This window comes from Schistocerca cancellata, chromosome 3, assembly GCF_023864275.1.
Source record: "Schistocerca cancellata isolate TAMUIC-IGC-003103 chromosome 3, iqSchCanc2.1, whole genome shotgun sequence".
NCBI classification, from domain to species: domain Eukaryota; kingdom Metazoa; phylum Arthropoda; class Insecta; order Orthoptera; family Acrididae; genus Schistocerca; species Schistocerca cancellata.
This window is the reverse complement of record NC_064628.1, coordinates 954,206,574-954,278,662: the sequence shown is the minus strand read 5'-3', so window position 1 is coordinate 954,278,662 and position 72,089 is coordinate 954,206,574.

The following is a 72,089-nucleotide window of genomic DNA, read 5'->3' as shown; positions in this document are numbered from 1 at the left end:
GTCTGGATGTTGTCAGCGTCCTGTCTTGGGCCGCAGGATTCAAGGGGCGTAGGTTTTTCTGGTAGGCGCCTAATGTCTTTTCTGTAGCAGTTTTGCTGAAGTTGCAGCTACGTTCCCGTTCGTGCTCTGCTCTCTCGGCAGTGCGAGATGCCACCCGGTGGGAGAGGCGGCCGGTTCGTCACCTGTTGTGGGGGCGCGCGGCAGCAGGCCAGCAGCGGCGCCCACCCCGCGGCTGCGTCGCTCTCGCGATCGATGGTGCGGCCTCCCCCGCCCCCGCCCCCGCCCCCGCCCCCCTTCCGCACCTTTGCCTCCGGCCGCCGCTTTGCCGGCCACCGGAATCCCCGTCTAATTACCTGCGGCGTGCCGCAGCCGCTGCTGGGGCCTGGCCCGGCCAGTGCGCCTCTCTGGCCTCTCCCTGCCGCCTCTGGTCGCGAGCTTCACGGCAGACGACGTGCCAGCGCGGGAAACGCAGAAATCTGGGCACAGATCCCGAGCGTCGGGCTGGCGGGAAGCTACGTAAACAGAGAAATTACTCGTGTAGTCATTAAGTACTTTTTTGGTGACCTACCAAGTTCGAGGTGTAACTGTGCTACTGTAAATGCAGAACGGCTATATTGTCGTTAATGGTAACAGCTGAATCTGCCGTATCGAAAGAGCCCTCAGCCGAACCGCCACGTAAGTGCCACAGGGGAGTGTTACGGGGCCATTGCTTTTCACAACATATATAAATGACCTAGTACATAGTGTCGGAAGTTCCATGCGGCTTTTCGCGGATGATGCTGTAGTATACAGAGAAGTTGCAGCATTAGAAAATTGTAGCGAAATGCAGGAAGATCTGCAGCGGATAGGCACTTGGTGCAGGGAGTGGCAACTGACCCTTAACATAGACAAATGCAATGTATTGCGAATACATAGAAAGAAGGATCCTTTATTGTATGATTATATGCTAGCGGGACAAACACTGGTAGCGGTTACTTCTGTAAAATATCTGGGAGTATGCGTGCGGAACGATTTGAAGTGGAATGATCATATAAAATTAATTGTTGGTAAGGCGGGTACCAGGTTGAGATTCATTGGGAGAGTCCTTAGAAAATGTAGTCCATCAACAAAGGAGGTGGCTTACTAAACACTCGTTCGACCTATACTTGAGTATTGCTCATCAGTGTGGGATCCGTACCAGATCGGGTTGACGGAGGAGATAGAGAAGATCCAAAGAAGAGCGGCGCGTTTCGTCACAGGGTTATTTCGTAACCGTGATAGCGTTACGGAGATGTTTAACAAACTCAAGTGGCAGACTCTGCAAGAGAGGCGCTCTGCATCGCGGTGTAGCTTGCTCGCCAGGTTTCGAGAGGGTGCGTTTCTGGATGAGGTATCGAATATATTGCTTCGCCCTACTTATACCTCCCGAGGAGATCACGAATGTAAAATTAGAGAGATTTAGAGCGCGCACGGAGGCTTTCAGACAGTCGCTCTTCCCGCGAACCATACGCGACTGGAACAGGAAAGGGAGATAATGACAGTGGCACGTAAAGTGCCCTCCGCCACACACCGTTGGGTGGCTTGCGGAGTATAAATGTAGATGTGGTTGTAGATGTAGCATGGGCCGCCCCCTGCTGCCTCCTCGACGGTGAGCACAGGCGCCGCACCAGCTGTGTCCCGGCCAACCGAACCACCACTTGTCTCTTTCAGCCTTCGAAAACCTGACGATTTGTCGTACAGGGGAAACCGTTCCTGCTGAAAACAAGGGACTGGTGGACTACGAATACTGCCGACACCGCCCAAGTCCGACACGAAGTGCATGCAGAAAGAAAGAAAGAAAACAAATAGCGAGTAACAGCGTCACTATCGACTTACTCTGCTCAGAATGGTAAGTCGGAGGAATACAAAAAACACTGGGTGGGCATGACCGTACGAGACATACGGCAAGCGAGTAACAAAACGTTTCCGTCACCTCCGGACTGCTGAGGCTAACGAATCGCAGGATCACGGGTGAAAACTGCGTTTGAGGAATAAAACACGGGACTAACTAAACGTTCCACACAGAGACGGAAGGGGACTTGGGACCTCGAAGGGTACTCGTTAATCAGTCACCAATACGTATTACATATAACAGTTCTAATCGCGACGCATCTTCTGGGCGGCATGTACTTTACGTATAAATTGTAGCGTACCAGTTTAATTGCAGAGTTACGTTGGCTGATGTAAAATCATTCTTTTACATAGCCTGGTACATTATTATGTGAATTGATTCACCTCAACTGACCTACCACTGATCTGCCCTGAACATTTGCTTGGAAAGCAAAACAATTACCATATTGTACTCAATTCAGGAAAAGTTAATGAAATTTCGATATACCTTAATAATTCTATAGGAGAAATAACATTGGAAATGCTCTTAAATATATTAAACATTACGCACGTGTGATTTAAGCTGGCCTAGAAGAGCCTCGATACGGTAAGTTATTGAACGTGAGGAATGCCTTTTACTGTACGTTTAATTCATGATTATCATTTTAAATGAACAAACGTATGTTTAATAGAAAACCTTAACGTACCATGGATTGTTGGAATTGAATATTTGTGGCAAAAGGTTCTCAAACGCATACATGAATAACGCGATCACCTGAAATCGGAAGTTCCGTGGGAAAGATGGATTACACACGCACATGTTGAGAGTGATCATTCAACACAGAGAATGATGATAGCACAGCTTCAGATAGTGACCATCAGGATGTTCTTGTGGCCAAGTCTGGAAGAAGGTACGTAACCACACAGCCTAGAATTCCTCGGAGGTCTGTTGCTAATATAGTAAGAGAGCAGGCAGGAGTAACTCGAGCTGGTGTTTGCCATTCACCTGGAGAAGCCTTGAAGTTACTTCTTACGCCTGACATCATGGATGTTATAGTAAAACATTCAAATGAAGAGGCAGTTCGGCGAAATGTTACTTTGACTAATGAGAAAGAATTGTATGCTTTTATAGGAATCCTGATACTTATGGGGGCAAATAAGGACAATTCTGTCAGTGTACACGATCTTTGGTCAGACCTAATGGGTCGGCCCGTTTACAAGGGTATTATGGCAAGAGAACTTTTCGAGGAACTTATTGCAATCATAAGGTTTGATGACAAAAGTACCCGCCAGCTAAGAAGGGAAGCAGACAAGTTCACAGCAATCCGTGTTGTTTTCAACAAAGTGAATGATAGGTTTCCACTACTGTATAAACCAGGGGTGCACCTCACCATTGATGAGATGCTCAGCTTGTTTAGAGGGCGCTGCCCCTTCAAAGTATTTATGAAGGATAAACCGGGCAAGTATGGCATCCTTATACGCATGATGTCCGATGCAGTTGACAGACACGTCTTGAATACGGAACCCTATGCAGGTAATATTCAGAATTTGTCGAAAGAAGAACGGGGTTCAGCAGTTGTCGTCAAACGTCAGGTAGCACCTGTGAAAAATACTGGTCGAAATATTACTACAGACCGATACTACACATCGGTGTATTTGGCGGAAGAGTTACACCAACACTACAAAGTTAGTGCAGTAGGAACTCTCCAGTCAAACAGGAAGCATATTCCAGACATAATGAAGAACACGTCAAATCGAGAGCTATATTCATCAATGTTCTTGTTCACAGACCCATCAACAGGTAGGCCTCCAGTAACTTTGGTGTCCTACATAGCAAAAACGAAACGAAGTAAAAACTTACTGATGTTGTCAACAATGCACCAAGATAAAGGCACTGTTGAAATAGAGAAGAATAAAACCGCGATAAATGCATTTATAATCCCACTAAAGGTGGAACTGATACCATTGATCAAATGGCGCGTATGTACACCTGCAAGAGGGGAACAAAGAGATGGCCTCTATCTGTAATTTACTCTCTCATCGACATTTGTGCTATCAATGCAACCACCACATTCATCCAGCAACATCCAAGATGGAATGAAAAGAAACACAACAAACGGAAACTTTATCTTCTGCAAGCTGGGATGGAACTAGGTAGAAGAAAGAAGTGCCAATGCAACAGTGTTATCTAAGCAAATTGTTCAATCAATGGAGACTATTCTACAAAAGAAAATCAAAGAAGTGACAACAGAAGCACGTCAGCCTCCTGCAGGGGAAGGTCGGTGCCATACTTGTGTAAGAGAAGCTAAAACAAAGAAGCAGAAGTACAACAATCTAAGTAAACCAAAACAGTATTGTGGACAGTGTCATAAACATGTGTGTAACACACATTCACAAGAAATTGTGAAGTGTGTCTCTTGCCTTGAAGCTGAGGACTCAGAGTAGTCTATTGTATATGAACACATCTGTATTTTGTATTGTAATATGTCAATTTTTTATTAATTCAATCCAATATTTATAACAATTAACAACATTTATAAACCGATGCCCTAGTTAAAATACATAAACCATTTTGAAAGTTGTAATTTTTCGTCAGTAAATTTATTTAATACCTGTGGGCTCACCGAACCCCCCTCCACCCTTAGGCATCCAAGTTAGAAAAAAAAGGCTTGGGCGTCCTGGGATTTACTGTAAAATATTAAGAAACATGTTTGTTGCACGAGATAAATGGAGAGTGTTCAGTTTAACAGTTTCTTAGCCAGTGTAAGGACGTTACAAATTTTAACATTATAACGATATATACTGAAATATTGTGTAATTTAATTATGTATTGTGCTTGATGTTATCCTTTATGTAAAGTGTATTTTCAACCTAAAGAAACAAGTTTTATACACAACACTCTATACAAGTGGATTGTATCTTTGCCTCTAATATTTGGTTGCCTGCGAACTAGTGTCTCTTTCAGACGCTAATCAGTTTTTCCTTAAGATGGCCCAATAAACCGAAAACTAGTGAGAAATATAGAAAAATTAGTAGAATAAAAACAGAGAACTTGTTATTTCAACTTAAATAATAGATTAATTTCTAAATATGTAGTGTTTGCAGATTGTATGTATTAATTTACTTATGATTTTTTTCGTACTTCTGATATTAAATACGGACTTTTGCTTTCTTTAAAAGGTTAATAACTGACGCTACATTATAAATTTATGCTTCAATAAATGAACACCTTTTTTTTAATTTATTCCCTCCATTTTGCGTCCATCGCCGATAATTCTCTATTGGAAAATATTGAGGTGACGTGAATAGAAAGCACATGAGATACAGTTATTTAAAATGTCTGGTGTCTTAATCACTTAGTCTATAGGTATATACTGTCATTTGTCGGAACTATTTTTTTCGAAGAAATATTTCTCATCGTGCATTAACTTTGTTTGCGTTTATTTGATTGGTGTAGGTTCAGAACTTGAATTTCTCTTGAAGATCACTTTTTATACAGTCATATTATTTATTCCATTTCCACGTTTCTGACTGTTTCAGCATTTTCACCCAAACAGCAATTTCACAATTAAGTAAACGTCTATTCGCAATGAGGGACGTGAAAATGAGGTAAGAACGACTTATTGGCAGTAAATAAAAAGAAAAAAACAGTAATAATAATGACAGTGACGATAGGTGGTAACAGAGTGGAGTCAATACCAAAGATGTGACAATGCCAAAACCATGTAATGTTGCCGCTTACAACTAATACTAAGGATCAGGTGACAATGTAGAATGTTTTCATTCTGTTGCTTCCAGAGAGTGGTTCCACTAAAAAGAATGAACGGATAGCTCAACTGATGCACAAAACTCTAACCGAATGAGTCAATCGTTTTCCAACAACCGATTGAATCGACTGTTGCCATCACTAGAACATGTATTACATGTGATACGTGGAGTATGTGTGTAGAAGTGGATAGTCTGTTTCGAGATCACACACCACCGGTACGTCTGCGACAGCATTACAGTGTGCTTTAGATAACAGGACAGTTGCTCGCATCAAAAGCATCTCCCGTCACTGTCACAGACGCATCAGCGGTATGTGTGTGTGTGTGTGTGTGTGTTTGTGTGTGTGTGACTCCCCGTTATCACTGCTGCACGTACCATTCGTACTGTTCGTTCGCGAGACGTCGAACCTGTCCGGGACGCGACAGGCCGGCAAACATCCATCTAGCGCGGCCGACGTTTTGGGGGTTCGCGTAGGAGCTACTTCACACGATGTCTGGAGGCCCGGTTGTGGCTCCACGCCGTACTGAATGCTTCAAGTCGGGGATCGTGTAGTGTTCCGCAGCTGGGATCGCTAGCGCAGCGTCATCGATCTAAACTGAGCTCTAATCTTCGTCTCAGACACATACGTCCTTTATGGTGTTCAAATTTCCCACGAACATTAGTGAACACCCGGAATGACAAAGTAAACTAACGTACTAGATACTGTATGTAAACATTCAGAACAGCGTACAGTTGTAGGAAGCCGACACTTTGTCATTATACTCTTGTATGACGTTATTTGATGAGCACGAATACGACCTACGACTTCATTGAACAATGCTTTTTTCGTATAACGTATCATAAAAGAACTACCTCTGTTCACTGTCGCGAAAGCACTCGAATTCCACACTTTAGTTTCGCTTTTTGATTAAATGTGCCTACGCAACTGTTAAAAGAATGTATTTCGGAGATGAGGCAGTCGAGCCTATATACAGGGCTATTACAAGTGACTGAAGCGATTTCATAAATTCACTGTAGCTCCATTCATTGACATATGGTCATGACACACCACAGATACGTAGAAAAACTCATAAAGTTTTGTTCGGCTGAGGCCGCACTTCAGGTTTCTGCCGCCAGAGCGCTCGAGAGCGCAGTGAGACAAAATGGCGACAGGAGCCGAGAAAGCGTATGTCGTGCTTGAAATGCACTCACATCAGTCAGTCATAACAGTGCAACGACACTTCAGGACGAAGTTCAACAAAAATCCACCAACTGCTAACTCCATTCGGCGATGGTATGCGCAGTTTAAAGCTTCTGGATGCCTCTGTAAGGGGAAATCAACGGGTCGGCCTGCGGTGAGCGAAGAAACGGTTGAACGCGTGCGGGCAAGTTTCACGCGTAGCTCGCGGAAGTCGACGAATAAAGCAAGCAGGGACCTAAACGTACCACAGCCGACGGTTTGGAAAATCTTACGGAAAAGGCTAAAGCAGAAGCCTTACCGTTTACAATTGCTACAAGCCCTGACACCCGATGACAAAGTCAAACGCTTTGAATTTTCGGCGCGGTTGCAACAACTCATGGAACAGGATGCGTTCAGTGCGAAACTTGTTTTCAGTGATGAAGCAACATTTTTTCTTAATGGTGAACAGACACAATGTGCGAATCTGGGCGGTAGAGAATTCTCACGCATTCGCAATTCACCAAAAGTTAACGTGTTTTGTGCAATCTCACGGTTTAAAGTTTACGGCCCCTTTTTCTTCTTCGAAAAAAACGTTACAGGACACGTGTATCTGGACATGCTGGAAAATTTGCTCATGCCACAACTGGACACCGACAGCGCCGACTTCACCTTTCAACAGGATGGTGCTCCACCGCACTTCCATCATGATGTTCAGCATTTCTTAAACAGGAGATTGGAAAACCGATGGATCGGTCGTGGAGGAGATCATGATCAGCAATTCATGTCATGGCCTCCACGCTCTCCCGACTTAACCCCGTGCGATTTCTTTCTGTTGGGTTATGTGAAAGATTCAGTGTTTAAACCTCCTCTACCAAGAAACGGGCCAGAACTGCGAGCTCGCATCAACGATGCTTTCGAACTCATTGATGGGGACATGCTGCGCCGAGTGTGGGAGGAACTTGATTATCGGCTTGATGTCTGCCGAATCACTAAAGGGGCACATATCGAACATTTGTGAATGCCTAAAAAAACGTTTTGAGTTTTTGTATGTGTGTACAAAGCATTGTGAAAATGTCTCAAATAATAAAGTTATTGTAGAGCTGTGAAATCGCTTCAATCATTTGTAATAACCCTGTATATATTTTTATGCTACTTGCTATTGCAGAAAATGGTCTTTCCCCTACTCTGGTTTAGTGTGAGAAACCTGCTGTGTCGCCATTTGGAGAGCAGACGATGGTCGATGAAGCCCCACGTTTCGACGTTTCTGCCACTACGCAGGCTCGCCGACCACTTCCAGCAGAGACGCTTCACTTCGTCTCAGGAAGGGGCCCCCTGCCCACGAAAGACGACTGCAATTTACACAACAAACAGAGCCATACGTTCCTGTCGACGTATTTCCTTTCCGTGTGCAGCCCCAGGGACTTCCATTTCACGGTTGCTGCTTCCAGCGGCACTGCTATCCCTCCAGGCACAGCATAAGATTCATTAGCACTCCTCTCTGCGAGTTCCGACAGAACTTTCTGTAAATGAACGTTAGTATCGTTTATTTCCTTATACGTTTTTGTTTCTAACACGTCCTGCATTATCTTGTATGTATTGTAGCACAGAAATAATATTTTACGTTACTTTTAAAATAAGTGTGACTCCTTTATGAAGTGTTGGCAGAAGAGCCAACACTGTGTTGCTAGAGGAGGCCGAAATGCACGCGTTTAATTACACGCTGACTGGCGTGAGGTCTGGAACAGTTAAGGGAATTAATAGTAGCAAATAAAGTACGTAGTTGATATAATACTTAACTTTAATCCACAATTGGTGTACATCGCTCTTGACGGTACATGTTATAATCTCAATATCAAATGCTATGGCGCCTTGCTAGGTCGTAGCAAATGACGTAGCTGAAGGCTATGCTAACTATCGTCTCGGCAAATGAGAGCGTAGTTGTCAGTGATCCATCTCTGGCTAAGTCGGCTGTACAACTGGGGCGAGTGCTAGTACGTGTCTCTAGACCTGCCATGTAGCGGCGCTCGGTCTGCAATCACTGACAGTGGCGACACGCGGGTCCGTCGTATACTAGCAGACCGCGGCCGATTTAAAAGCCACCACCTAGCAAGTGTGGTGTCTGGCGGTGACACCACAGTTTACATATTACATACTGTTTCCGTTAGGAATCAGATAGAAAACGACATGCTAAGAGCAGTAGAAGAGTTTTTCTGTTTTGACAACAAAATATCTTACGACGGTCGTGGCATAAAATCTTTTTTGAGCAAAAAATGTACGTAAAAGTGGAACAAGAAGATAACTACTAGAGACAAAAAGAGAATATAAATATGTCACATTTGGTGTTACAGAAGGATACTGAAAATTAAATTCATATATCGGATAAGCAATGACGGGGTACGACAACAATAACATTTTGGATTGTTGATTCGTGCATAAGCAGCATTCGAGCAGTCCCCTTACGAATTCATCCTCGGAGATGATGGGCCCATCCGACAAGATAACGTGCAGAGTTTGGGCGACAGTGTGGGAACTCCACAAGAAGTGCACGCTAGAACGTAAACGTAGACGCTGGCCAAACGTCTAGCTTGCGGCACCTGTGGGTTGCAAATGTTGTGAAGCTCCTGTCTTTCTTTGTTTTAGATTAATTTCTGTGGATAATGGATTGCCGGACGTAAGTACGGGAGTTTTACGCAGAGAACAGTCTTCGTTAGGAAATAAATCTGGCGATGTGCCAAAACCGACATGTGTCTCTTATTTTTAAAATAATAAAGTAGTTGAATCGAAAAATGGAAAATGTCACTTTGAAATAATAATAGTACGTGTCAAATTTCTTTGTTTTATTGTTCCTTCCCGTATTGTTCTTTAACCTACGGAGTATACAACATTCCATTAGATCTACTGAGAGCCTTAAGAGAGCCAGCTCTGACAAAACTCAACTATCTGGTGAGCATGATGTATCAGACAGCGAAAATACCCCCAGACTTCACGAAGAATATAATAATTTCAATCCCAAAGAAAGCAGGTGCTGACAGGTACGAATATTACCAAACTATTAGTTTAATAAGTCACTGTTGCAAAATAGTAACACAAATTCTTTACAGAAAATTAGGAAAACTCGCAGAAGCCGTACTTGGGCGAGGTCAGTTTGAATTCCGGAGACATTACTGATCCTGCTGCTTATCTTAGAAGATAGCTTAAGGAAAGGCAAACTTACGTTTATAACGCTTGTAGACTCAAAGAAAGCTCTTGAAAGGAGCATCAACAGAAGCAAATTGAGGATAATGGGATGTAGCCGAATTAAATAAGGTGATGCTAAGGGAATCATATTAGGAAATGAAGCACTTAAAGTACTAGGTGAATTTTGAAATTTGGCTTGAAAAGTGACTGGTAATTGTCGAAGTAGAGAGGATATAGAATGTAGACTGGCATTGGCAAGAAAAGCGTTTGTCAAGAACAGATATTTGTTAGCATCGAGTATAGACGTAGGTGTCAAGAAGACTTCTCTGAAAGTATTTGCATGGAGTGTAGCCATGTACCAAAGTACATAATGCCTTTATTACAATGTTCTCTCGACGGAGGTAAAAAGGACGCCATGTCTGTTAAATGTAAACAATATGACTGGATTTGCTAGTGAATTTACATGCTCTCGACTTTGTGAATTTATTCTATTGTCAATAGATGTATTCAAAATGTCTTATGTTTCTTTCGCATCTGGAAGCCAATTTGTATATTGGCTTTTTTAAATGCGATGGCAATTCGTTCACAGAAATACAATGCAAATTTATATGAAGTCTCGGGAGTGGCGGGAACTTATTTTCTGCTTCTATTGAAAAACGATTCCTGACACCGGCTGGGCTCATATAACCTGTTACAGACTGACAGGAGAAAAGCACGCTTGTGCACGTGTAGGTGGCATGAGTCCACTGTGATGGAAGGCAGTGCGTGGCACCAAGTAATATATATATATTTTTCTTTTATATGGACATGGCGTGTAATATCTCATGACTGATTTTTGTTTGTACCTAAACATTTCCTATGTTTTATGAAAAACTCATTAACAAATATGTCTCTTCGATTTGATGTAAGCGCAGTGGCGCATAGTTCATACATTCTATTACCTATTTTGGTTTACAGACGTCCTGTCTTAGTTTCAACAAAAATAATTTTTGCCCTTCCCCTGTTTTATCGCCTGTATGTAACTCTGAGGCATATATTTGTATTGACGTTTTATAATTTTGATTTCATGTCCCTTGTCATATCGCACAGTTGTTAGTGGAACTTTTGACAGTGTGTGGCACCACTTAATATTCGCTAATTTATGTAATTATTTTAACTTTTTATCTCTTAGTTTCGTCATTAACACTTGCATAAAAATATTTCTTTTACGTATATTGTAATAAGCTAGTTCACAGCCATTGGATACAGGGTACCATAAGTGTACATTAGATTATGCACATTGACGTCTGTGTGTATTTTCTAATGCCACCCGGTGGTAAACATATCCTCTTGGGCCGAACTCTGAAAAACTGGATCTATATCTGCGAATGTTTGTTTCCTATAGGACTTGAAACGCCATAGCGACGCAGAGCAATCGCTTTAGGATAGACGTAGTAAAATTTTTCCAAGTGATTTCAATAAAATGGAGTTCTATAAATATCCACTATCGTGTTTTAAAGAATAGTTTTTGTATATGATTTTTTGCGGATATCTGATGATGGGTAGGATAAATTCCTAAACGCGTCCTATGAGCAATAAAATCATTCCTTGCCTGGTGTATGTCTTGTACATTTGTGACTCAGTCAGCCTGAATGCATAACTACCGATTATTACAGTACTGTGCGCCGACCTCCTGTGTCACATTTACGTTAATTGCATGTATGTCTGTGTTTCCGAAAGCCCGCTGGAAGAGAGCCGGTTCAAAACATCTACCATTTCGTACCTGCACAAAGCTGTTGAGGGGAAAATGACACTTACAAAGAGACTTACGGCATCCTTGCCAACATATCGGGTCAAGACTTAACCACTCTTTCCGTCGTGCCGGTACAACTAACATCTCATTCTTTCATTCAATCAAATTCGCATATAGCATTGGGAGAATCAGGGATGAAATTAAGAACTAGAGTCCCTTCGCGGTCAGCTATTATCACAGACAAGCAGTAGGAGGTAATAACAATGGAAAAGCAAGTGTTGTGAAGGCCATCTAGTGGATCGTTTCAAGGGCTCTCATGGAAAATGAAAGTTGGATAGGTGCGAAAGTCACTGCTGAACTCAGTCACGCTAGTGACGCCTGTCAGCACCAAAAAGCACCCGAAGGGAGCTGCTTAAGCAGGAAACTGTAAGGCGAGCTGGAATTCAAAACCACGTATGAGTGATGGTTGTAACTGGAAAGCCATAAAAAGTGGACCACAGAGCAGTGGAAGAAAGTTATTAGGTCGGATGTGTTTCCAAGTTCTGGCGTAGTTTGCGCCCAAAGATGAAGCATATAGGGGGTTTGCAGACTATTCGGGCAGCCGTACCGTAGTATTCCACGGGGGTCCGACAGTTACTCTGCGAGATCTCATTACCGCCAGGGATTGTGCGGTCATTCTGGCTGTTTAAGTGCAGCCCGTTGTGCAGTGTTTGTCCCCCACTGGTCCCCCTCCACGCGGCTCGCATCGTCCAGGACTGGTTTTGTGATCGCGACGATGGATTGTCTCGTCCCCCACTGGCCACCACCGACCCCAGATCTCAGTGTTGTTATGGCCACCTTTGGAGAAGAGTGTGCACGATCGCTATCCACCTCCTTTCCATTGTTTCGCAGGAAGAATGATATAAATTCTCTCCAAAACTGTACTCGACTTGTATTTATCCATCTCCTGGCGACTGGAAGCTGTTCAGAATGCCAACGGGTTTCCTACTCCGTATTAAGTATGATAATGTAAATAGTGGAGCAACTCGTGGCGGGAGGAACCCTCGATGCTATGTGGTCACCGTCAATAAACTTCTACTTAAATAGACGATACTGCATAACAGGTGTAAAAAGAAGCATAGCCCCATACATTGATGTTGAAAGAACCGCTTCTGGCTGTCAAGAAGGCAATGCGTAAAGCTTTCAGTGATTACTGTAGCAGAATATCGTTATTGTTGTTGTTGTTGTTGTTGTTGTTGTGGTCTTCAGTCCTGAGACTTGTTTGATGCAGCTCTCCATGCTACCGTATCCTGTGCAAGCTTCTTCATCTCCCAGTACGTACTGCAGCCTACATCCTTCTGAATCTGCTTCGTGTATTCATCTCTTGGTCTCCCTCTACGATTTTTACCCTCCACGCTGCCCTCCAATACTAAATTGGTGATCCCTTGATGCCTCAGAACGTGTCCTACCCACCGATCCCTTCTTCTGCTCAAGTTGTGCCACAAACTCCTCCCCAATTCTATTCAATACCTCCTCATTAGTTGTGTTATCTACCCATCTATTCTCCAGCATTCTTCTGTAGCACCACATTTCGAAAGCTTCTATTCTCTTCTTGTCCAAACTATTTATCGTCCATGTTTCACTTCCATACATGGCTACACTCCATACAAATACTTTCAGAAACGACTTCCTGACACTTAAATCTATACTCGATGTTAAGAAATTTCTCTTCTTCAGAAACGCTTTCCTTGCCTTTGCCAGTCTACATTTTATATCCTCTCTACTTCGAGCATCATCAATTATTTTGCTCCCCAATACTACTTTAAGTGTCTCATTTCCTAATCTAATTCTCGCAGCATCATCCGACTTAATTCGACTACATTCCATTATCCTCGTTTTGATTTTGTTGATGTTCATCTTACATCCTTCCTTCAAAACACTGTCCATTCCGTTCAATTGCTCATCCAAGTCCTTTGCTGTCTCTGACAGGATTACAATGTTTCCAGAATGATATTTTCACTCTGCAGCGGAGTGTGCGCTGATATGAAACTTCCTGGCACATTAAAACTGTGTGCCCAACCGAGACTCGAACTCGGGACCTTTGCCTTTCGCGGGCAAGTGCTCTACCATCTGAGCTACCGAAACACGACTCACGCCCGGTACTCACAGCTTTACTTCTGCCAGTACCTCGTCTCCTACCTTCCAAACTTTACAGAAGCTCTCCTGCGAACCTTGCAGAACTAGCACTCTTGAAAGAAAGGATATTGCGGAGACATGGCTTCGCCACAGCCTGGGGGATGTTTCCAGAATGAGATTTTTACTCTGCAGCGGAGTGTGCGCTGCTATGAAACTTCCTGGCAGATTAAAACTGTGTGCCCGGCCGAGACTCGAACTCGGGACCTTTGCCTTTCGCGGGCAAGTGCTCTACCATCTGAGCTACCGAAGCACGACTCACGCCCGGTACTGACAGCTTTACTTCTGCCAGTACCTCGTCTCCTACCTTCCAAAGGTCCCGAGTTCGAGTCTCGGTCGGGCACACAGTTTTAATCTGCCAGGAAGTTTCAGGATTACAATGTCATCGGTGAACCTCAACGTTTTTATTTCTTCTCCATGGATTTTAATACCTACTCCGAATATTTCTTTTGTTTCCTTTACTGCTTGCCCAATGTACAGATTGAATAACATCGGACAGAGGCTACAACCCTGTCTCACTCCCTTCCCAACTTTCATGTCCCTCGACTCCTATAACTGCCGTCTGGTTTCTGTACAAATTAACGAAATATATTTCAGAAAATCCGAAGAAATTCTAGTCTTAATTACCTGGTGTTGAGCAACAAATTAAATGTCCGGAGGGTCACAGACGAGATAGGATATGAAACTGAGGATGGCCAACAGAAATCATAAATCGCTAACCCCATTTGGGAACGTTCCTTTACGAAGGAAAACCCAGGAGTAATGTCCCAATTTAATTATCATAGCACTGCAAAAACGAGTTCAAATGTTGATTAATGTCAATGATGCAGAGGAACAGCTGAAGTCGTTAAAACTGAACAAATGTCCAGGGTCTAATGGAATCCATATCGCGTGTGCTACTGAGTTAGCGTCTATTTTAAATATAGCATACCTAAGATCTCTCTACAAAATAAAAGTGCCCATGGATTGGAAGAAAGGACAGGTCACTCCCGTCTTCACGGAGGGCAGAACAAGTGCTCCACGGAATTAGCGTTTGCCATCCTTGATATGTCGTTGTTGTAGAATCTTATAACGTATTCTGAGCTCAAATATAATAAGGAATTTCGAACCTCCTGCTGGTGGCATGGATTCCGAAACATCGATCGCGTGAAACCCAACGTGTATTTTCCTCACATGATATCCTGAAAGCCATAATCAGCGCGGTGAGATAGGTGCAGTGTTTCGTTAGTTCCAAAAGGCATTTGACTCAGTGCCACTCATACGATTATTATCGAAAGTAATGCATGTATGGTATCAAGAGAAATTTGAAACTGAATTGAGGGAGGGCATAGCATGTTATCTTGGATGGGGAGCCATTGATAGATATAGAAGTAACACTTAAGGTGTCGCATGGGGAAATGTGTTGGGGTCCTTGCTGTTCATTTTGCATATTAGTCAACTTGCAGACAATGTTAATGGTACCCTTACAGTACGAAGAAGATGCAGTTCGTTATATGACATAACTCTAAAAAAAAAAAGAAAAGATAAAGGGGTCCACTAATACTCTTGATGTAATTTGAATGCGGTGAAAAAAGTGGAAGTTCAATTAAGTTATTCATAAATGTAAAATAGTGCACTTCAAAAACTGAAATCCTATGACTGTAATATCAATGAGACACAACTGGCTCAGTGAAATAAAAATATTCGGGCATAATAATTTTTAGAGACACGAAATGGGAAGATAAAATGACCAAAAATCGTGGGTAAAGCTAGTGTCAGGCTGCGGTTCGTAGCAAGAAAACTGCATAAATGCAATCAGTCTACAAACGAGATCGCATACAAAACATTCGTGCCACCCATCCAAAATGCTGCTCACTTGTGTGGGACCCATACCAACAGGGGATGTTGACTGCGTGCAGATAAGGACAGCAAAAAGGGTCACGGAGTTGTTTGACCCACCGTAGAGTGCCATGGAGATACTGAAAGATGTGACTGGCAGAAGTTTGCAGATAGACACAAACTATCACTTGGAAGAGCAGTTGAATGGAATGGACAGTGTCTTGAAAGGAGGATATAAGATGAACAACAACAAAAGCAAAACGAGAATAATGGAATGTAGTCGAATTGTGTCTGGTGATGCTGAGGGAATTAGATTAGGAAACGAGACACTTAAAGTAGTAAAGGAGTTTTGCTATTTGGGGAGCAAAATAACTGATGATAGTCGAAGCAGAGAGGATATAAAATGTAGACTGGCAATGGCAAGAAAAGCGTTTCTAAAGAAGAGAAATTTGTTAACATCGAGTATAGATTTAAGTGTCAGGAAGTCATTTCTGAAAGTATTTGTATGGAGTGTAGCCATGTATGGAAGTGAAATATGGACGGTAAATAGCTTGGACAAGAAGAGAATAGAAGCTTTCGAAATGTGGAGCTACAGAAGAGTGCTGAAGATTAGATGGGTAGATCACATAACTAATGAGGAGGTATTGAATAGGATTGGGGAGAAGAGAAGTTTATGGCACAACTTGACAAGAAGAAGGGATCGGTTGGTAGGACATGTTCTGAGGCATCAAGGGATCACCAATTTAGTATTAGAGAGCAGCGTGGAGGGTAAAAATCGTAGAGGGAGACCAAGAGATGAATACACTAAGCAGATTCAGAAGGATGTAGGTTGCAGTAGGTACTGGGAGATGAAGAAGCTTGCACAGGATAGAGTAGCATGGAGAGCTGCATCAAACCAGTCTCAGGACTGAAGACCACAACAACAACAACATCACGAGAAAGTCTGCTCACAAAGTTTCTAAAATAGCTTCATGTGATGAATTCAGGAGTACAGTACTTCATTGCCACAGTAATTGCGAGGGAGAAATTGTACAAATTACAGCACCTACAGAGACGCTTAAGTTATTGTACTTCCTACGCTGCAATCGTGAATCGAACGGGAAAAATCCGTAATAATTGGGACATTGTGATAGATTTAGGTGTTCTTGAAATATGGAAAAGTTCTAGTAGTGAAGCTCTTTAAGTAGCAGTTCCCCTTTACGGGAATGGTTTTATGGGGGCTATTATTTTTTTTTTTTCCTACCTCCGATCGATCGCAAAGCGGAAACTACATTTAGCTGCTGCTTCCGGCTACCTGTTTACAGAGTCGCTGATCTGACTTAGACGTTTATCATAGATTCTTAGCAACTTCCGATACACTCACTATAGAAGATCGCCTATGATTTTCTAAGCTAATTCCCTAAGCTCGTCTCAATTTTTTGGTCTGTGCTGAAATGCTTTCCACGAAAATCAGATGGAGCCACGTCTGGGATTCATGCTGGGCGACAAAACACTTCCAACTGAAACCGCGCAGGAGCGTCTTCGTTGCATCTGCTGTTTGTGGATAACAACTGTCTCGAGGAAGGAAACTCCTCACAGTTATGTCATGTGGGCTGCACGAAATCAGGCGAAACCCCTGAAGAGGATTCCACGTTTGGCGGGAGACACTATTTTCTAGGCATCTTTATGTGATCACTGTGTCCTCAGAACTGACACGTACAACGTGTCATCATAGACTGCCGTACTAGAGACATAGCACATCAGCACGAAATTGCGCCGAATTTTCCTTGTGGGCACTAACGAGACACTACCGGATCCTGCCACACTACATGCAGTTCAGCGTCACATATACAGTTGTGAAAATCACAGAGACTGGCTTACATTAGAAAAGTTTGACATTACATTATGTGATGCCAAATTTTTCAAGACTGCCATCCATCGTTGCTACTGGAATATCAGTCATAAATGTAGCAGTAGATTCAGAAGGATGTAGGCTGCAGTTGGTACTGGGAGATGAAGAAGCTTGCACAGGATAGAGTAGCATGGAGAGCTGCATCAAACCAGTCTCAGGACTGAAGACCACAACAACAACAACAACACAAATGTAACAGTTTTATGTGTTTTAGTATGGTAGCACAGTGGTTAGTGAATTAACTTGTCGTGTAGAATTTCGTAGGTTCGACACTTCTGAAACGCAGTGAAGTATTTTTTTGTTTCTAGATCTAATCGAAAGAGTTTCATTACTATTTTTATTCGTCCTATAATTATATTTTCCGTTAGACATTTAAGTCTCTTTTTTATCCACGATAACGATTTAAAGGGGAAGAAATGAATTAAAATTTGTGTTGTGTCCGGGACTCGAACCCAGGTCTTTTCGTTTGTTAGGCAGAAATGCTAAACATTACATCACCACAGCACTATAGTGGACATTACTGCACGAACCACCCGAGTAGAGTGCTTCAAACACAAACTTCAATTCATAAGGGAAAAATAGGCGGCGGGCCCGGTAGCTCAGCGTGACGGTCAGAGAGCTGGCTGCTATCCGGAGGAAAAAAACAACAAAAAGAAAACGGGTGGAATAATCAACAACGAACTAGAACGTATGTCATGTGCTGTCCGCTACCACCAAATACGGTGAACAATACCGAACAAAGTGCCAAAAAGAAAGGTAACCTTTCTGCGTAGCAAACAAAAAGACTCGCATTCGAGTCCCGGCCACACCACAAATTTTAATTTATTTCTTCTCATTCAATCATTATCGTAGATATTTTTATTCGAATAATTGATTAAATGTAATTTTTTTAAATTTCTAATAGTTGGCCGCAATATTCTGAGTATCGTATTGACTTTTCTATTTGCCCTTATTTTTCTACCTATAATTCTGTTTTAATTTGGAACCTGCCAGTATCGTCTATTATGTACAACCAAACTAACCAGGACTGTTCATAGGTCTGTAAAGCAGCAGTTCGTGTAGCCAGTGTGAGGATAAGTTCAGGTAAACAATTAATGACAGCGAGAAACTGCAGTCTGTTTCCGGCACTGAAACTGAAGTTTTCCTGTCTCGAGTTTGCTCGCAGTGAACAACGCGATAGCGATTTTAGTTCCACCGCCGCCGTTTCCTCGGAGGTTGTGCTGAGATTGTGGTTACAGGACACGTCGTCTGCCTCAGTTGAACCAGTGGCCACTTAAAATCAGCTGCCGTCAGAGCATCTCGTATTTCCGTCAAACGTCGCGGCCTCCGCTTCAAGCATTGCTCCGCGTTAACACATTAAGAGCCACAGCAAAGTGACGCGCCGTGTATTTGTGACACCTACACCCGAACGGTAGCTGGCAGCCGACGTGGCCGGTGACAGCCGTCAACTAGGGAGGAACGTTGTTCGGCCTGCAATCACTCCCGTACCACACGGAGAGCCCGCCCCATCGGCCACAGTGCGCGGCCGCCGCTCTAATTAGAGTGGCTCCCGCTGGCGATGCGGCCTGTCTGTCAGCTGGCCTGCAGCGGCGCCCCCTGCGGCTCTGCAACGGCGCCGCCTCACGTCACCGCCCAGCGCGCGTCAACGCGGCCGCCTCGTATTCCGCCCTGGCACTTGCAGCCTATCTCCGGACGCGTTCTTTGTGCAAGACTGTGCACGAGTTTAAAGGTTTGCTAGCATTTATTATTTTCAACTTATAACACATCAAATGAAACAACAACTCAGACAACTTTTCCTACAAGTGTTTAGTGTGATTACAGTTTGCCACACGGTGCACATCGAGTCCTTTCAAATCTCGGTCAGTGTGTCTGGAAATATTGTTGCAACAACTGCTTCAGTTCTGTTTTTCAGGTCGGGTTAGAGACGGCGATTATTGCTTTAAACAACCGGTTTTTCTTTCACCACTAGTTTATCCCGAGTGTTAAAACCACTGAAAATAACCGGTTTCTGAAATAACCGATATTAGGTTTTTTGTTTGTATTATCTCCTGTAATAAACGTAGAAATCAAAACAAAATTGAAAATTTTCGACTCCCTCAGTTTCAACAGACATGGACTCAAAATATTCAATTAAATAGGCAAATAAAAGAAACCTTAGCCCGTCCAGTTGACTACTACAAAAAGTCACCAGTATTCTCGTAGCGATTCTAATTTTTTGAGCTTCTGCTCAAAAATAATGTTGTAATCAATCATTTCACTAATTTGCCGTTGCCAATACCCGATGCTACAGGGTGAAAACTAAGATTCGAGAACATTATTTTTCCTCTTAATTTGTCCATTTTCAAGGGCTAAAAGTAGCTAAAGGTATATTATGTAGACACAGATTACGTGTTTCCTGTATTTATTGTAAAATACAGGCCGTGGTCGATATATAAAGCTCTCCCCTGACGTTTCGTCTCCGACTGCGGGAGACATCCTCCGAGGTAGAGCGCCTATCATGCCGGAAGTCGTATATGAAGACAATACCTGCCGCGAGAGCCTACACTGTATGACGAAAGAACTGTTAAGTTGTAAGTTTTCTCCTTATAGTTGTAAGTCTGATCGGAATCCTTCCGTTTTTAATAGAGTATTGTACTGCGTTGATATCGCACTTCCTAAAACACTTCCAGTAGTCCTGTAACTCCTGTAACTCACGTCCGACGACGACAGCGAGAAACTGCTACATATGAAGCAAGTTTCCCACGTAACATCCCATAGCGAATGTCACATGCTAACAGGTGCATTATGGGCTGGACACTACTGTACCAGTTCTTATGCCCCTGTGTGTGTTGATCGTTTCTGTCGCCATTGTTATTAAAATAGTATTGATCGATTTTCCCTTTTAATAAAATAACGGAATATTTCAAAGTAATGGAAATTTTAAGAAGAAAAATTACCCGATTTCTTTTTTTAACAGTGTTTATTTGAAATCCAAAACTTTTACCACTGCTGCTATGGATACCTGACGTTTCATTTTTTTTACCCGGTTATTACTAGCAAATAAAAAAAAGAACCTGTTGCTACCGAATCCAAACTAATACCGAAAAATACCAGTTATTCAGAACTAAAATACCGGAAACAGTCTTAACCCGTCGGTTTTTCCCATTTTTAAGTTGGGTAGATGAGCTGGAAGCGGAGAAACATACACGTCATCCTTTTATGAACCCCCGAAAGGTAAAAATCGCACGGAGTCTAATTGTGCTCACATTTTCACTTAGGTGAAATATCGATTCATAGCTGAAAACCGCAGGATACAGAAAATCTTCAACGTTGTGTAGCAACATATCGTTTGCAAAGTTGGCACGTAAACCGTATTCTGTCAGCTTTAGAGTTTGTAACGTCTGCAAAAATGAAAAGAGTTCTTTGAAGTCCCCACACAGACCTCACTGGAACTGTTAATTCACGAGTGGCCTTCCGAAATGAGTTCTTGGGGCTACACGTGAAAGACTATCACTCGTTTAAAACGTTCTTCACTCATTCTTCGCCGTCCCGTACTTTTCCCTTTGCAAAGATAGCTGGTCTCTTTAAACTGATGATACCTTCTATGGATGTTGTTATTACCTGGAGGGTTGAAGTGGAACCGAAAGCACGTTGCACTATAACAACAGATTCAGTCGTTGCACACTGTAAAACACAACATTGTCATCAGCGTTTTCGAGCGAAGACACAGGAAACAATGCATGCACAAGCTCACAAGTGTACAAACAAAAATATTTGATGATTTCCAGTGCAATGGGGTCCGCAGCTGCGATGAATTTTTTGAAAGATTTCTTGAAGCCTTCAGTTGCCATTCTCTTTATTTCCTGTAAGATTGCACAATTTCGCTCTTAGGCCATTTTCAAGTATTTTATGGATGATTTTTTGGTAGTAGATTATGTCATATGCGTCGTTGCTCCTATGACATCATGTTATGCTCATAAAATAAATCCGAGATGTTCACGCTATTTTAGGAGCACGTTACTTTCGAGCAGCTGTTGCAAAGCTCATTGGAGCAACGACCCATATGAGATAACCTACTACTAAAAAATGATCCATAAAATACTTGAAAATGGTCTAATAGCGAAATTGTACAATAGTACTGGAAATAAAGAGAATGGCAGCTGAAGGCTTCAAGAAATCTTTCAAAAAATATTTGAATTGCTATTTCATTTGCCGTATTACTTACAACTTGAAACTGAATGTAATAAATGTTACAAATCCTGAAAACCAGATATTCGTTTTGAAACACACAGTATTTGAAATCGTGGCTTGTGTGTGTTTGTGTGTGTGTGAGAGTGAGTGAGAGAGAGAGAGAGAGAGGGGGGGGGGGGGAGGGAGAGAGAGAAAAAGCGTGTACTCAGACGATGAATGGAACATAGGTTACTTGATCAGAAGTATTTTTAACAAATGTGTCATCAATAGATCACGTAACATGACACTAATTATACAAATATCTCTCACAGTGAGGAAGCAGACAGCATGTTGCTGAACACATCGCCCATTTCATTGCCCAACCGTCTCACAGTGAATATAGCTTCCTCAAACACGTAAACGGCGATCAGGTAAGCGCTTTATAAAAACACATTATTAATGGGTATTTCATCATGGGCACCCGTAACGGTAACTTTCTAGATTAGGGACGTTTGTATATCCTGCTAATAATATATCGTATTCACCATAGACATTTTATTTATCTTTTTAATTACAACCCGTTTTGGAGCTACAACTCCCATTTTAATAACTCCAACCACGTTTTTGGGCGTCACACACCCTACAGTTTCTCACCTGGCACTTAACGAACGACACAGTGGTCAGTTTTGTAGGAAAAGACTCAACATAGCATTTACTGCTGTAATATCAAGTATGAAGTGAAATAATATTATCATGTAATTTTAGTTCATTAGAACACACGAGGTGACACAAAACCATCCACTACAGATGAATAACGGCGAGAGTGTCAGAGGGGGTGCTGGATGTAGGTCAGTGTCAGGTGTTAAAAAGAGTAAATGAGAAGGGGCAGATAGAAATGGGGCAAGAGACAGAAGTTGTGGAGAAGAGAGAGTGTGTTTATGTTTGAGAAAGAGGAAAGGAACTACTGTCAATTCGCTTTTGTGGGACTGCTGTATTGAGAACAACTGACAGGTGAATAAACAAAGCAGTCTGCTGTATTCACTGTCTGTTAACACAGCGTCTCAGAGTGTTGGAAAATTTATTGTCCGTATATTTCTGGTGCGCCTAGTGTACAAATGTTAGTGCGTGAGGAGTGTCTATAGCAGCCTATGAGATGTTAGTGACGTCGGACAGATGCTGTGAGAATGCCACGTAACTGATGTCGCGTAGTCCACGGTGAGACAATGGCAGACCACACGCCGGTGCCACGCTGGGCGGCTCTCCAGCTCCTGAGGACGTCTGCTGGCGGCGACAGGCCTGCACACGTCACGCCGAGCTCCCTGGAGGGTCGTCCCCCCCCCCACCCCCGACCTACCGTCCTCCTCCGCTCACCACTCACGCTCGTCCGCGTACTGCGTGAGCTGGCGTCTGGTGAATCGTGGCGGCCCCACCCATACCTCTTAACAGAGGACACAGGTCATATGTGACGTCACGCACTTCAGGCGAGGTTGCTAGCCGTAATTCGTACCTCTCCAGTGGCGACGCTTTATCGAATGATAAATACCAGGCATTGAAGTTCGCTATAGTCACCCACCTGATATAAATTATATTGCTGAGCATTCTTTTTCTATTTTATCGTCAAAAATAAATTATAACCTGTTATTTTTTAATCGTAATAGAGTTACAATAGTAGCATAATGGTAGAAACGTTTTGTTTGAGGTGAATTCTTTTCATTCTCATTTCGTTTTACATAAAATTGGTAGAGTAACAAAGAATACAAAATTTAATTTTTGAAAATTCAACTGATATTAATTAATTAACTCATTCATCCATTCCTTTACACATTGTGTTCCTCGAATGCCACCATGAAGGAGACGCTTCACAGTTGAAGAAGCAGTCGGGTTAGAGCTTAACAGCTAAAAGCGATCACTACAAAGTATAGCAATAATAATTTACGCTTCGTGCTATCTTCTCAGATTGCTGATTGTGATAATTTCTATCTATGTAGATTACTACACAGTACTACAGTACCCTACGGCTACTTTTGAAAAAGCCGCTGATCCTCCTCCGACACCACTCTGCTGCTGTTATTATCTGATATAAGGGGAAGTCAAATGAAAACGAGGCAGAGGGAAAGAAAGTAAGTAAACTGCTCATCGTTTCGAAAGTAATAGCCGTACCTGTTAATGCAGACAGTCAGTGGCTACACGGAAAACTGTCTGCAGTTGCTTACGGAATCGTGATTATGCCCAGGCGTGCACCTCTCACGTCAACCAAATCGACATCCAGAATTTTCTTTCTTCGGGACACCAAAAATGTGGATATCACATGGGCAAAGATCGGGACTGAAATGGAGCATGTGCAACGGCTTCCCAGAAAAAATTCTGCAGTGTAGTCGAAACAACCCTATCAACCTGACCACATCTTCCATACAGCCCCGATCTCGCACCGTCCGATTTCCATATTTCTGGTGACCTCAAGAAAGACATTCGTGGCTGTCGATGTGCTTCGGGTGGAGACGTACGTGCCTGGGAACAACCGTTTTTCTGTACACAACCGCACACAATCTCCCATGAACTATCTCCCATGAACGCATCGAGCATCTTATCTCAGAATGGGATAAATGTATTAAGAGCCGTGGTGTTTGCTTTTGAAAAAATAAGCAGTTTACTTACTTATTTTGCACGTGTCTCGCTTTCATTTGACTGCCCCTTATATTCACAACGTTTATCAGTCTAACACAAACATTAGGCTACGGAAATTTACAGTACTGAGTGCACAAATTGTGATAAATTGTAGGAGCTGTGGCTAACGAAGTAATCTTTCACTTTGTGTTCGAATATCTGGGAATTTTCGCTTTCGTGCCTGATCTTCACTGGCTACCAGTTGTAGACATGGGCATCAGAATATAAAACCCCCTTCGCAAACATACAGGGTAATGCGTAGTCCTTACAGAAATTATTCCTACCTTTCCTTCTGAGGTTGTGAATCGCCAAGTTCCTCTCAGATTCACCCTTGTTATTAATAACGAACACCGTTACAGACAATAAGTTTTAGGATACAAGTGTAAAAATACCTGGATCCCTTTCAAGCATCTGCAATATGTTCGTTAATCAACTTCGCACAGAATTCTCATCTTTCGCTTTTCTCCCGTTAGCAGCAAAGCCACAGAAGATAATGATGTCAAACAGAACCACTTTAGAGTATGAAAAATATAATGATAGTAATTTTAACCGCAGGTCAGCTGCCAGTGATTGAGATTTCTCAGTATAAAGCAGGCAGAACTGAGGTTATTTGGGTAACTTACCCACACGGTAGTGACACCTTAGTATGATACCCACCTGGACGCCGATGGAACTTCACGAATGGAATCTCATCCAGTGTATGCCCATTGAAGTCTTCTTCCAGTTGGCCTACCTACAAGAAATATTTGGTTTGTTGCTAGCAGACAGGTTGTGGGTTGGCGTGTTCTCCTCCCGACCTCAGAGTGCCAACAGCCACTCTCAATTTTAAGTCACCCTGTGTGCGCAGGACACCCTTTCGAACACTGACTTTTAGCAGGAGTAGGAGAGACGAGTAATAGGGCAAAGGGGGTGGGGCCCCACTCTTAATTGTTGCCAGATTTATTCAAAATGGCGGATCCAACATGGTGGTCATAGATATGGTAACGTCGCCCTGGTGGCATGGTGGTAACAAACAGCCCTCGGTCACTATTTTTAACAAATTAACCTGGTTTCGACACTGCTAGGAGTACCGAGGGCTGTTTTTTTTCAATTGTAATTATTCACGGTCTCTGAACGTGCAGCCATGTACAAAAATTTCATGGTGGGAAGTTCAAATTTTAGTGGGGAAATAACTGGGCTACCTCCACTAACCTTGAGAGGCACCCACATGCCTTGCTCATACTGTGGCATCAAGCAGTCAGGCCTGCAAGATGAGTGACCTGCCAAGCGAGTGGACTCATTCTTATTTATCGAGTAACATGAACTCTAGTACTCACAATTAAGTTACAAGTTATTCTCCTGTTTGAATATTACGCAACGGAAACGGAAACGCACACCTGACTATTAGTAATTTACACAACTCTGACTGTTCACTACGCACTGGCAATACCACATTTTCTTTCTTATTTAACGGCTTTGATCAACACGTGGCCATCGGACTGAATATGAATGGCGCAAACAGTATAAATTCTGGGCATCATGACAACATACTATTCGAAGGAAAAAGCCACCAATCTTTTCCTTTTCACTATCTTATTTATTCCGATAATTTCTATAACCTAAACACATAAATTCTATAACATACAACAATAACACATGAAAAAATCCGCCCAGTGGGCATGTCTTTACATTGGTGATTCTCTGTCTTATGGTCTCGTAATTATTAAACGCTACAGTGCACTTTCTGGATAGGATGGTGGATCTTTTGCTGTATCTCACACTTCGACTCTCACACCCATCATCACGAAAATTTCCTGCAGACCGAGCGGTACAAAAATGAACATGCATAACCCACTGCCTCTGAACCTATGTTATTACTCTCCCATGCCAACCACACATACCTAAATTTCATGAAATACATCACACTGGCAACATAAAATACAAAGAAGTAGTCAGAACGTTATAATAACATCACTTTCCGCTTTCCCACTTCAATTAGTATTTATCCCAGTTTCACACGACACTGCCCCACTTCGTAACTTTTCTTTCCTACTATGAACTCTGGAGGATATATGGACGCCTACCTGTGCAATGCAAGCCAAGTGGCGTTGCTGGATAGACGGCTGACTCACCTTGCTTCACTCTCAGAGTATTATAATTTGAATCAAGCGTCACACGGTAACATAACACGCAAAGTAATATTAAGAACATATTCGTCACACACGCGAGTCCTCAACTGATACCATGGACGAGTACTTCTCCTTATCCTTTGTCTCATACACGGATTGAGACTCACACAGTACTCACCACATGGAAGTACTCGTCTCTAAATTCAAGTCCTGCACACGCCATTTCTTAAATATTTACAACTTATAGTACACTCGCTAGTAATTCAGCTTAACTTAAGCACTCGGGAGTATTTCAGCTTATTGCTATACGTGGTTTCATTGTGACCGTTGGTCACTTCCGAAGATTACTACGATCCTCTTAATATTACCTGCCTGACATTTAATTCTCCCCAAAAAAGTTCCTGAAATAGAGAAATAATTATTCCAAACTACTCTTAAGTATTTCACATGCATACCATGTCTCCAGTCTTTTGTCTTTACGGAGCACACCTAAGATAGGTCTTAGCAACACTAGATCCAGCGGCAGAGTGCTGAAACATGGCCATTCTTCAGGTCATCTCGCACCTCTGTCGAAGAGGGGGAGCACCTTGCTACCGTAGTGGTCAGCCACATTTCAGGCGCTCAAAGCTCAAATAAATTTCATCTCTTTGGTTCCACTAAAGGTGACCAAAGTACCGTCTCAAAGATGATCATATATTGCACATTCACTAGCTGTGGTTAGCAGACGACCATACATTCATTCATTTCGCAGATCTCACCAAATTGGATGTAGGGATTTATTTTGTGGGAGTGCACATGTGATCAATTAAATAAATAAATTGTCATTCTTTCCTACACTGGTAACCGGCTTCGCTGTATTAATTGAAATTGAGTTATTATTAGAAAAAATATGTTGTTCTGTCAAGAATAACGAAGAATGTTGTACCTATTTTCAATGTCGGGCAGTACTGTACCCCTTCAACCTAACTCCATCCCCCTGCCTTTCCCTCTCCCCCTCACCCCTCTCCTCCCTTCCCCTCCCCAACCTAGAAATTGGGGGAAAAAGGCCTCAGTCCGTGCATAACTGCCGGATTGTATATACATATGGAGTGTGGTATTTTGTTTATTTAAAAAATTTGAGTTGTCATTGATTGAGCGCTAGACAGTAGCTCCATCATGTGTTTTCACCTTGAGGTCAAGAGCCAAACTGACCTAGTTCAGAAAACTATCAGCATAGAGCACAGTTCACTGTCCTCCATCTCCCTGTGGCTTGACGTATTCCAAGATCGCGACCCTGGGGAAAAATGGCGGGAAACTGGCTCAGTCTGTGTCTGACTGCTGGGCCGGGAGGATCTCATGGTGGGAGGTTAATATAGCACAAAACATTGTTTAAACTATTCGTATAAGAATATTGTTTATTTGTGTCAGAACTTCACGCTGGTGTTTCAAGTATTGTCCTAGTGTCTGGAGTCAGTACCAAGAAGGTACTGCTTAGAGAGAAACGATCACAGAACATAGACACATGCTCTCTAATGCGTGACATAAATTTCCAACATCTGATCCACAACCATCGTGCAAGTTTTTTTCTATCCCACTCGTTACTGTGAAAACTTTAAGAAGATAAACCTACTTCCTTCTTCACCAAAGAAAGAAACATAGAGTCTTTACAAGTCATACACAATATAGCTTTCCAGAGGTGTATAGCGCCCACTGTTCACATCTTATCATGGTCCAGAAATTATACTATGCTTGCGTAAGTTCTACAAAATTATCGCCAGCAACAGGGAATGCCTCTTACAAGGAAACAGATATGCGAAATTACATGCAGTGCTGCCACTAACGCTGTAAACAGGACATCTGTCAAGCAGATACGTACACAGGGATTGCAGTACCTCGCAAACTCCTGACACTAAGTTCGAATCACCATAATTATGGAACTGAAGACTCGATTTACGTACAAAACGCTGCAGGGGAATGGAGTACACGCATGAATCTACGTTCATCAAGAGGAGAGTGCTGAAACAGGTTTTCTATCGATGGACATGTTTCGTCGTCACACATGAGTTGGGAGTCCTCTGATGGCTGTGGTATGGAGAGGTTTGCCGTTAACGATCTCATGTAGATAGTGCTGTAAGTCACACAGAGGACACGAATCAAACGCAGGTTGCACCGCACAACTGTTACTCCCTGAGCAGCATCTTCTTCTCTCTAGAATGCATCATCCGTCTACCATTAAATCATAGTTCATTACAACCCCACCTCTGACCTCAGCTTAGATTTATGTATATAAGTTCTCTGATGACATTGCACACTAGCGTCTCTGCATATACGAGATCTTTGCTGATGTAATATTACAATATTCTGTTAATTATTTTCGCATTATAAGAAATTATATTTTAACTGTACCGAAAGATTTTATGTAATACTTAGTTAATGTCGTAATTTGTCAGTTATCTGTATATTTTACTGCGTCATAAGTAGGGAAGCTAAAATGTAGGACTGTAAATGAATGTAAGAAAAGGGAGGAAGGTTTATCTGTTTAGCAAGAGCAATAGGAGGCAGATTTCAGACTACCTAACAGATCAAAACGGAAATTTCTGTTCCGACACTGTCAATGTTGAGTGTTTATGGAAAAAGTTCAAGGCAATCGTAAAATGCGTTTTAGACAGATAAGTGCCGAGTAAAACTGTGAGGGACGGGAAAAACCCACCGTGGTTCAACAACAAAGTTAGGAAACTACTGCGAAAGCAAAGAGAGCTTCACTGCAAATTTAAACGCAGCCAAAACCTCTCAGACAAACAGAAGCTAAACGATGTCAAAGTTAGCGTAAGGAGGGCTATGCGTGAAGCGTTCAGTGAATTCGAAAGTAAAATTCTGTGTACCGACTTTACAGAAAATCCTAGAAAGTTCTGGTCTTACGTTAAATCAGTATGTGGATCGAAACAGCATATCCAGACACTCTGGGATGATAATGGCATTGAAACAGAGGATGACACGCGTAAAACTGAAATACTAAACACCTTTTTCCAAAGATGTTTCACAGAGGAAAACGGCACTGCAGTTCCTTCTCTAAATCCTCGCACGAACGAAAAAATGGCTGACATCGAAATAAGTGTCCAAGGAATAGAAAAGCAACTGAAATCATTCAACAGAGGAAAGTCCACTGGACCTGACGGGATACCAATTCGATTCCACACAGAGTGCGCGAGAGAACTTGCCCCCCTTCTAACAGCCGTGTACCGCAGGTCTCTAGAGGAACCGAAGGTTCCAAATGATTGGAAAAGAGCACAGGTAGTTCCAGTTTGCAAGGAGGGTCATCTATCAGATGTACAAAACTACAGGCCTATATTTCTGACATCGATCTGTTGTAGAATTTTAGAACATGTTTCTAGCTCGCGTATGTCATTTCTGGAAACCCAGGAACCAACATGGATTCCGGAAACAGCGATCGTGTGAGACCCAATTCGCTTTATTTGCTCATGAGACCCAGAAAATATTAGATACAGGCTCCCAGGTAGATGGAATTTTCCTTGACTTCCGGAAGGCGTTCGATACAGTTCTGCACTGTCGCCTGATAAACAAAATAAGAGCCTACGGAATATCAGACCAGCTGTGTGACTGGATTGAAGAATTTTTAGCAAACAGAACACAGCATGTTGTTCTGAATGGAGAGACGTCTACAGACGTTAAAGTAACCTCTGGCGTGCCACAGGGGAGTGTTATGGGACGATTGCTTTTCAGAATATATGTAAATCACCTAGTAGATAGTGTCGGAAGTTCCATGCGGCTTTTCGCGGATGCTGCTGTAGTATACAGAGAAGTTGCAGCATTAGAAAATTGCAGCGAAATGCAGGAAGATCTGCAGCGGATAGGCACTTGGTGCAGGGAGTGGCAACTGACCCTTAACATAGGCAAATGTAATGTATTGCGAATACATAGAAAGAAGGATCCTTTATTGTATGATTATATGCTAGCGGGACAAACACTGGTAGCGGTTACTTCTGTAAAATATCTGGGAGTATGCGTGCGGAACGATTTGAAGTGGAATGATCATATAAAATTTATTGTTGGTGAGGCGGGAGAGTCCTTAGAAAATGTAGTCCATCAACAAAGGAGGTGGCTTACAAAACACTCGTTTGACCTATACTTGAGTATTACTTATCAGTGTGGGATCCGTACCAGGTCGGGTTGACGGAGGAGATAGAGAAGATCCAAAGAAGAGCGGCGCGTTTCGTCACAGCGTAATAGCGTTACCGAGATGTTTAGCAAACTCAGATGGCAGACACTGCAAGAGAAGCGCTCTGCATTGAGGTGTAGCTTGCTGTCCAGGTTTCGAGAGGGTGCGTTTCCGGATGAGGTATCGAATATATTGCTTCCCCCTACTTATACCTCCCGAGGAGATCACGAATGTAAAATTACAGAGATTAGAGCGCGCACGGAGGCTTTACGGCAGTCGTTCTTTCCGCGAACCATACGCGACTGGAACAGGAAAGGGAGGTAAAGTGCCCTCCGCCACACACCGTTGTGTGGCTTGCGGAGTATAAATGTAGATATACACTCCTGGAAATTGAAATAAGAACACCGTGAATTCATTGTCCCAGGAAGGGGAAACTTTATTTACACATTCCTGGGGTCAGATACATCACATGATCACACTGACAGAACCACAGGCACATAGACACAGGCAACAGAGCATGCACAATGTCGGCACTAGTACAGTGTATATCCACCTTTCCCAGCAACGCAGGCTGCTATTCTCCCATGGAGACGATCGTAGAGATGCTGGATGTAGTCCTGTGTAACGGCTTGCCATGCCATTTCCACCTGGCGCCTCAGTTGGACCAGCGTTCGTGCTGGACGTGCAGACCGCGTGAGACGACGCTTCATCCAGTCCCAAACATGCTCAATGGGGGACAGATCCGGAGATCTTGCTGGCCAGGGTAGTTGACTTACACCTTCTAGAGCACGTTGGGTGGCACGGGATACATGCGGACGTGCATTGTCCTGTTGGAACAGCAAGTTCCCTTGCCGGTCTAGGAATGGTAGAACGATGGGTTCGATGACGGTTTGGATGTACCGTGCAGTATTCAGAGTCCCCTCGACGATCACCAGTGGTGTACGGCCAGTGTAGGAGATCGCTCCCCACACCATGATGCCGGGTGTTGGCCCTGTGTGCCTCGGTCGTATGCAGTCCTGATTGTGGCGCTCACCTGCACGGCGCCAAACACACATACGACCATCATTGGCACCAAGGCAGAAGCGACTCTCATCGCTGAAGACGACACGTCTCCACGCGTCCCTCCATTCACGCCTGTCGCGACACCACTGGAGGCGGGCTGCACGATGTTGGGGCGTGAGCGGAAGACGGCCTAACGGTGTGCGGGACCGTAGCCCAGCTTCATGGAGACGGTTGCGAATGGTCCTCGCCGATACCCCAGGAGCAACAGTGTCCCTAATTTGCTGGGAAGTGGCGGTGCGGTCCCCTACGGCACTGCGTAGGATCCTACGGTCTTGGCGTGCATCCGTGCATCGCTGCGGTCCGGTCCCAGGTCGACGGGCACGTGCACCTTCGGCCGACCACTGGCGACAACATCGATGTACTGTGGAGACCTCACGCCCCACGTGTTGAGCAATTCGGCGGTACGTCGACCCGGCCTCCCGCATGCCCACTATACGCCCTCGCTCAAAGTCCGTCAACTGCACATACGGTTCACGTCCACGCTGTCGCGGCATGCTACCAGTGTTAAAGACTGCGATGGAGCTCCGTATGCCACGGCAAACTGGCTGACACTGACGGCGGCGGTGCACAAATGCTGCGCAGCTAGCGCCATTCGACGGCCAACACCGCGGTTCCTGGTGTGTCCGCTGTGCCGTGCGTGTGATCATTGCTTGTACAGCCCTCTCGCAGTGTCCGGAGCAAGTATGGTGGGTCTGACACACCGGTGTCAATGTGTTCTTTTTTCCATTTCCAGGAGTGTAGATATAGTGAAGCACCGCCGCTACGGAAGTAGTTTGGCGAGACTCGAGAAGGCGGACTTGGCGCGCAAGGCGTTTGATTCCTTTGTGGTGAGCGGATATTCGAGTTCTGACTGGTCAGCTGTTGTGGTAAATTTGGATGTAAAAATGGAAGCAAGAAGAGCTTGTGAGCATGTAAATTAGCCTCGGATGGAAGGTAAAGTGACCTATCGACCATTGTATCACTATTGGCCCTCTTTGGTCAAATTTACGAGGCCAAGAATAGTTGTATCACGGCTGTGCCCAGCATCAAGAACTGTCGTTGCTTTACCGCCAATCTTATAGTCACTGAAATTTGCCACAAGTAATATCATCTTCATCAGAGTTGTTACCTAAATATGTACATCAAATGGACTAGGTATTATGAGTTGAATAGTAGCTTATTGTGGAACGTATACCTTACGTGTGCACACTCGTGGCTATTCCCAGTCACAGTCTCAGACAGGATGCTTTACAACTGACAATTCTGGGAGTTAAGCATTTTCCAGTCTTTATTAACTTCGTGTATATGAAGTTTGGTTAGTTTTGTGTACAATAGTAAATTATTTACTCCACATAATTTCTCCTCTTAAGGTCTCATAAAGTGTGTTCATCAAGAAAGCTTATCATTACATAAGGAGCTGCCATTAAAATAATAAATGACAACAAAAATATAAAGTGCTTTTAGCTCTCTGCAAACAAAAGTTGTAAACAGACAGCAGTATTACTACACTTTGAACAGGTCTGTAAACTTGTAATTGTTTGTTTCTTTCTATATATTGGTTTATAGTAGTTTTTCAAATTAGGTAGTCATTTACGAAGCCAGTTTGACTTGACGTCCGATGGGAGACTATTTGCTAGATCCCTTGTTAACAGCTGATCTAATTTTGTTTCATTCATTGTACTTAAAGTTGGACTAAAGGTATTTCCTATTGTTTGTAATTTTGTGTGTTACCATTTACAATCCATGATGGTTCTTCAAACCATGCCAGTTTAACGGACCACATAAGCTGTTGAACTTATGTGATAATTGAATGTAAAGGGTTTTTCTGATGAAGTGCAGAAATCAGTGCAATAATTTATTCTGCACCTAAACTTTTCTTATAAATAATAACTATACTGCCCGTTTGTATAGAGTACCTTTACGTGCAAACTTCTGAAGCCCATAGTAATCAGTACTATTTCAAAGTCATGATCTTTTTGTCACAGTTACTTAAAATAATAATAGTTTGCATTACTGCCGGTCAGACTTTGTTAGTAAGTCCATATGTCCTTCTGCATTTGTTTAGTTTCCTACTATTGTATTTTTTGCCAATGGGTAGTGTTACTGTGAGACAGTGTGTACTGATGCATGTATTGGCCGCTCTATGTTCTGCGTAAGAGTTAGATGTTGTATTGCTTGCTTGGGCAACTTACTGCATAATATTGAGAGTAACTGTGTCAGAAGCGACTAGTTAGGGAATCAAGAGAGGTTAGTTTCTTGGGTAAAGTTTATTTTCACAGTGCCTAATTAGGCTGGCGGTCACATGTGTATATAATTACAGTTTACCTTCGTATTAGTAGAGCGTAAGTTCGAAACCCGTTTGCTTTGCTGTTGTTACTGTTACACTTACTTCGCGATTACCAAACTATAGTCCATTTTCTTATCGTTAGATACAGTCACGGTCTAACTAAACCCTCCACAGACGTTAACATTATCTTGAAAGTCTCGTCGGGTTTGATGCGGACAATAAAATCAACTTGACTCGATATTTCGGCGATCCAGCTGGTCGCCATCTTCAGGAAAATGCTGCTTCTGCTGATGAGTCCCGCTGACAAATGACGCCAGGCTGTCTTGGAGGGCAGCTACCGTGATGGGCGGCGCATGCGTCATGTACTGAACGGTGGCCTATATAGGACGTCGATTTGCAGCCTGGCGTCAGTTGTCAGTGGCAGCATTTTCCTGAAGATGGCGACCGGCTGGGTCGCCGAAATATCAAGTTGATTTTAGGATCCGGCGGCAAACCCGAAGAGACTTTCAAGACTTATTACGCCGGGAAAGGCTACGTAATAACATTATCGTCCATTACCAATTTGTAAGGGCCGATACTGCGCCACTCGGCTCCACCTGACACGGTATTTTATTGGTATTGTATGAGTAAAGACAGAAAACAGCATAAGTAACAAGCAAAAAACTAATGTGATACTAGGACTGACTGTCCAGCGGCGCGAAATTGCTATAAATTTCAATAACATAGGCAGCAGTTAACGCTATGGCAGAAAGTAAACTGTATTCAATATTTAAAATAGACAATGATTTGAAGACAGTAACAATCCCAAGCGAACAGAAAGCAGCGGTGCTGCGCGGCGAGGAATGCGGCTGGCCCAGATAGTGGTTCACGCGATCAGCTAACATATGGCGCCAGCAGGAGGCTATTAGCATACACACAATATCGCGAGTACGTAATTGAATAAATCCAAATGTTGGTCCCGTCCCTAACTAAACAGGAAAAGTAACACGACGCAAATGATGAGGATTTCTTAAGTGATAGCGGTTATGCGAACGAATCAGTTACATGTGTAACTTGCCACAAATGAAGAAAGAATCGAATGAAACATGTGAGATATGTTCAGAACACGTCGGTTCGTTAGAATGGGACAGCGTAAATGCATTTACAATTGGAAATGAATATATATCACGTTTTTCGTGTGTAACTTACGGTTTTAATATTGTGATGCTTCGCCATATGTTGCTGGAGAAGTGAATTGGCAGATTTCATGGTCTGTGGTCGCTTGGCACTGCACTTTCTCCGACTTTTCAAAACATAGGCCGAGTTTTCGCCGCCATTACGTGTTGCTGTGGCTGCATGGTGTTCATTCGTCTAGTAGCGCATTTGACTGGGTGAGACGGGCGAGTCTGAAATGTATTTGGTGTCTGTTGTGTTTGATTTCTCGGACTGTGTGTGTGTTTTCAGGGGACTGGGGTAGACAGAGAGAGAGAGAGAGAGAGAGAGAGAGAGAGAGAGAGGGAGGGAGAAGGATGTTTTAAAATTTCTTTCCCGTGAGTAGTTTTGGTGTGGGTATTATTTGTATAGTTCTACTGTGGCGAAGAGGGTTTTATTGCACCGTAGTGTGTATTTATTGAGTACTTTCCTTGGGCTATTCATTTTTCTGTGTGATAGCTTTCTACTACAGTTAATTTTTTGTATAAGCTGTTACTAGTTTTAAGGATGTGTGAGTAAGTTTCTCCCAAAGAAAGCAGGCGTTGACAGATGTGAAAGTTACCGAACTATCAGTTTAATAAGTCACGGCTGCAAAATACTAACGCGAATTCTGTACAGACGAATGGAAAAACTGCCCGCATCTCGTGGTCGTGCGGTAGCGTTCTCGCTTCCCACGCCCGGGTTCCCGGGTTCGATTCCCGGCGGGGTCAGGGATTTTCTCTGCCTCGTGATGGCTGGGTGTTGTGTGCTGTCCTTAGGTTAGTTAGGTTTAAGTAGTTCTAAGTTCTAGGGGACTTATGACCACAGCAGTTGAGTCCCATAGTGCTCAGAGCCATTTGAACCATTTGAATGGAAAAACTCTTAGAAGCGGACCTCGGGGAAGATCAGTTTGGATTCCGTAGAAATATGGGAACACGTGAGGCAGGCAATACTGACCATACGACTTATTTTAGAAATTAGATTAAGAAAAGGCAAACCTACGTTTCTAGCATTTGTAGACTTAGAGAAAGCTTTTGACAATGTTGACTGGAACACTCTCTTTCAAATTCTGAAGGTGGCAGGTGTAAAATACAGGGAGTGAAAAGCTATTTACAATTTGTACAGAAATCAGATGGCAGTTACAAGAGTCGAGGGACATGAAAGGGAAGCAGTGGTTGAGAAGGGAGTGAGACAGGGTTGTAGCCTCTCCCCGATGTTGTTCAATCTGTATATTGAGCAAACAGTACATGAAACAAAAGAAAAATTCGGAGTAGGTATGGAGAAGAAATAAAAATGAGATTCGCCGATGACATTGTAATCCTGTCAAAGATAGCAAAGGACTTGGAAGAGCAGTTGAACGGAATGGACAGTGTCTTGAAAGGAGGATATAAGATGAACATCAACAAAAGTCTTCATATATTGCTTTCAAAACACAGACGAGCCTCGGAACGAACCACTCAGGATTTGACTCCACTGCTTCTTCAAGTACTGGTGCAAATGACGGGAGACCTGATGTTACTCATCAGTACAAGAAGAAGAAACCAACTGGACTAAAAAATAACCTAAATATTGGCACCCTTAATATATTAACCCTCAATGGAAAAATGGAAGAAATGACAGATGTACTGACAGAGAGGAAGTTAGATATATTGGGATTAAGCGAAACAAAGTGGAAGGGAAAAGGTGAGAAGAATTTGAGAGGAGGAGGAAAACTGTACTGGAGTGGGAATAACAGGTCTGGAAGAAATGGTGTGGCAGTGATGGTGAATAAGAATGTACAAAGCTGTATTGAAAATGTGAGATATATATCAGACAGGATCATAATCTTAAACCTGAGATTCCAAAAAGAAACACTAAAAGTAATCCAGATTTATGCACCTCAAGTGGGCTGTAGCGAAGAAGAGAAGATGGACTTTGAAAATGTGTTAGAAAACCATATAGAGAGTGCTAATATAGTGATGGGAGATTTTAATGCACAGGTAGGCAAAGACAGAAAGGGATTTGAGCAAGTATTGGGATGTTTTGGATATGGAGGTAGAAATGAAGAAGGGGAAAGACTCCTGGATTTGTGCCAGAGAAATGGAATGAAAATAGCAAACAGCTGGTTTATGAAGAGAGAAAGTCATGTTATCACCAGATACAGTTGGGATGGAAGAACGAAGAGTGTAATTGATTATATTCTAGTAGATATGGAATGGGGAGGGAAAGTAAGAAATGTGAAGGTAATTCCAAGTGTGAGTGCTGATGGAGACCATAGATTACTGGTGGGACAATGGAAAATGAATCAGTGTGTGAAAAATAGAAAACAGAAGAAAGTGACGAGGATACGGGATTGGAAATTGAAGGAGAGTGAATGTGCTGAGAAGTACAGAGAATTAATAACACAAAAATTTCCAAAAGAAGTTTTCTGCGATGTAGAAAAAGAATGGAGTTTATTCAAAGAAACTTTAGTCGAAGCAGCACAAAACGTATGTGGCAGAACATCTGGAAAGGAAAAAATAAGACAGACAAGTTGGTGGGATGATACCACAATCCAAGCAGTTAGAAGAAAAAATGGAGCATGGAGAAAATGGTGGAAAACTAAAAATGACGAAGACCATAAAAGATATATAGAGGAAAAGAAGAAGTGCAAAGAAATAGTGGAAACAGCAAAGAAAAAGGCATGGGAAGAGTTTACAAAAAAACTTGAAGAAGATGTGAAGAGCAATAAGAAAATGTTCTATAAAATGATGAAAAATAAAAGGAAGGCTTCTGAAGTACCAGCAAAGATGGAAACAGAGGACGGTACCATTATTGAAGATCCAGGGAATATAAAAGATCTCTGGAAAGAACATTTTAAGAAGCTGTTAAACGCTGAGGACCAGGTACATGAGGAAACAACAAATAATGGAGAAATTGAGAGAAGTTGGGAAGCAGAATTAGGACAAATTACACAGGAAGAAATGGAAAAAGCTGTGAAGAAGATGAATGGGGGGAAAGCCCCAGGACCTGATGAAGTATCAGTGGACATGATAAGAGCAGCAGGCCCAGTGGGAATGCAGTGGCTGTATAGAGTACTATCAAGCGTGTGGAGAAATAGTGAAATACCTGGCGACTGGAGAACATCTTCAAGAAAGGCAATAAAAGACTTTGTAAAAACTACAGAGGAATAACCCTCATGAGTCATACAGCCAAGATTTTTGAAAGAATTTTACTAAATCGAATAAGTGAAAAGATAGAAAAGGAGCTGAGTGAAGAACAGCATGGGTTTAGGAAAGGAAGGAGCACAATCGACCTGATATTTTCTATCCGTCAACTGATGGAAAAAAGTTGGGAGTATAACAAAAGGGTGATAATGGTTTTTATAGACATAGAAAAGGCATATGACTCAGTTGACAGGGAAAGACTCTGGGAAGAACTGAAGAAGATAGATATAGAAGATGGATACATTAATGTTATAAAGACAATGTACAGAGGCCTCAATTGTAGAATTAGAACACCATTGGGGAACTCTGAATACTTCGAAATAAGACAAGGACTTAAGCAAGGAAGTATTCTATCTCCTGCGCTTTTTAATGTTGTGATGGAGGGAATGAATAGGGCAGTTAAAGATAAAGTAAAAGAAAAAGACAAAAAGATGATTTTTGCAGATGATATGGTAATATGGGGTGATAAAGAGGTAGATGTACAGTTACAGCTTGACGCGTGGAAGGAAATAATGAAAAGGTATGGATTAAGAATAAATAAAGATAAGAGTGAAGTAATGGTATTTGGAAGAGAGAAAGGAATCAATGGAAATAATACCTTGAATGGAGAACCCCTCAAAGTGGTAGAAAGTTTCACTTATTTAGGGAGTGAAATATCTAGGGATGGAAGAATAACTAACGAAATTAATAGGAGGTTACAGAAGGGAGGCAATTTCTACCAAACAATAAAACATCTGATTTGGAATAATGAAGTTTCAGAAAGAGCAAAACTCCTGATGTATAAGAATTATTACTTCCCTATTGTCACCTATGGTGGAGAAACATGGACAATGAAAGAAAGGGACTGGAGCAGACTGCAAGCAGGGGAAATGAAATTTCTCAGAGCTGTTAAGGGAAAAACAAGAATGGACAGAGTAAGGAATGTAGAGATTAGAAAGGACCTCAAACAAGAAAGTATGAGAGAAGAAATTGAAAGAAAGAGATTAAGATGGTATGGGCATGTTAAGAGGATGCATGGGCAGAGACTCCCCAAAATTATGGAAGAACTAAAGATGGATGGGAAACGACCTAGAGGGCGCCCAAGAACACGGTGGAAAATGGGAGTGAGAATATCTGTTGAAAGGAGAGGTGTGACCTGGCAGCAAGTGGAGGAAGAAGAGTGGTGGGAGGACCGAGCGATAGATCAACAAAAGCAAAACGACGATAATGGAAAGTAGTCAATTTAAATCGGGTGATGATGTGGGAATTAGATTAGGAAATGAGACACTCAAAGTAGTAAAGGAGTTTTGCTATTTGGGGAGCAAAATAACTGATGATGGTCGAAGTAGAGAGGATATAAAATGTAGACTGGCAATGGCAAGGAAAGCGTTTTTGAAGAAGAGAAATTTGTTAACATCGAGTATAGATTTAAGTGTCGGGAAGTCGTTTCTGAAAGTATTTGTATGGAAGTGAAACATGGACGATAAATAGTTTGGACAAGAAGAGAATTGAAGCTTTCGAAATGTCGTGCTACAGAAGAATGCTGAAAATTAGATGGATAGATGACATAACTAATGAGGTGGTACTGAATAGAATTGGGGAGAAGAGGAGTTTGTGGCACAACTTGACTAGAAGAAGGGATCGGTTGGTAGGACATGTTCTGAGACATCAAGCGATCACCAATTTAGTATTTGAGGGCAGCGTGGAGGGTAAAAATCGTAGAGGGAGACCAAGAGATGAATACACTAAGCAGATTCAGAAGGATGCAGGCTGCAGTACGTACTGGGAGATAAAGAAGCTTGCACAGGATAGAGTAGCATGGAGAGTTGCATCAAACTAGTCTCATTACTGAAGACCACAACAACAACAAGAAGTAAGTTTCAATGTTTGTCTGGTGGTGATTGTGTGTTATCAGGTGGTCTGAAAATGTTGAGTGTGAGCTATTGCTTTTCAGTGCTCTGAGGTGTTCTGTGTATCTGGTTCTGAAATTTCTGCATGTTTGGCCAACACATACAGATTGACAGCAGTTGCAAGTAAGTTGGTATGTACCGTACTGTCTGTATTTGTCAGTTTTGGTGGTATTTCTTCCCAGTCTGTTTTGTATTGTGTTGTTGGTTCTGTATGCTATGTTGAGTTCTTGTTTGTTTAGTGTGTTACCCCCCTGTGTGTGATTCTGTTGTTGTAAAATTTGCTGAAACATGTCTGGGTGAAACAAAACAGAAGGAAAGGTGTTTTGTATCAGGATGAATTCCTCTTCCCATTTCGTAGCAAGCACAGACTGAAACCTTCCCGTCTCCTCTATACCTCTTTTGTTACGCGACCTTCCTTTCTACAATAACCTATGAAACCTTCCCTTATGATTTCTATCTCTTGCTTAATAATAACAAATGAAATCTTCCCTTTGAAATTAATTTTCTTTCTCAATCTTCGCATACTAATTTAAATGCTGCTTATTAAAAGTGATTTGCTGATTATTTCGACGAAACATAGAATTTGTCGTCGTCGTGGCTCTCAGGTGTTACCTGCAATAAACCAAAACTGTTCCTTACCTTACTACAGACAATAGAAGTATACACGTCTTACAAGACATAACAAGATGATTATGAATGGAAAAGTTTTTCGTTTGGAAACAGAAATCGTTGACGTATGCAAAAATGAAATCTCAAACTTGAGTAAAACAGTTTCTGACACCGAAAAAATTTAGGTAAATGAGTCACCGATTGCGAACGGAAGTGTAAAAACACTTCGCATGTTCAAGGAGAAACTTCTGACCTTGAAAAGGAAATAAGAGACAAACCTGTTGATGTGATGTTTAAAGCTTTCCTGGCGTACTGATTGTTCCAGAAAAACACGGGAGAACTGCCGGATATCAGTAACGTCCTGCCACAATATTTCGACGCAGAGTCTTCCGGCCATCTTCAGGTGAATGCCACTGTAGTAGTACTACAGTGGGACTCACCTGACTCATAACGGTTGGCATCCATTAGATTTTATAATAAACTGAAAAAGAAATTTTTCTGACTGCTTATCATATTAGGAAAAAGTAATTGTAGTGATCAGTGTCTTAGCAGGTGATGCTAAGCATGGGGGCTTAACGTGAACACTGATCAAATGGTTTTGACGAATTCAAACAAAAATTTACCGAAGAGTATTGATCAGAGCGAAACAAGATTCCTTACGGCGAGAGTTTGTTATGGCTAAGCTTCATGAAAACAGAGACAGGCGTTCTTTGAAGGATTTCTGCGAATATTGCCGCCATAAACTGACTCATTTAAGAAGCAGACGACCAGAATTAGAAATTATCTGGGAATTTAGGAAAAAACACCCAGAAAATTCTAAGAGAGACATGGGAAGCAGTCACTGAAGGTCTTCCGCATTTCTAGAAAGAGTTGAAGACAAAGATCACTGACAAGGAAATCGTGGTCATCGCCAGAATAGTAATAACACAAGTAACCACAACATCAGCAATAATGACGAACAAAACGAAGGCGATGGATATCGCGTCAGTATGGTTCAGAGAGACAGGGGAAACGGTCGAAGCACCTTTGCAGAGCACAATACAGGATCCACCGCGTGAAATAACAACAACAATACCGCAGAAAAGTAAAATCCGCGTACGTTAAGGGCCAAACTGACGCGAGCAGTATGACAAGTGGGGATATCAACACGCATTGTGGGTTGCCTGTATCAGGAGACATTATACATTCAGGACCAATGCTATTGTTCTCCTTTGATTAAGAGGTCGTTAATCTATTGTTCGGTTAGAATCCTCCACACTTCCACCTCTCTCCCGTCTTCCTGCAACCCCGCCACTCTGGAAACTCCCCTCACTGATACAATCACATTTTTCATACCAAATTGATTGACTAATTAAATCGAACAATTAACTAATCCATCCCCCTCTGAGAAACCCCCCAGCCGTTCCCCTCCCCTCTGCCACCTGGAAACTGGCGTCAAAAGGACACTGTTGGCTGGCCATTAGTCGGGAAATTGATTGCAGTGTATGGAATATTGTTGAAACAGTTTAGACAATTTGTGGAATACTGCTTATTTAAACAAATTGTGGGTTGTAAGACAGTGTATGAAATATAGTTTATTAGGAGGACTTTGAGGGAAATCAATTGCAGTGTATGGAATATTGTTTAGGAAGTGTATGTAATATTGCTTATTTAAACAGTTTATGGGTTGAACTTTGGCGTTTGGAATATCGTTTATTTATTTAGTTAAGGAATGTGGCAGGAAAATGACTGCAGTATATGAACTACTGTTTATTTAAACAGTTTATGGGGGCCAAGGCAGTACGGAGTATTTAGGCAACTGCATTGTTTTTTTTTATTGTGATCATGGCTGGAATCACTGAGTGGGCGTAGTTTATATTTGCTGCCGGAGTCAGAAATGTTAACGCTTTTATTTTCCTCACTTTCCAAAGCACGCTGGTGTCTAAGCGGAGATGGGAAAAAGAGAACAATTATATATGTAATAGTTCGTGACATTTTTCGAAACCCACCGTAACTTTCTGCAGACAGACGAATTACTAGAGTCTCAGTGGCAAACTATTTTGTAATGATCAAGAAGCATACAGCAGTCATATTGCACTGACAATTAAACCCTGCAAAAGTGGTCTACAGGTCATGAATGAAATGCAGTATAATATAGCCGGCCGCGGTGGCCGTGCGGTTCTAGGCGCTTCAGTCCGGAACCGCGTGACTGCTACGGTCGCAGGTTCGAATCCTGCCTCGGGCATGGATGTATGTGATGTGCTTCGGTTAGTTAGGTTTAAGTAGTTCTAAGTTCTAGGGGTAGGGGACTGACGACCTAAGATGTTAAGTCCCATAGTGCTCAGAGTCATTTGAACTTCTTTTTTTTTTTTTTTTTTTTTTTTTTTTTTTTTTTTTTTTTTTGCTGTATAATAGCCACAATTTGGCGTCTCCCGTGTGTGTGTCTATCATCAGGGCGCCACAACAAAGGTCAATTACAGATCACGTTAGTAAATATGCGACCACGGATCACATGTCGGCCTCATTTGATTTCGTAGGTCCAAGCAAAGCATCAAGTGGCAGCATCTTTTGATCGAGAAATTCTATACTTGCATCCTGTCCCTGTCTTTCTCAAGAGGCCACTCCCTGTTCGTCTGTCTGAACCAAAGTCTCGAAACATGGAGATGGAGTTTTTCATCTGTCCTCAGAATACAGTGTTCCTATTTGTTAATGCTGGAGTGAAAGGGAGAGCTGACGCAATTTCGTTATTAAAAATAGAGTGAAATAATCCATTTGCACTACCCTATCAAATTAATTGTTTAATAATTGACTGGAGTCAAATAGATGGCTAAAACACTCACCTCCACTTTATGATGATCGTTCTTCATAATAAAACGTATTTTTACTATCTGAGTATCATATGCAAACATTACGCAAATGAAGTAATGAAATTTCCACCACAAATAGATCGTAGCACTAAATATATTCGAGGGCTTGTACACACCGACGTTTGAGAGCACTAACGCTCCCCTCCCGACGGCACAAACCGGCGACTGCGAGCTGCGCGCTGTCCACCGGCTGCAGGGCAGCCCCGTCTGCACCGGCCTGGATGGAGATCCGCACCTGGGCGTGCTCACAATGCAACTGTCAGAAAAAATAAATCGAACAATTGGGAATTTGACGTCACAATTGCGTTTTTAAAGCGCTACAGAATTCCTAAACCGGTTCTCCCCAATACATTCGGAAGGAGGAGGAACGGTGTGCCACATTATGGGACAGTAAGAATGACAACAACAAACACCACTGCAAGACAGAGTCCTCTGCACTGTATTGAGCAGTACTAAACACGACACACTTAAATTATGAGCCAATCCGTAGAAATAAGCTGTCATGGCTAGATGTAAGAGATCACTATCAAATGGAAATTTAATGTCGTGACTTGGTTATTTCAACGACTATAGAATTCCTAAATTTGGTTCTCTCCACTACATTCGAACATTATCCCGGATGTGATGTATTGTGGGTACGTATCTGGGTATAATGTGTGGCGGACCCACCTTCAAAACCAATCCTGGACGTTGCATATTGTGCATCTGCATCTGAACATCGCACCGGATATAACATGTGGCGGATCCATACTCGAACACTAGCTCGGGTATACTCTGGGTCGTCAGACATAAGGAAAACATTGCAAGAGTAGATGGAGTGATTTGTTGAGAGGGGTCATAACAAGGTATGATTTAATGGTAGACAGATGATCAATTCCACAGAGAGAATGATGTTGCTGCAGATATTTTATCACACATTCAATCATTTTTTCCCCGTTGTTCTCTCAGGCTATATCAGTTGTGTGGTATAACCTGGGACAAACTCGTACGCAATACCACGTTCTGCGTATGACTCAGAGCACAATCTACCTGCGGTCCTTAACAGCAAACCTCTCCATACTAAAGTCGTCAAAGGACTTCCAACTTACGTGCGATGATGAAACGTGTCCATCGATGGACAACCTGATTTGACGCCCCCTCTAAATGAACGAAATATTTTTGTGATGTACTCCATTCCCATGCCACATGTTAGTCATAAATCGAGTCTTCAGTATCATAATCACGGTGATTTTAACTTAGTGGTAGATGTTTGTGAGGTACTACCATCCCTGTATATACATCTGCTTGACAGATGTCATGCATATGGAGTTAGTAGTAGCATGGCATGTAATTTCACATGTCAACCACTGCTGCTATGCGTTTGTCTGTTTCCTTGTAAGAGGCATTCTCTGTTGCTGACAATCTTTTTATAGGACTCATTCGAGCATAGTATAATTTCTGAGCTGTGGTAGGATGTGAACAGATGCCGTGATACACCAATGGAAAGCTATAGTGTGCATGTATTCCAAGGACTCCATAGTTTTTTCTTTGCTGTAGTATCTTCTTAAAGTTTGTCACTGTAATGAGTGGGATAAAAAAAAAATCGTTGCAGGGCGAATGATATCAGATGTTGGACAGTTATGTCGCGAATTTGAGTGCATGTGTTGATGTTTTATCATTATTTCTCTCTTAGCAATACCTTCTTGGTACTGTTACCAGACTTCACTTTACTTTACTTTAAAATTGATAGCACAGTATACACAGTATATTTACTTAAAATGCTTCAAAACTCCATCCATCTGGAGTTCCATCATGCATAAAACCACCACATTTCTCCTTAACTGTCTGTTATATTATCACAATACTTTCATATCTGGTATATACTGATAAGGTGTGCTACCCTCCTCCATAAGCATGCATCTGGAGTGGTCATGTGCAATTGGATGGGTGTCATGAGTAAAATGGTGCGGAATAGTCTTTGTGAACAGCAGTTATGGGTTTGGCTCACTGTTCCTTCTTGAGACATGGAGTGTAGAATATAGTATCCTTCTACATCTGGTCAGATGAAAAGTAAATCGGTTACAGTGTTTCAGGGAGGCTTGGTCAGAGACAATCAGAGGAGATCTTTCAATCTGTAACTTCATCCTAAGAATTCGAGAATGGGGAAGGATGGGCAATCGTAACCATAAATTATCCACTACGATCAAAGTGCTAGAGATAAGTAGATCGGTATAGGACACTGTCCGGTATACTTTCGTATATGTATGTTCGAGAATTAATAATGAATGGAGTTACTGCACAAATTTGCAATCTAATATATGGTACGAGCAAAGTAGTGGAAGGCTGATTTAGCGATGATAACAAATTGGGAAGCATGCTGCCGTGCCATTGGCTGGCATCAAAATGATGGAAAAATTGGTAAAATTGCTAAAATTGATTGCACTATCAACTGCAGTGCTTATTCCACTACATTCCACTGTGGCACTTAACTTCTGAGGTCATCAGTCCCCTAGAACTTAGGACTACTTAAACCTAACTAATCTAAGGACTCCACACACATCCATGCCCGAGGCAGGATTCGAACCTGCGACCATAGCGGTTGCGCGGTCCCAGACTGTAGCGTCTAGAACCGCTCAGTCACCCCGGATGGCGCTACCCAATCATTGTGAAAGATGAGTTTAAATGTTGACGTCAACAATTACCTTCTGAAGGCTGTTTGGAAACGCTCTACAATTCTGCAAAACTCTTCCAGTTTCCATATGTTGTAATGGGTCCACATCTCTTTTTTGTGGGAGCAGCTACATAATTTACACCACGGAAAGTCCAGTTTTCTGTGAGAGCCAATGGATCGAAACGTGTTAATGTCAGTTTAGAACCTGAAACAGACCCAGAAGTCATGGTGTATGGTGGTGTACATAGCTGTAGTTATATACTGTTTGGATGAGTTACAGCAGAAAAGACAATGTACAATGTACGAAACAACACCACATGGACCTTCTCTTGCGACTGACAGTCTGTGGGATGTGGTCCTCCTACAGTATAGGCAATGAAACTTTTCACTGATCTGTACCAGGGACTTCGATTACTGGCCACCTGGCCAGTGGACCAATATATGTTTACTAAACGGAATCACTATATATGGTCAATGTCAACACTCAGATGTACTGTAAGTAGGCTGTTTAGATTTTTATATGGGTAATGCCACGTAGCGCTCTTTTTGAAAATCACTGTAGATTTTTATATGGGTAATGCCACGTAGCGCTCTGTATGAAAATCACTGGCTGTGCTGTGTGCAGTCTGTGGCTAGTTTGCATTGTTGCCTGCCATTGTTGTCATGAACTGCTATAGCTGGATGTGAACAGCGCGTAGCGTTGCGCAGTTGGAGGTGAGCCGCCAGCAGTGGTGGATGTGGGGAGAGAGATGGCGGAGTTTTGTAATACTGGATGTCAATTATGAATATTAAGGTAAATACATTGTTTGTTCTCTATTAATATCTTTCATTTGCTAACTATCCCTATCAGTAGTTAGTGCCTTCTGTAGTTTGAATCTTTTATTTAGCTGGCAGTAGTGGCGCTCGCTGTATTGCAGTAGTTCCAGTAATGAAGATTTTTGTGAGGTAAGTTATTTGTGAAAGGTATAGTGCAATGTTACTCAGGGCCATTCTTTTGCAGGGATTTTTGATAGTCAGATTGCGTTGCGCTAAAATTATTGTGTGTCAGGTTAAGCACAGTCGTGTATAAATTGTTCTAAGTGGACGTTTCACATGTAAAATTGTTCTAAGGGGACGTTTCATATGTCGACCCTTAGTCTAGGATACCTCACTGGAATCTTCTGATTTTTTCTTGTAGTTTGTGTATTTAGTGTAGCTTTAGCGCGTAATTGTAGAGAGAATCTCCTTGGTAGTTGCAGTCTTTCATTGTTGTACAGTAAAACAGTTGTGGCATGCATATAGATTTGCACCAAGTATTTCGCAGCTACGCTTGCAATTAACTAGATATTATTTTCAGTGCTATGTTAATGTGTTCTCTTATTTTTGCTATTCAAATTGTGCTTTTGTGTGTTATCGTGTGAAATATTGTGACAATAATGGCGTGTGAAAAACGTAACACTAGGCTCCAAGCCAAATTGAGAAATAATAGTGACGACGAGCGTAGCTTATCAGCGCCGCCGAGTAATGAATTTACTAATGTTCAAAGTAGTAATTTGGTAACTGTGCATAGGGAAATGGAGCAGGCGTCAAACAATGGCGTAGGCAGTGAAACAGGTAGTGAACAGGGAAGCATTATCGATCGATCGGTCGGCAACAGCTCGCCTCAGGAATCCGAAATGATAGGACACAATTTTGCAAATACTGTAGATTCAGGTTTTGCGTCCTCACCGTTTTCTCAAGTAAGTCAAGACACATTTTCAGCTTGTCAAAATGTGAATGTTGCCGGTGCAAATTCACTGCCGAAAAGCACTGAGGAAAATGTTTCAGACACCAATGCATTGTTATTACAATTAATGCAACAAATGGGAGAAAAGCTTCAGAAGTTAGACACAATGGAACAACACCAGAGACAAACACAGCAACAGTTAGACGCAGTGGAACAAAATCTTAAAAAGTTAGACACGATGGAACAAAATCTTCAAAAGTTAGACTCATTGGAACAAACTCTCGAACAAACACGTGAAGATTTAACTGCTGAGTTACATAACATTGAATCGAAATGTCAAAAGGTCTGTAATGACGTAAAAACACAAATTTGTGAGCATTTTCAGCCTATTTTTTCGCGGCATGAAAATGCATTACAGAATCACGAAGCAGCCATAAAAGAGCTGCAAACCATTGTTCATGAAAATCATGAGACCTTGTGGGCTAAAATTGACTCAGTTGCATCTACCGATTCGGTTACGCAACTGGCAAAAACTCAGGAAAACTTAAAGAACACAGTAGATTCGATTTCAACACAAATGGACACTCTGAAACTTGGTTCAGAAAAACACGCTGAGGAAATGTGTTCACTATCGGAGAAAGTAGCTGAACTTTCGGATCAGGTCACTAACTTATCTACAAAGGTAGATGATGATCTGAATGACACAAGACCCGTAGCCTTCACTGACACAGAAGAGTATGAACAAATTAGAAAATTCAGACAAAATCAAAATCAAATCAATACACAGTACAAAAGAGAAATCCGGGAAGTACAAGATCAGTTGACACAGGTGATACAAGAATTACGTATTTCAGAGGACACTCGCGCTCCAACACGGGAAGAGGAACTTAGAAATACGGAAAAGCCACAAAATAATAACACAGGGCATTTCGGTAATTATGAAAGAAATTGGCAAGGTACACCGAATTTTGAGATGGAACCGCCGACACGACGTAACAATGACCGATATGCTACTCGCCGACACGATGACTTTGACTATAAGCTGTTCATTACTACACGTAAATTCAAAACATTCAAGAATTCTGCCAATGACATTCATCCACAAGCGTGGCTCCATCAATTCTCTCATTGTTTTCCTCCCAACTGGTCATTAGAACACAGATTAGAATTTATGTGTGGCTACTTGGAGAATGAACCAGCTGTAAGAATGCGATCTGTCATTCACGATTGTCACAGTGAAGGAGAATTTTACCATGCGTTCCTCTCAGCATATTGGTCACAAGCTACACAAGATCGCGTAAAACATAGCATCATGATGATGAAACACTTTGAACAATCTGAATTTTCCAGTCTTGTCAAATATTTTGAAGACATGTTGCACAAGAATCAGTACCTGTCAAACCCATACAGCCCCTCAGAACTCATCCGCATTTGCTTAATCAAACTGCCTGAACATTTACGACATATTATTTTAGCAGGACGTTGCAAAGACGACATTGAAGCTTTTCAGGGACTGTTACAAGAATTAGAAATTGACACAGACAGTCGCGGGATGCGAAAACAGGAAAACAATCACTACAGGTCACATCCGTCACAATTCCGTGACGACAGAAACGATAACTGGACGCGACAAGGCTATTCTCACCACACAAATCGTGACCAAAATAGACACCACCCGTATGACAACCGTTGGCAGAGTAGTAATAATTACAGGGAAAGATCACCTCTCCGCAGTAATGACTATCACAGAGACAATCAGAGAAACAGACAATATGGGAACCAAAATAATTATTATCAAGGGAGACAGAATAACTTCAGACGCAACGGTCCAGCGCGCAGTTACGATTCAGGAAGAAATTCTCGACCACGTGACCGACAAGAAAGATACTATCGAATCTACCGACATGACGACAGACGATATGATCGTAACGACAGACCTGAATTGCATCAGAACTGGCGAGATTTAAACAGAGCAGAGCACTCTCGTCACGATGAATTTGTAGAAGTTAGGTCTCCAAATCCCAATAACGACGCGCGCCAACAAAGAGACAATAGGCAATGACTCACTCCGCTGGCAGCCACAATACATACTTATGAAACTGACGATGCAGCTGCCGTAGCTAGTAATTACGTAAAAATGGAAGACATTAGAGACATCTTACTCCAGGAACACGACGTAAAACATAATAACATTGCATATCCTGTGATTCACATTACTGTAAATGACGTAAAATTTACGGCAGTACTTGACTCTGGCAGTCCCATTTCAGTAATTAGTGAAACAGCTTTTAGCAAATGCAACAAATCGAACGATTGCCCCACACTTCCGTTACGTAAGATTAAATTACAAGGTGCAATCTTTGGAAAAAGTGTAGATGTACGCCAACAAACCAATTTAGAATTCTTTTGCCAAAGCCACAGCTTCTCTATGAACTTTCTTATTGTTCCATTATTGTCGACGGAAATTATACTGGGAGTAGACTTTTTGAATGAATACAAAGCAATCTTAAGCTTTAACGATGCTGAAATAAGTTTAGAGAAAGAAGGTAAGTCAATAGCTTTGAAATTTGAAGACTGGCTCTCAAACCATGATGAGGAAATTAATCGGCTTTACCTTCTGTTAGATAACAGTTCGGAATTTTCTACGGAACTAGACACAAACAATCACTCTGCAAGTACTGACAGGGATGACATCAACGGCATATTTGAAATTAATGAGTTAATTCAGAATAAAATTCAAACAATTGAGAATTGTAATGACACTGATAGGCAGGACCTTTTTGAGATTTTACAAGCACATTCCACAGTTTTTACTCACAAAACAGGAACAATCAAGGGATTTCAATACCAATTTCGTGTTCGTGAGCATACTAAATTTTGTGTTAGACCATATGTAATTCCAGCACATTATAGGGACCGTGTTAGAACAGAAATACAATCTATGCTTGACGAGGGCATTATTGAGCCTGCAGTAAGCTCATACAACAATCCGTTACATGTTGTTGAGAAGAAAAATGGATCGATCAGGCTTATCTTAGATTCGAGACAAATCAATACTATCATCATTCCTGAAACAGATAGGCCACAGACGATGGAAGAACTTCTTCAAAATTTTAATGGTGTAAAAGTGTTGTCTTCCATTGATCTCAGATCCAGCTTTTATCAGATCGAACTTCATCCAGAATGCAGAAAATACACAGCTTTCCTTTGTTTCGGCGTTTGTTATCAGTTTCGGAAACTTCCTTTTGGTTTGAACATTTCTTCGGCAGCATTCATTCGTGGGTTAAATTCCATATTACCTGAGTTCTTAAAACGTCACATCACCTTATATGTGGACGATATTCTAATAGCAGAAGCTTCATGGGAACAACATAACCGCATCCTCAACAGTTTGTTACGTATTTTTGCAGAATCTGGAATTACAGTTAACTTGGAAAAGTCTGAATTCGGTAGGTCAAAGGTGAAGTTTTTGGGACATATTATTTCTTCTGAAGGCATTCAGCCGGATCCTGAAAAGTTAGAAGCAATCAGAGCCATTCCAGTTCCATCCACAAAAAAACAAGTCCGTAGTTTTCTAGGTCTCGTAAATTTTTATCGTCGTTTTCTGAATATGCATATTCTAGTTACACCAAAACTTTGTTCTCTCACTGGAAAAAGTACTATTTGGAACTGGGACGAACAAGCACAGTTGGAATTCAATTCTTTGAAAGAAGCGTTACTTCACGCGCCAATACTAGCTCATCCAGATCTGTCACAAGATTTCTGCCTTAGCACGGATTCTTCTAAAGTCGGTCTTGGTGCCCACTTATTTCAAGAAGCTATAGAAAATGACACTACTGTTCAGAAAACCATTGCTTTTGCTAGCCGAGTGCTAACAAAATCTGAAAAAAATTATTCCGTTACTGAATTAGAAGCTTTAGCTATCGTTTGGGCATTTAACAAATTCCGTTTCTTTCTTTCTGGTAAGCACGTAAAAGTATACAGTGATCATCGTGCATTACAATTTCTTATGTCTTCAAAATTAAATCATGACAGGTTAAAACGTTGGGCATTGTTTCTGCAAGAATTCCGCTTCACAATAGTCTACATTCCCGGCAAGGAGAACATTGTTGCGGACGAGCTGTCACGCGCACCGGCTGGGCTTGAGAAAAGTAACACAGAAGGCAACCTTGAGAAAAATTTCAGTATTCTTTACATTCAGAAAGTCGCCTTTGAAAACTTCATCACCACATCTTTAAAGGACATTGCTCATGAACAAGATAAAGATCCGATCTGGAAAGTCATCAAAAGTAAATGGCATGAAAAGACACACACTCAGATTCGGCATTATTACCTGGTTAGAAACAACATACTCTTCAAACGCTGCACTGTTGATGACAAGCTATGGGTACTTTGCATTCCAGACGATTTTGTTAATAAGCTCATTTGGTACATTCATTTCAGCTACGCACATTTTGGTCCACGAAAATGTTATCATATTCTTCGAACGACTTGTTATTTTAACAATATGGAAAAGAGAATTCGAAGAGTCTTGTCTATTTGTAAACTTTGTCAAAAGGCGAAACCATCTACTGTCTCCCATCGTGCTCCGCTGTTTCCTATCATTCCTTCTAAATTAAAAGAATTTGCTGCTGTTGATCTCTTGGGACCGCTTGTCAGAACATCTAATGGATTTGCGTACGTTCTAGTCGCTGTTGAACTTACTTCAAAATTTGTTTCTTTCACTCCGTTACGTAAAGCCACTGGACGGTCTGTATCCAACGCCTTTGTTAAAAATTTCTTACGTGAAGTTGGACACGTTAGTAAAGTCATTTCAGATAACGGACCGCAATTCAGATCTGCTGTTTGGTCACGCATGCTTCGGAATCATAAAATCAAACCTGTTTTTATTTCATTGTATTCACCACATTGTAACCCGTCTGAACGGATTATGAAAGAAATCAATAAGCTTTGCAGACTTTATTGTCACAGAAAGCATCAGAATTGGGACAGATATTTACACTTATTTCAAAATGTGCTGAATGAAATGCCTCATGATTCCACTGCTTTACCACCTACTCTTGTACTGAAGAATGTAGAACCTCCGAACAGAATCAGAGAGCTTGTACCTTTCCCGAATACACGTAAACTTCGACACAAAGACATAATTGATTTGGCTGTTAAAAATATAAAATCTGCAGCAGACAAAAGGAGAAAACTACACGGTAAAGCAAATGCAAAGAAATTATATATTGGTCAGAAAGTTCTCATTAAAGCTCATTCATTGTCACATAAGAAGAAACACTTGAGTCACAAATTCTTTCTAGTTTACAATGGACCTTACAGAATCCGACGTATACCACATGATAATTGCGTTGAAGTTGAAACTCTGCGTACTAGGAAGAGTAAAGGTTTACACCACATTTCACATGTAAAACCGTTTATTGAAAGATAATCTGCTTTTAACTTTGTCTTTGCCATAAAACTTTTCACTTCACATTTCTAGTATGCTTTGTCAGACTTAAGAAACTGTTAACATGCAACATTTTGGTTTGCTTACGAGTGGATTCTGGATTTGAGGTGCTTTCTGTGAAATGCCAGATGACACAGTGGTTGGTTTGTGTGACACCTTTACGATTATATCACGACGTTACTAATGAGTGACAATTTACAATGTTGCTTTTGCGGTGTATCTGTTTTATATCTGCACAGTTTTTTCTGAATCCTTATGGAAAGCAAAACATGTTTTAGTAGTAACTTTTGTGGTATTGCTACAAGGAGACAGCCTTTTCCGTAGGACAACAATACGTTACAGCACAGTACTTTCCTCATCACGGCAATAAGCGTAATAACTAAGTTATCTATATGCAAAGCATTTCACTTTTGTGTATCATGAGGTAAGTACATTGACTTCTGCAGAACTTAGCTTTCGGAGGACAATAACTACGACACTTCCCAGAGATTATCTAACAGCAAGACGCATATTTAGCCCTACAGGACACGTATTTGAGTGATTAATTTTGTACTTAAAACATTTATTTTTAAAGAGTTTTGAATTACACAGAAAGTTTTTTGTGATACATTTCATTCCATTGCTGTAATCTGTAACACCTGAGGGTATAATTACAATAATCCTCAGCGGGGTACACGTTTACTTTGTGTACCATGTGTTTGGCAAGCACAAGGAGCCCTAGCTAATATGGTATTTGCTTATACAATTTAACACATCGGTACCATATTTCTCTAACACATGAATTACACAGCTATCTGATCATTTAACTGAGAGAGACAAACTTTTTTATTACGTCAGTGACAGATGTTTACGTAATTACACCGTTGGGTAACTTCACACTTGCGAAATTGTATTTTGTCTGTACTTTTGCACTGTTCATATTTTTTTGGTACCATTGTGATACTATGAGAGCTTTGAATGATGTATTTGGTAAGGGAGCATGATTTTAAAGTACGTTTGAGGCAGATGACACTTCTGACATGAGCAGAGAATTTTGTTAGGTTTTGAAATTATTGGAGGAAGCTACGACGATTTTGAGATTTGACTGAGGTGTTATGATGTTATTATTACGATGACGATGAGTATTATGCTGCTGAGGTATGTTTATGATTAATAGGCTGATGCTATATGAGTTATTTGATTATGCTACTTATCTGTTATGATGCAATATTGAAGAAGTGTCGACGAATAAGGTAAGGAGTAATGAATAGTGGTTAGGGACGCGAACTTGTGAAAAAGGATGTTGGAAACCAAGAATCGTACTTTAAGAGTTATGAAAGGTGTGTAAATGCGTGAATGTATCACAATGCCGGCGAAAATTTTTTGAACACGGTTATATTCATAGGATTTTGTTTCTACACATTTGCAACGCACATTCTTGACCTGTGAAATATTTTTATATGAGACTGTCACTGTAGCGGAAACTGCTGTCGTAAATATTTCCGTAAGAAAGTTAATTGACCACCTGCACGTGCGTCGTCGGGACACAGCTGTGTCAAACACCTGGAGAACAAGCCATTAGTGTGAGTGCCTCGTCAGAAGCACAGCTGGAAAAAAAAAAGAAAGGGAAGGCCATTGTCCGCGCTACTGACATCTCCTTGTTGAAAGCATACTGTGGAGCTCGTAATTTATGATATTTACTGAAATGCCTAATAAAATGACAAGAAATATTTTTACATCTGCAGACCTGATTATGACAAGTGTCTTTGTACGAGAGTTGAGAGCTACTGACTTATGAAATGTCACATGACTATTGAATGATATTTTTATGCTTTGCTTTTCATAGTTGCTTATTTCATTTAATATCTGGTTTCCAGCTGTGTTGCAGCATTAGTTTTATAAAATAAACTTAGATGCATTTGCTAATGTGAACTCTTTCTGTCAACAGATCTATTAAATAATTATTTTATGATCCACATTCTTTAAAAAAAGGAGCACTTGGAAAGGAAAGAACAATAAGAAGGAACTAGCAACAGTAAAACAAAATTTTCTTTTCAAGTACATGGTAATATTTTTTTTACAATAAGTTGTTATATTGCACCACTTTAATTACATAGACATTAAGATGTGAATATGCATTTCCCTTGTCTGCATTGTTGTTTTTACTGTAATATTTTTTCTGCTTGCGCTATGTCATGTTTAGGTATAAGTTGCTGCTGTTTGCCAGGCATAGTGTTATTGAATTTGACTTTTGCTAATTTCTTAATGCTGCTTGCTTCGCAAATCTGCGTTTTTTTTCATTGCTGTTTATATTAACTGTGTTATGTGATGCTGCATTGCCTCGTCCCTTGGTATATATATCTGAGCTCAGTAGATTTAAGTTAGCTTAAGAGGGGGTAGACTATATAAGAAACTAACTATGATGAATTGGACGAAATGCATAATGCATTAAGAAGCTATAAGAAAATGGTTTGGCCAAAAAAAAAAAAAAAAAAAAGGATACTGCACAGTGGAGAACAACTATTTTTGACAGAGGAGGTGAACAGAATACAGAAAGCAGGCTTAGATAGGACTTTAGGGAATAATGATGAACGAAGGGAGATCTCCATGCAAAATACTGCAGTAAAACAAACCCTGTCCTTTCCTTTTGTGTTATCCCACTATGTGTTTGTGTACCCTTGTGTATTTGCTTTCTTCCTGTCTCTGTGTAGTTTCATAGAATTTTTTCTTCTGTTAATATTAAGCTACATTCACTATGATGAGGAATACTGTTATCCTCAAATATATTTTGCATTAATAATATGGTATTTTCTTTGTAAAGATGTTTAGACATTATGTATTCTGTTTTGTTTTAATGCTCATGTGTGAAGTTGACGTTTTAAAAGTGATTCTGATCTTTTATTTTTGTACTCATGTCATCATTCCTGTAACACTGATGTATATGTTTATTTCTATTCTGTTGTAAAGCCTGTACTACAAATGTTATCTGTATTGTTATGTTTTTAATGATGTATTTTGTACCTTTGTAATCGTATTCTTATGTTATAAAATTGTAATTGACAGCAGTTCATCAAGTAACTTGTAAGTTCCATTTCACTGCACACGTTTCTGTTGGTCATAGTATATGGACAATATGTGAGAAGTAGGGACTGTTAGTGTTTGCACGTGTGTTAATAACTCAGCAAGGGACTGGATAACAGCATTGCTGGTTCTAAGGACAATTCCAAAAACTTTGTGAGTGCACAAGTGGTGGTTATGGACTTGCTCTATTATCCACAAGACTCTTCAATGGTGATTGTGCACCTGCACAGTCGCAACAGATGGCTGCTGGCCATCTCTACAAGGACTACAGTGGGTCTGCACCTCTGGTGGCCCACCAATACCATACTCTCTACCAGGACTACAGTGGGCCTGTCCACAATTTCTACAAGGACAACAGTGGGTCTGCACCTCTGGTGGTCCACCAATACCATACTCTCTACCAGGACTACAGTGGGTCTACTCTGTGATGACCTACCTACCAATATTCTTCGAAACGTCGACTGACTCTGCTGTGGGTTTGCTCTGTTGTGGCCCATTACCTGTCAGCATGTCAAGAGTCAGCACTGTCTTACTGTTGGAAGGACAATACTACTTCTTCAAGACTGCATGGAAATCCACTACTTCTGTGTGCATTGTATTCTACTGCTCAGACTTTGAGCAAACAAACTGCAGATTTACTCTTATGATGAATGATCAGGACTGTCTTTATTGACTGTGAAAAAATTTTAGCTGTTGACCAACATTGTATCAATAAGGGTGTGCATTTGATATCTTTGTTATTGTAATTATGAAAAATTTTATCAAATCTTTATTGGCCACTGCCCAAAAATATTTTGTAAAATTTTTTGTGGGGAGCATGGGGGCTATGTAAGTAGGCTGTTTAGATTTTTATATGGGTAATGCCACGTAGCGCTCTTTTTGAAAATCACTGTAGATTTTTATATGGGTAATGCCACGTAGCGCTCTGTATGAAAATCACTGGCTGTGCTGTGTGCAGTCTGTGGCTAGTTTGCATTGTTGCCTGCCATTGTTGTCATGAACTGCTATAGCTGGATGTGAACAGCGCGTAGCGTTGCGCAGTTGGAGGTGAGCCGCCAGCAGTGGTGGATGTGGGGAGAGAGATGGCGGAGTTTTGTAATACTGGATGTCAATTATGAATATTAAGGTCAATACATTGTTTGTTCTCTATTAATATCTTTCATTTGCTAACTATCCCTATCAGTAGTTAGTGCCTTCTGTAGTTTGAATCTTTTATTTAGCTGGCAGTAGTGGCGCTCGCTGTATTGCAGTAGTTCCAGTAATGAAGATTTTTGTGAGGTAAGTTATTTGTGAAAGGTATAGTGCAATGTTACTCAGGGCCATTCTTTTGCAGGGATTTTTGATAGTCAGATTGCGTTGCGCTAAAATTATTGTGTGTCAGGTTAAGCACAGTCGTGTATAAATTGTTCTAAGTGGACGTTTCACATGTAAAATTGTTCAAAGGGGACGTTTCATATGTCGACTATCAAAAATCCCTGCAAAAGAATGGCCCTGAGTAACATTGCACTATACCTTTCACAAATAACTTACCTCACAAAAATCTTCATTACTGGAACTACTGCAATACAGCGAGCGCCACTACTGCCAGCTAAATAAAAGATTCAAACTACAGAAGGCACTAACTACTGATAGGGATAGTTAGCAAATGAAAGATATTAATAGAGAACAAACAATGTATTTACCTTAATATTCATAATTGACATCCAGTATTACAAAACTCCGCCATCTCTCTCCCCACATCCACCACTGCTGGCGGCTCACCTCCAACTGCGCAACGCTACGCGCTGTTCACATCCAGCTATAGCAGTTCATGACAACAATGGCAGGCAACAATGCAAACTAGCCACAGACTGCACACAGCACAGCCAGTGATTTTCATACAGAGCGCTACGTGGCATTACCCATATAAAAATCTACAGTGATTTTCAAAAAGAGCGCTACGTGGCATTACCCATATAAAAATCTAAACAGCCTACTTACAGTACTTTGTTTCCTGATGCATCGTAAGAGACAGATGTTGTAAAATCTTCTCAAGTTCTCTATTGAATACTGTTTTCGAGCTTTAATGGTGGTTCATAGTTTTTCTCTGTTGGATGGAAAGAATAATGTAGATAGAGACACCTTTTGGGTGACAGATATGAATGCAGCCTGAGGGACATACACTCCTGGAAATTGAAATAAGAACACCGTGAATTCATTGTCCCAGGAAGGGGAAACTTTATTGACACATTCCTGGGGTCAGATACATCACATGATCACACTGACAGTACCACAGGCACATAGACACAGGCAACAGAGCATGCACAATGTCGGCACTAGTACAGTGTATATCCACCTTTCCCAGCAATGCAGGCTGCTATTCTCCCATGGAGACGATCGTAGAGATGCTGGATGTAGTCCTGTGGAACGGCTTGCCATGCCATTTTCACCTGGCGCCTCAGTTGGACCAGCGTTTGTGCTGGACGTGCAGACCGCGTGAGACGACGCTTCATCCAGTCCCAATCATGCTCAATGGGGGACAGATCCTGAGATCTTGCTGGCCAGGGTAGTTGACGTACACCTTCTAGAGCACGTTGGGTGGCACGGGATACATGCGGACGTGCATTGTCCTGTTGGAACAGCAAGTTCCCTTGCCGGTCTAGGAATGGTAGAACGATGGGTTCGATGACGGTTTGGATGTACCGTGCACTATTCAGTGTCCCCTCGACGATCACCAGTGGTGTACGGCCAGTGTAGGAGATCGCTCCCCACACCATGATGCCGGGTGTTGGCCCTGTGTGCCTCGGTCGTATGCAGTCCTGATTGTGGCGCTCACCTGCACGGCGCCAAACACGCATACGACCATCATTGGCACCAAGGCAGAAGCGACTCTCATCGCTGAAGACGACACGTCTCCATTCGTCCCTCCATTCACGCCTGTCGCGACACCACTGGAGGCGGGCTGCACGATGTTGGGGCGTGAGCGGAAGACGGCCTAACGGTGTGCGGGACCGTGGCCCAGCTTCATGGAGACGGTTGCGAATGGTCCTCGCCGATACCCCAGGAGCAACAGTGTCCCTAATTTGCTGGGAAGTGGCGGTGTGGTCCCCTACGGCACTGCGTAGGATCCTACGGTCTTGGCGTGCATCCGTGCGTCGCTGCGGTCCGGTCCCAGGTCGACGGGCACGTGCACCTTCGGCCGACCACTGGCGACAACATCGATGTACTGTGGAGACCTCACGCCCCACGTGTTGAGCAATTCGGCGGTACGTCCACCCGGCCTCCCGCATGCCCACTATACGCCCTCGCTCAAAGTCCGTCAACTGCACATACGGTTCACGTCCACGCTGTCGCGGCATGCTACCAGTGTTAAAGAATGCGATGGAGCTCCGTATGCCACGGCAAACTGGCTGACACTGACGGCGGCGGTGCACAAATGCTGCGCAGCTAGCGCCATTCGACGGCCAACACCGCGGTTCCTGGTGTGTCCGCTGTGCCGTGCGTGTGATCATTGCTTGTACAGCCCTCTCGCAGTGTCCGGAGCAAGTATGGTGGGTCTGACACACCGGTGTCAATGTGTTCTTTTTTCCATTTCCAGGAGTGTAGTTCTCCTTCAGACTGCAGTACCTGTATGTACACCGCAGTGCAGTAGGAAAATCCTCATCCTGCTTCCAGTTCCCGTAACTGCTTGTACTGTCTTTTCTACTACCTTATGTTTCAGAGAAAGCTTTGTTTGGTATTGGCCTTACACACTGTACATGTTTGGCTGAGCTATGACAACATATTCCCTTGTGGCTTGTTTTAAGATTTGAGTGTGCCATAAATATGATTCACTAGTGGCTGTACTGATTAAAAGACAGCCGGCCGGTAGGGGGGGGGGGGCAAGCGATTAATTAGTTAGGTTTAAGTAGTTCTAAGTTCTAGGGGACTGATGACCTTAGAAGTTAAGTCCCATAGTGCTCAGAGCCATTTGAACCATTTGATTAAAAGACAACTCCGAAGGATCAAACGCAAGCATGTTGTTGAATGGAGTGACGTGATTCCCAATCACAGACGACATATCTAACAGAAAGCGTAACACTGTACTTCTGAAAAAGACCGTGTATTGGTCATAGGATTTTGTACATTACTTATGACCTCAACCTGGCGTTGCATTTTTTAAAGTGTTTTGTCACATAGCAGCATACCACCTCCCTCGCCTATATCCAAGTGGATATATTGCAGAACCCCTGACATGGCATCAAGATAGAATGCGTTGCAAATACTGTTTGTTAGCATGAGAAGTATCTAGCGTCGGCATGAGGGAGCTGCAGATAATGGCTTAATATCACGTTCCGTAGCGAAACCACTTGAGGATGACCCATTGAGGATGATGCTTTTATTATGAGCTTACACCGCTGGCGACGTTCACCTACATCGCAGCGATCACGTTCTATATTCAGTGTCATGTTATTTGTGTGGAAGACCACTTAATTTGGAAGCAATACCATACCTCGATTTATGAAGCTTGTATAGCTTTTGACGTGGATATCGTTAGCGATACTTGTGCGACCGCTTATTATGCAGTGTGACAGTAACATACTCATTTCCATACTGTTTTTCATAGCTCATAGCTGATAAGACGGTTATGGTTCAAATGGCTCTGAGCGCTATGGGACTCAACTGCTGTGGTCATCAGTCCCCTAGAACTTGGAACTACTTAAACCTAACTAACCTAAGGACATCACATACACCCATGCCCGAGGCAGGATTCGAACCTGCGACCGTAGCAACAGCGCGGCTCCGGACTGGAGCGCCTAGAACCGCATGGCCACCGCGGCCGGCTAAGACGATTATGTCTGTCTACATAAGATACACTGGTACCACTCACAAGAAAAAAAAATGATACGCCCATCCATCGCGGATTTTCCCTCAGTACTCTTTGGTGTCAGCAGCATTCAGTTACTGGCGAAGTATTATACTTAGTGGGGGATGTGCGATAGATTTGCTGTGAGCAGCTGGCATATAAAGTATGTCTTGGGGTGTAAAGTTACTGTGGTCAGAAAATGGCTTTGTCCTGTCATAAAGAAGACATGGATTTGTCGTGGCGAATTGCGATTATGTCCAGTCATATGAATGTTACAGATTTTGATATTTCAGGAGCAACAGTTGTCACCAGCGAGCATTTCCAATACTTCGATCATTGTTGGATGCCATCAGACTGAGGATGCAGTCATAGTATTTAATTGTAATGAAACTGTTAAATATGTGGTTGGCCTCCCAGGACGGTCCTGCGTGGCGTGCGGATGTGCCTGGCGGAGGTAGCCTGTGGCCTGTGGCCGTAACAATTGACTTTTCTGGCTTACGGCAGGAGCCGTCGTTCAGAAGCCGAGCTGGAGAGGCTGGGGTACAAGAATGCAGCTAACTTAAGCAAATCCCCTTCTAGGCAGCTGAAAAGCGAACTAATACTCAGCATATGTCAGGCAGGCTTCGTGACCGCCTGTGCTGGGGGTACTCTCCGTGGCAATTTGAGAGGATTTAATATGAACGAGTGTTTGTGCTGGTCAGATATTCACCGCTTGTAAATTGACCGATTGACTGCTTGTACTCCCATTCTTCACATTTCCTGTCTTTATTTGGTCGATAGAACATCGATTGCGATGTGTGTTGTGTGTATCTAGACGGTGAAAAACAGGTAGGAGAGACGTTTTGCTAATTCCTTAGATTCGAGAAACACCTTAGTTCACTTTGTAATGTGCAAGAATGATTTGGATCTGTTATGACACTGATGTCGGTATTCTTTAAAAACTATGAGTGAGACAACCAGTTCCCTTTATTTTCGAGTTTTCATGTAAATCTCTACAGACGAGATAAGTTTCTAGTTACTCAGTGGTTTGCAGCACGTCCTACACAATGACCTTAATAAAGTTTCAGGTTTCTAGAGATATAACTTCTACTCTTTATCTTTGGAATAATACGGTGGAAGCGATCGGTAGCATACTGCTATGTGGTTGATATCGAGAACTAGGGTGTAACTGGTGTGATATTCTGGCAAACCATGTTCTTGTAATTCCAGTGTCTAGAGATGATCGCAGGTCATTGAAGTGACTACGGTAGCAAGCAAGTAGGCAAGGTCGGAAACAGTATCATCAGCAGACGCCTTTGGGTGACGGAAACCGTGACAGCCTTTGTACGGATAGTGGCTTCTATCCTCAGAGGGTGCTCTGACTGGTGGATGACTGATTGATCCCGTGGGCTACATCTGGTGCCGCAACTATTAGAGTGCATGTGCTCTTTTTTTTTTTTGGAGGGGGGGGGATCTGTCTGTCATCGTGGTTTATTTATATGTACGAGTGTCTGGTGGTCGATAGTTACAAGCAGCATGCTGTGCAGAAGTGATGATTTTGAGGCAGGATACGAAATACGAATTACAGGGCTATTACAAATGACTGAAGCGATTTCATTAATTCACTGTAGCTCCATTCATTGACATATGGTAACGACACACTACAGATACGTAGAAAAAGTCATAAAGTTTTGTTCGGCTGAAGCCGCACTTCAGGTTTCTGCCGCCAGAGTGCTCGAGAGCGCAGTGGCGACAGGAGCCGAGAAAGCATATGTCGTGCTTGAAATGCACTCACATCAGTCAGTCATAACAGTGCAACGACACTTCAAGACGAAGTTCAACAAAGATCCACCAACTGCTAACTCCATTCGGCGATGGTATGCGCAGTTTAAAGCTTCTGGATGCCTCTGTAAGGGGAAATCAACGGGTCGGCCTGCAGTGAGCGAAGAAACAGTTAGAGTGCGTGCTGGCAAGTTTCACGCGTAGCCCGCGGAAGTCGACGAATAAAGCAAGCAGGGAGCTAAACGTATCACAGCCGACGGTTTGGAAAATCTTACAGAAAAGGCTAAAGCAGAAGCCTTACCGTTTACAATTGCTACAAGCCCTGACACCCGATGACAAAGTCAAACGCTTTGAATTTTCGGCGCGGTTGCAACAGCTCACGGAAGAGGATGCGTTCAGTGCGAAACTTGTTTTCAGTGATGAAGTAACATTTTTTCTTAATGGCGAAGTGAACAGACACAATGTGCGAACCTGGGCGGTAGAGAATCCTCACGCATTCGTGCAACAAATTCGCAATTCACCAAAAGTTAACGTGTTTCATGCAATCTCACGGTTTAAAGTTTACGGCCCCTTTTTCTTCTGCGAAAAAAACGTTACAGGACACGTGTATCTGGACGTGCTGGAAAATTGGCTCATGCCACAAGTGAACACCGACAGCGCCGACTTCATCTTCCAACAGGATAGTGCTTCACCGCACTTCCATCATGATGTTCGGCATTTCTTAAACAGGAGATTGGAAAACCGATGGATCGGTCATGGTGGAGATCACGATCAGCAATTCGTGTCATGGCCTCCACGCTCTCCCGACTTAACCCCATGCGATTTCTGTCTGTGGGATTATGTGAAAGATTCAGTGTTTAAACCTCCTCTACCAAGAAATGTGCCAGAACTGCGAGATCGCATCAACGATGCTTTCGAACTCACTGATGGGGACATGCTGTGCTGAGTGTGGGAGGAACTTGATTATCGGCTTGATGTCTACCGAATCACTAAAGGGGCACATATCGAACATTTGTGAATGCCTAAAAAAACTTTTTGAGTTTTTGTATGTGTGTGCAAAGCATTGTGAAAATATCTCAAATAATAAAGTTATTGTAGAGCTGTGAAATCGCTTCAATCATTTGTAATAACCCTGTATGTTTACTAAAGCGATATAATATGGTGGTACAATTGTTTGTGGTGATATAGCCTGGTTGGAGATCGGTTTCACGCCGAAAAATTCAAGCTCTCCTCGACTGTCGCAGAGCGGGATAATTGAGGACGTGCCTTTATGGTAGTTTCTGTATTTCATAAACTGTAGACCACTTTTGCGGGGTATACCCATCAGTGCAATGTGACTGCTGTATGTTTTTCGATCTGCACAAAACAGTTTTCTATTGAAAGTCTCGTAATTTGTCAGTCTGCAGAAAGTGCCGGGCAGTGCCCCCACACTGGCAGCAGCGGTTTGGTGGGTAAACTCAGTGAGAACCAATTAGAATGCTCTGTCCACATGGAGGTTCCATGACGTCAAATATACTTTGCGCTGGGCATAGGAACCTCTACATACTGGTTTGTACAAGACAGTTACAAGATATCTACGGAAAGTTCTGTGACGTCTGAGAGTCACGCGATATCTTCTTTGTTCAAGAGTTCAGAGACAAGTCCAAGCAGAGCATCCTCCATTGGTTAGAAGGGGTGGGATGCTGTCCCCCCCTGTCATTGTGGCTTTCAGCATCCCCAGACCAGCAGCGTTAGGACGTCGAAAATTCACTGAAAATTCCACCCATTTTTTCTCGTCAGTAGAACAGTGTTTCGAATTCTTTTAAAGGATCTGTTGTGGAAATCAAAATATGTCACGAACTTTTAAATATGTTATTGTTTTGATTTTCCTGTATTTGCATAGATACTAGTGTGCTTCGAAAAGTGAGGAAAATAAGAACCATAACGTACCTGGCCAGTAGCAAATACAAACTAAGCCTGCTCAGCGTTTCTGAAAAGTGATAAATACCACAGCAACTATAGGACTCAGAAGCTTTTATCTCTCTGGCAGTGCCTGAAAACAAGGAGCGAAGTGTTGGGCATCGTGTTTAGAGTTGCAGAGATATTTATTGGTTTGTTTGGCATGTAAAATCGGATATTGCAGCTGATACCGGTTTAGGGATGTATTTGCCCCCAAAACGCGCCAAGTGGCTCATGGATAAAGATTGGGAGGTCTCACAAGTGTGTGCCAGAACCTGCTGCAATGTTTTTAGTATGTGTTCAAGGGTAGCGGTATATATCGCAAAACTGAAGCAAACTGCTGTGCAGCGATATTTTTGAAAGTGTATTTAGAGACGTATTCTATTGGATTTAATAAATCATGAAACAGTTCATGCCCAAAGACAAGGGAAGGATGTGGCATTCCCTCCCAAAAGCGCGCGAACTGTCTGAGGAAGAAGTGTGAGAGGATTCACAAGTGTGCCACAATCTTTTTAGAGTCCATGTTCAAGTGTGGTGGTGGTATTCCTCAGAATAAGACGTGTAATTACACTGCAAATTGTTTAAACATTTCTGCATCATCTGAAAAACTCCCTCTATTTGTGCAGTGCTGCGTTTAGTTGCTGTGACATCTTCGAGATGTGTATACGACAATATTCCCTCACGTTGCTTAAACACCAGACATAATAATTCATGAGGCAATTCGTTTTCAACAAGGGGTAGCAAAACCCTGCTGTAAGGAGTTTAGCACCATGTGGGACAGTACAATTATGTAGTTCCTTTCGCTATCAGCATGAAAAAAAGTACGACATTTGTTTAACGTTGTCCAAGTTGCTTAAAACACCTGCATCCGTTTTGAGATGTATTCTTATACAAATTGTTGAAACAGTGTGTTGTGCTCGCTACAATCGTAAGAGCCTCTCAGCCTCGCAGCTAGATGCAGAGTGAGCCAGTTTCTCGCCACTTTTCCCCAGGCCGCCATCTTGGATTTCGTAGTGGTACAGGGAAGAGCAAAGGGTCAACAGTGCCATAGCGAACACACTAGATGGAGCTACTGTCTAGTGCTCGATAAATGACAACTCAACTTTTTTAAATAAACAGTGTACTGCATTGCATACAAAATAAAGATTTGTGTAAATCTTATCTGGCAGCCCAGCACAGACTGATTTTCCGATGGGGGAGGGGAGGGAAGTTGAGGGGATGGGTGGGCTGAAGAGGTGTGAGGTGGGGAATGGGGTGGAATTAGGTTAGTGGAGGTAGCACAACTGACCCATTTTCCCACCAAAATTTGAACTTCCCGCCATGACGTAAACGCGACGTTGACACGTCTGTGGCCGCCATGGCGGATCCACCACCTTGAATACATCTGGCAACAGTGCAGAGTAGGGCTGCATACCCTTTTCCCTTCTACTGCGGTGTGGGCGTCCTGTGTGAGACACCTATGCTGACCAGTTTGTTGGCAAAACATTTAATTATATTTTTATGGTCTCTGGGAGAACAAATGATCAAGTGATCATGAGATGAACTGAATCTTTGCGTAGTGAGTCGCCAAAGTATGGCTCTGTGTCCTGCAATACAAGTTGTGTTTCACACAATATGGATTCAAATCAGTTGATGGTAAGCTATGATGCCATTTTCATGACTCAAGCCTGGAAAGATACAGTCACTGATTTTTCTGTTGGATTCAATCTGCAGAAACATTTTGTGGAAGTTAGTAAAGGCCTTACAGTGATACTTGTGCTCCATCGAACTATCCAATTTCGTTCTATAATGTATTACATTTCGACTTGCCTTCTCTCATGTGCATGTGGATTTATTATACTTGACCTTTCAATATGCTCTGGACGGTATTTGTGGAATACGTTTATAACAAGTGTAACGTTCCCTTAACCCTCTTCAGAATGTCTTTATCGACTTGTGGTCAGGTTGTCTGCCTAGATGAAGCCTGTACAGCTCTGGTATTAAAGCAGTTAATGCAACAGGTGTTAATATACGAACACTTGCTAAAAACTATTGCTTCGGAATTGTTGTCCTGTTGTCAATATCGGTTGAGGTATTACGCGTAATGCACATTAGTCCTGCGACTTTCCCGTCTCGCTGGCGCAAGTCGCAACCCTCTGCCGGTAGAGGGCTCTGCACTGCAGCGTGTAACACGGCGGTGCGCAACGTAAAGCCGTCGGCACACGGACCGAGCATCCGAACGTTGAGCGTTGAGCGTGCCGAGTTTCTGACGTCATAGCGTGGAATAGCACGTTTGGGAATCTTTCCGAACGTGCAGAGCAATATCTGACATGTCAGATATTCTGAGCGTGCGTCTGAGCGTTGACCAATGAGATGGCACAACACCACCGACGTCACACGCACGCCACCTCCGTTCAGTACAAAGTTGTGAGGCGCCATATTGCCATTCATTTCAAGCCTATATGTATATAAGCCGTTTCTGGACACCAGCAAATTGAGAATCACTGGAAAAACCGTTGTTAACTGTGTGATTCGTTCCAATAAAATAATGACAAACAACATATTCGTGGCAAAAGAAGTATTGTAACTTGCGTATTATGAGAGCAGGCTATTTGAAGGTAGCGATACGCTGAAGATCCATCCAAAACGCATTGTTCTTTGAACAACTTCCTATAATTAAATTTCAGTTAGTAACACATCTACGATTAAGGTTTTCAGCAACGGTTACCATAAAATAATTGGAGATCCGTGGTATGTTGTTCGTGTAGCGTAATGAGTATTTTTTTCTTAACATTCGCGTTTTTATTGGGTTCTGATACTTTATTATTAGTTTAATATAAGTATATATTATAATATTTGATGTTATGCAAACCAATTTTTGAGGGGTGACTTTGTTCGATTGGCTTAATCAACACGGCAGCTTGCACTACTTGTATAAAGATATTTTGCTCCTTTTTCTTTTACGCTTCGCAATTCACATGTTGCAAAGATTCTGCTACTGGATAGGAACAGTGCTCATGTAAGACTGATCTTGGGGTTTTACTGAAATGTGGGGATGATGAAATAACCAAGAACCAAATTAGTACCGCACTGTTTGTAATGGAACTTTTATACGCCTGTGTCCTTATTTATTGGACATGGTACTTTCCTTTTCGTGGACGATGCAGGAAATGTGCGTTTTAATAGTGCTAACTTGGGAATTTTACGTGCGCCTGTTAAGTAAACAGTGTGATTTACGAACTGGAAACATCCCACAACTGCCGCTCGAGTGCGTCGTGATAGCGTATACCACGTTGGGGCCCACGTACCGTATGCACAAGTCGCACCGTTCCTGAGCGTTCAGGGGCACGTGGAACTTGGCATACTCAACGTTAACGTTCGACAGCACGGTCCGTGTGCCGACGGCTTAACTGTGCCGGTGCGTGAGGAGCAGCGTGCTGTGATAGAGTTCATAATTCCTGGAGGCCGGCCACACGTGGAGTACTTGACAGTGCCGGAGCACACACGAACGCTTCAACGTCTGCAACAAGCCGACATCTTTGGTTCGCTGTGATACATCATCCGCCATACAGTCCCACCTTGGCCCCACCCGTTTCTCACTTGTTTCTAAAACTTATTGAACCCTTCGAGGGCTTCACGTTGACAGTAATGAAGTGATGCAAGCAGAGGTGAGATTGTGGCTTCATCAAGGGAGTCAAACGTTCTACAGCGATGGTATCAACGAATTGGTCTATCGCTGAGAGAAATGTGTTCATCACCAGGGTTACTTCGTCGATAAATAAATGTGAAGACGTGAAGAACAATGATGCAGAATGTAAACGTTTGTTTTGTTTAAAAATTGTAAGAGTTTTCATTTAAAAAACTTTGCAGCACGCCGTCGTAGATTGTTGCTAAAACATTTCTTCGCTGTAAAGAATTCTTTGCAGTCGTGTTCTCTTTTCTTGGCCCTTGAATACAAGGAGCATGTTTACTATTACTAGAAGCTTCCTTGCGATATTAGTGAGTTCTGCACATTATACAGCTACAAACATTGAGGTTTATAGTGGCAGGATGAATCCTATTGTTGTGTGCTGTCCTTAGGTTAGTTAGGTTTAAGTAGTTCTAGGGGACTTATGACCATAGATGTTGAGTCCCATAGTGCTCAGAGCCATTTCAACCATTTTTGAATCCTTTTGTGCTGAATAACTTAAGACAGCGGTTCGTATGTCTAGTCCAAGTTAAAGGTATCGTTCAGCATATTAGTCGTTCCGTTAGATGACCGCATTTTTCATGACTTTCACACTCTTCTGGCAAGGTTTTCCGCGATCTTCCATGGCTATCCGGTATACGAATTTCAACCGGCACATGACTAACTCTCCTCTCAGCACAGTTACTAACTGTTCATCCAGTCTTGTCTCATCATAGACAGCGTTTGCTTGATACAGCATCTCCGTTTGCGCCTTTTAACAGTCACCAGTCGTAGTGTTTCGTGCTAGCTCCTGGTGTCTCAGGTAAAACGTCGCGCAGAGAGGAACTGGTGTATCGATGCCTTCCACCTTAGTGTTTAATATACCGGCGACCTTCCCCACGTTGATTTCCACTAAGTTCCATCTTCTACTCGTGCAATACTTCTCGATTAGAGGACGGCATGTATAGGCCAGTGCTTGGACGCGTATGTTTCTTCAGATTTCCATAAGCAAATCTGTGATCAGATTTTTTTCTTCTTAAGCTTTCTTTGTATCTTACTCTGAAATTAATATTAAAATTTAATTATTATTCCAGAATAATATTTCACTTATTGATAGTTTCAGAACAATTAAATTCATAAACAATACACAATTATTACGTAACAGGTAATTGGCCAGCTTCACCCCAAGATGGTGTTATATCGACCAATGCAGTTGTTTCTTTTATTATTTTCTCTTTTTAATAATTTGCACGTTTTGTTAGAGAAAAAGGAAGTAAAGGAAAGGAAAAGGAAACAAGAAAACCCCGCGAAGAGTTCCTGAAGACCCGCGCACCATACCGCCCTACTAACGCTTTCACCGTCGGATGCAGCACGGGGGGAGGGAGCTGGGCACAGGCTGTTGCCTGCGTGCCGACGCTGCAGCGGCTCCTTCGCTGGCATCACGTCGCTGAGTACACCACGGACTTGTCCTCTCACCAAGGAAGAAAAGAAAGCTGGCACTATCGGGACTCCCCCTCTCACATGACAGTCTGTCTGGTGACCAAATTTTGTTTTTGTTTTATCTACAAGAAATTACACAGTCAGCTTTAGGCCAGTTGGGGACAAGGTGGGCGGGGGTGTTGAAACCTCTAGGTGTGACCACGATCCCTCCCACCCCCCCCCCCCCAATCCGCCGCCTGTCACTGTGCTTGTCCCTCACATTGACATGGTGCTAGGGTGGTTATTTCACTTTCCTACCTAATTTCATTTTTTTATATTTTATTAATTGCCTTTTTTATTTTTGTTGATATTTTTTATGAAAAGCAAATTTGATAGACAAAAATTCCACAATTCCTGGAATCGAAAGGAAACAAATATTTTCTCTAGGAAGAACACAGTGAGGGAAGGCTCCAGAGGGGGAAGAGGAAGCTACCGAGGTCCTTGACCATTAACGACAAGCTGCAATATATTTGCAAATACAACACGATAACGTGGAAGCTTCTTCCACTTCCAGTGAGCATTCACCATATATTGGCGAAAAACTAGCGGGTTGGGATCGTTGTCACACCCGACTACATAGAGGGCGTAGTGTCCGAGGAGCCATACGATCGTATTAGTCTCGGTCCGAGGAAAAAAAAGTTTGGACACAGGAGAAGATCAATCGAGAAAGCAGCTTCAACTGCCATTTATCGGTGAATGCAGTGACAGTGTTCTCGTCCACAAGAGACAAGCCTGTGTGGTATCAGGTTGATGGCACCTGCCGCAAAGAACAGTCGGACGGATGGGTCTGAGCACTATGGGACTTAACTTCTGGGGTCATCAGTCCCCTACAACTTAGAACTACTTAAACCTAACTAACCTAAGGACATCAAACATATCCATGCCCGAGGCAGGATTCGAACCTGCGACGGTAGCGGTCGCGCGGTTCCAGACTGTAGCGCCTAGAACCGTTCGGCCACCTCGGCCGGCTAAGAACAATACGATGGAAGCTTTCTTTGGTCGGAATCCGATTGTGAGTCGTTCTACACCACGATGAAGGGCCTTCCATCGGGAGGGCAGCAAGACTAACCACACCGTTTTCCAACAGACCTATGGTGCGTCCATTTCAACTGGGGAGAGTTAGTACTGCTCAACGAGAAAGCAGAGATCTGGCGGTAGGGTATGTCACTGATAAAGTGTCAGCTCCTAGAAAACTTATTATAATATAAAATTCATGTACGTGCCGAAATTTAGAGTTGATCTGGCCAACATCAGCACGTGGAGTCAGACTGGCCAGTCGAAGCCACCTTAATAAGCGAGATGCAGGTGAATGAGTTGCTCGAATACATGTTAAAACGGTGCATCGTATAAACAATAGCGAAGCCTTCACTTCGGTATTGGGAAGACCCAACCCTCCAAGCAGACGAGGGCTTGCAACAACTTCACACCGAAGTTAAAAAATACGACTTTCCAAGGGAAACGTCCGGACAGTTGCATCAATTTGCGCGCTATCATATCGTGTAGTGGAAATATTTGTGCAACATAGTTCACTTTGCTGAAAATGTAGGAATCCGCACTTTTTGAAGAAGACTAATCGAACCGCGTTAGTGTTCACGAATTCCACATTGAATTCGATGCGACACCTCCCACTAACTAAGTGCAGCCGTTTTTATCGGACAGCGATCCACCTTAGCCCCCAACGATTTTTGGCGAGTAATCACCATTGCCCATGGAATGAGAATGTTCTGAGAACCCTGCAATACCATAATATTACCCGCGTGCAGCAATACGGCGAAGCAGACGTTCTAAGAACATCACTAAAAACGACATGGAGAGGGTGTTTCCTTGCGGTAAGCCCCGTCGGATGGTGATCCAGGGAATAACTTGTCGATTCATTACGACAGATGAATGAATACCAGCAAAAG